This window comes from Danaus plexippus, chromosome 14, assembly GCF_018135715.1.
Source record: "Danaus plexippus chromosome 14, MEX_DaPlex, whole genome shotgun sequence".
In the NCBI taxonomy this organism is placed as follows: Eukaryota; Metazoa; Arthropoda; class Insecta; order Lepidoptera; family Nymphalidae; genus Danaus; species Danaus plexippus.
In genome coordinates, this window is record NC_083546.1 from 1506872 (window position 1) to 1567819 (window position 60948).

At 29.6% G+C, this 60948-nt stretch overlaps 2 protein-coding genes across 3 annotated transcripts; one reads left to right on the plus strand and one right to left on the minus strand.

The window, feature by feature from the left end:
* Window positions 1-6110: 6110 nt before the first annotated feature.
* On the plus strand, window positions 6111-6642 carry LOC116769600 (uncharacterized). The gene has a single exon (XM_032660742.2). The coding sequence runs from the start codon at window positions 6206-6208 to the stop codon at window positions 6563-6565; it is 360 nt and encodes a 119-aa protein (XP_032516633.2). The 5' UTR covers window positions 6111-6205; the 3' UTR covers window positions 6566-6642.
* A 1603-nt stretch (window positions 6643-8245) lies between these two features.
* LOC116769832 (serine proteinase stubble) lies at window positions 8246-60271 on the minus strand. 2 transcript variants are annotated; one of them, XM_032661027.2, is made up of 10 exons: window positions 60191-60271; window positions 53378-53444; window positions 32730-32813; window positions 11792-11950; window positions 11287-11697; window positions 10916-11173; window positions 10286-10478; window positions 9590-9887; window positions 9115-9264; window positions 8246-8455 (listed from the first exon to the last, which is right to left on the minus strand). In XM_032661027.2, exons 2-10 carry the CDS (start codon window positions 53397-53399, stop codon window positions 8318-8320), a joined length of 1713 nt encoding a protein of 570 aa, XP_032516918.2. In that variant the 5' UTR covers window positions 53400-53444; window positions 60191-60271; the 3' UTR covers window positions 8246-8317. The 2 variants fall into 2 exon arrangements, with proteins under 2 accessions (XP_032516918.2, XP_032516917.2); XM_032661026.2 differs by having other exon boundaries at window positions 32715-32813.
* Window positions 60272-60948: the final 677 nt, after the last annotated feature.

Sequence of the window (60948 nt, forward strand, 5' to 3'; positions counted from 1 at the left end):
ACATTTTGCGATGTTAATTTGTTATGTAATTAATTGATACTTGATTGATGATTGATGATACACCTACTCAGCGTTCTGTTTCACTTTGAAAACTTTTCACCTTATGAGATCTAAGATTTTCGCGAGTATTCATTTAAATGAAACTAGTGTTATTCGGATTTACTACGCGGATTTTATTATTTAAACCAGCTCGTCTGCCCGTGACCACGGTTGCTGCAAAGTAACCGAAACGTCGGGATTATGTAGTTTTTAAATAATAAAATCCGCGTAGTAAATCCGAATAACACTAGTTTCATTTAAACTTTTCCACTGTTACAGAGGACAAAGCCTCTAATCGGTAATAAATATTAATCTAAAGAAAAGCCGAAACAGCAAGACATCAACACAAAATCCTGAATGCCACACAGCCATTGTATTCAAGTATCAAAAAATTTTTGCCTCTAGTCCACAGTACTGCTGTGGCAGACTAATATAGGGAAAATCCTGTCCATCCTGTTTTTGCTACATAAGTCAAAACATTTCTCTGGACTTCTGTACGATCCACAAGTTACTTATAAAATTGACACAAAAATGCTGCTTGATGAAGTGGGGTATATATGTTTTATTAAGCACTAGATTGGAAAAAATATGCATATTTAAAATTTCCTTTCCTTCAACTTTCGAGACAAGAGCAGTTGCATCATTTGATTGGCAACCTTCTCCTTTCTAAGCTGTAATAATTTTCAGGTGCTAAATCAGTACTGCCAACCACTAGTGAGGAAAGAATGGTAAAGGATTTACTTTAAATAATAATGGAAATAGTTTTGTAATTCTGTATAATCCAGTATCTTTTAGAAGTCTCGTAATTGTCTTAATATAGTATTCGTAATTCATTATATATAGTTATATATTATTAATAAAGGCAATAGTTTATAGCACCCGTTGTGTCAAGGTGTCAAACCAAGCAATCCAGTCCAATTGAATAGGGTGAGTAACAGATATACAAATTCTATCAAGAGTTCTTCTTCCAAATACGTAGTTGGTAATTTACCTGGAAAAATATAAATTACTAGTATAGGGTTTTCCAATAGGGACGCTTGAACTTTGACAGCTGATTGCGGCCATGTTGTTTGAGTGACAGCTGTCAAATGCAGTGTGTTATATTCATTCCGTCCTCCCAAACCACCATGGCAGGTTACAGTGTCGAGCAGCACGTGCAAATCATAAAATTGTTTTATGAAAATGGGTCTTCAGTTCGAGCAACGTTCCGCGCACTTCGCCCGTTTTACGGTCGCGATGATCGTCCTGCCGAGTCGACTATCCGTCGATTGGTGGACAAATTCGAGTCAACCGGGTCAGTTAACAATCAGCCGGTTCCCGTGCGTCAACGTAACGCGAGATCTGCCGAGAATATCGCCGCTGTGCGCGACAGTGTCCTCGAAAACCCGCGGCAGTCAATTCCGCGTCGCGCACAGGAACTCGGCCTTTCGCAGACGACAACTTGGCGAATTTTGCGTTGTGACTTGAGCCTGCACCCGTACAAGATCCAGCTGACCCAAGAGCTCAAGGTTAATGACCATAGACAGCGCCGTGTGTTCGCTGACTGGGCATTAGAGCAGTTGGAAGTTGACGCCGATTTTGGCAAAAAAATCATCTTCAGCGACGAGGCGCATTTTTGGATGAATGGCTATGTCAACAAGCAAAATTGCCGTATTTGGGACGAGACCAATCCACACGAGGTTCACCAAGTGGCAATGCACCCGCAGAAAGTGACTGTTTGGTGCGGATTTTGGGCCGGAGGCGTGATTGGTCGGTATTTTTTCGAAAACGATAATGGTGTGGCCGTCACCGTCAATGGTGAGCGATACCGGTCGATGATAACCAACTTCTTTTGGCCTGAAATCGAGAATATGGATCTGGACAACATGTGGTTTCAACAGGACGGCGCTACGTGCCACACAGCACACGCTACGATGGAAGTTCTGCACGAGCAATTTCTGGACATGGTCATCTCGCGCGGAGGCGACGTGAACTGGCCACCGAGATCGTGCGATTTGACCCCGCTGGACTTTTTCTTGTGGGGTTTTCTTAAGTCGCAGGTCTATGCCAACAAGCCGCAAACCACCGATGCCCTCAAAGTCAACATACGCCACGCCATCGATCAAATACAGCCCGATTTGTGCGCCAGAGTCATCGAAAATTGGACCTTTCGTGTGCGCGCCACCAACCAAAGCCGTGGCGGTCATTTGAATGATGTCATATTTCATACATAATGGGGTCGATAGACCTTCCAAATAAAAAAAAATTTCGCAAATATCTTTCCTACATGTATTTTTTTTTGCATTTCAAAGATCAAGCGCCCTTAATGGAAAACCCTATACTAACTGACCCAAAGATTTTAATTTTAGAACTGGCGATCCTTAGACATAAGACGTTTCAAAAGATACCTAATATTTAATATATTTTTTCATTAGAAATGCTTAAATATTTGTTTACAGGCTGTTTTTTAAACCTCCAAAAGTATTGACTTTTTATTTCACACAGAGTTTAATAGACAATGGACATGGTCCAAAGTATTTTCCGAGACCTTTTTTTTTAGTCATACTATCTTGGGACAAAGAACGTTCAATACAAGGAACAATTGGACTTAAACTGCAATTTGTTCAAGTGATAGGAAACTGGCGATTTATTTTACGAGGTATTTTATGACATGACACCAGAATATTGGATGACATAACGTATAATATTCATGATTGACGATAACCCCTTAAATATATTATTTTCTTTACTCAATAAAATTATTTATTTACCTTATACTTAAAAGCATCATACCAGTAACGTTATATTTTTTTGGTATACATATGCATAACTACATATTAATTTTTAACATAATTAATTTCTCGATTCAAGTACAATATTATATGAAGAGGTAAATATGTTCTAGTAACATCTCGCTGTTCCCATTGACATTGGATGGTGACAAATCTTTGGTTGAATACTTATTATATTTCATTAACATTCATAATATAATTAACAATTACAAAACGCTACTTCTTATATTTCAAATCACTTTACATTAAAACTGCGGCGAGCGATCTCGCACGTTTCGGTCAAAGAAGACTTTAATATGAGTGCTTCGGATATTTTTCTATAAAACAAGAATTATTTCCACCTCAGACTAAAAACGTTTTAATTTGAATCGTGTAATTTGTACACCTTAAAAAGAAACTCCGCGGGATATAAAGGAATTTAATTTTATAAATCCGGCCAACGGAGTCGGTATTTTATTTATAAAATTGACGCGCGTGGCGCTTCTTATTACATTTTACTACTGTCTGATATTATGTATAAAATTTTATATATGCCAGTTACGTTACAGTGTAAGAGTGCAATAAATGGCATTGAATTGTTAAAACATAAGTTAATTTTTTATCCACGAAATGAAAGTAATAAAGTTTTTTAAAATCTGATCATTTAGATGTGAAAGTTTGTAAGCTTGTATGTTTTTTATTAATTTCATGGGCTGATTCGATCTATTTAATGTGACTGATTGATCAATATAGCAAAAAAATGTGCGGTAGCTATGTGATGGATCTGTTTGTCAACAAAATATATGTACGACAAACTTAACCAGTGTGAATATCAAGTCTATTAAAAACCGATGAAAAAATTAATCATGATAATAAAAATAATGTGCTTTAATTAGGCGTTTTTGTTGACAAATTATTCAATTTTTCAAGATCATCGTCATTGCAAAATATATTGACGTTTGAGACGGACAACGTGAAGTTTTATGTCCATTCCTCTTCTCTAAACATTTGTCACTTAAATAAGTAAAATTTACGTACGTCACTTGCTACAAAGAAATATTTGAAGTTACATAGTGCCCAAATCCATCAATACCATCTAATGATATGTATAATCCTCAATTAAGTTTATACCTATAAATCAAGTAACATTCCTTATTCATAATGAAATTCAACAAAACCTAATTTACCTCTTTTGTTTTTTCCTTCCTAACACAAGTGAAAAAAATAAAAAAAAAAAAATTAAAATCAACGCGACTATTAAAACTAAGAAGATACAGCAATAAAAAAAATTTGGTTGTATTAAAAAGATGTTGTACTGTCAGTGAAAACAAAGAACCTTTGAAGACCACGGAGTATAATTAACAGTCAGAGATGTATGTTTTGTTTCTACCGCTTAAGTAACAATGTCTTTGACCTAATATAAAATAAACTTATCCCGATTACTTTGTTCCTCTTTTTATCTTAGAACCAATTTAATGTATCACTAAATATTTCTTTTAAAACTTTAAGTGTCTTCCGAAATAAATTCTTAGAAACAAATAAAATACATTTTGGTTATAATATAACCTTCCTAAATTAATGTTCTGTATTGAGATAAAAGAATTTACTTCATATACCTTTATACGGAATTTCAAAGTTTACGGAGTGTAGTACAAATAAAACAAACGTTGTAGATACTTCCACGAAAAATGTTATCATACTAGAGAATGGGGACATATATTTACAATAGAATATCGCATTACACTGAAAATTAATAAAAGTATTCACATAACTCAATTTTAAATAAGTTTCTTTTTTAACATCAACTCTGTATCGTTAAAGAGGTATTGGGAAGGTATGAGATTAAAATATTTAATATGCAAATTGAATTATACGTATTCAATTAAGCAAAAGCCATTTAATTAAAATTTCCATAACAGATTATTGTTGATTTGTATAACGATTATTATTGAAATCTATTATAAAAAATATCCTCACTTTATACTTTTGAAATTTAGTAAAGCATATGACGACCTATATTAACATTTCTATAAATATGTACTAAACGAACGTTTACAGCACAAAAAACTTTTATATATAGAAGATAAATATATAATTCAGAAAGTTATCGCTCAAAAGACCTATCAAATTTATGTCTAGTTAGTTTTATCAACTCTGAACGCAGACTACAATGAAGTCGTTAGGAGCAATGGAGGAATGCCATTTTGCAGGAAAGGAAATTCTTTTAAAGATTTTCCACAATAGGTAGTAGTTATGCTGGTTTGCTGAAACTACTATCTTTTATATACTCTTGCAATATTATCTATGATAAAATTATATCCTAGTTTTAGTTATATATTACATCGATACAGAAAATTGCTATGTTGATAAATATGTAAATATTATGTGGCTTAGTCAACGTTTTAATAAACTTATATTAATTTTGAGGAAAAATATAAGACAAATAACATAAATTTATCACACTAACTTTAATATGTCGTGAGAGTATTCAAACGTGTTGCTTTTAACAATCAAAGTCTTTTCAAAGTACCTGCATTATGTAATATCAATTTTCCAATATGGTTAAATTATATAATTTTATCAATCGTGACGAAAGTGCAAGTTACTTGAAATATATACTTATGTAAATATAAATGCTGAAACAAATGAAGTAAGTGCAAAAAAAAGGGAAGAACATAAATTATATCCATGGAAATTGTAACATTATATTTGAATTAAGTTTTCAGGCATGTTAAGCTATGGCTCTTGAGGCTACTGCAGAACAGGCTTCTTACATTAGTACAAAACTAAACAAACATCCTAAAACTAAAGTCAACAATACAGATAGTACAACGAGATATAAACGAATTAGAGAAACAACCAAGACAAGAAACTCTGCAAAAATATATAAGATAAGGAACAATTACAAAGATAATCTTGCAAAAGAATCGAACGCAATGGAATCTTACTTCACACAATACCAAATCCCACAAGCCTACAATTTTCCTGTAATAGTTACAGAATGGAATCCATTAATGAGTACATTGAAAGTTCCAAATGTGTATACCTCTCCTTTACATAACATACCAATGACAATAATATCTCCGCAAATAATAACTCCGCTGTGCCCATACAAATGTCCTATAATTTCACCAGATCCACTGCTTGCTCATGTTGTTCCTAATATAGTAATTAGTGACGTAATACCAGTTGGATGTAATCTATATAGCCCTGAAAATGAACCTATACTTAATAATGTCCAAGAAGCTATAGTACCAGCTGTAGATATTGAGAGTTTTCAATCTAATTATAATACACATGAAGATGTTCTAGCTACACAAATAGCAGAAGCGACTATTGATGAATCTGTAAAAGAGGCAAAAGATTTAGTAGAATACTACTTAGCCCTGCCAAAGGATCTATTTCCTAATGCACGGATGTTAGCAATGGACCCGAATTTCATAATAGATGAATTCTGCAAAATACCTGATATAAGTGAAGACGTTTCATGGATATTAGATTTAGAGTTCGGTATACCAAGAGCACCAGTTACCAGGGCCATAGCCGTTTACGATGTCAAATTTAACAGTATCCATTGCAAGAACACTCCCCGAGCAATTCATCCCGGTTTTGAGAAATGTCACGAGGACTTTAAACGGGTGCTGCTCTTCTATTACGACTGTATCGTATCTACTTGGTACAACGGATATATTATTATGAATTATGACAGATCCGTGGAGAATTTCCAGTCATGGCTGCTGATACCAATGCAGATGTTTGGAATGTGTTGGCCCTAGCATGCACGCATGAAATGTAATCATAAGATTAAGCATGGTATGTTATAATTACGATGAATGTAAATAAATATTGTCATTACTATTTTTATGGCTATATTTTAATAAAGGATGAATGCAACTACGTTTATTCCTCAATGAAAACCTATTATTTTATGTTTGATTAAATTACAACGTAATTAAATTACACAGACGTTCCAGTAATGAGCTTTATGTTGACACTCGTTGGTGACGATATACACGATGATATTTCTTTGATGTGGATGTAATTTCATTTTGAATTTCTCTTGTCGGTATCACCTATGCGACCCACATTAACGAGGTAGCATTTATACTAATCGGAGGCGTGATATTTACGATTCAAAATTTAAAATGTCATAATTTTAAAACGGGTTCTAATTAAAATATTGATTTAACATGTTTTAAACTTTTCAAATACATGACCATTAAACATTATTATATTATTTAAAAAGTGTGACAGTTTTAATTCCAAGAACTTATCACGATTTGAGCAAGCATCGGGGCGATAAAATGTAAATAAGCTTCATCTGCTAATAGTTGAAATGGAATGTTTCCCGTATCGAGGAATCCAACAAATTTAATATAATGACCACAGCCACGTTTCGAATTAATGCCGTTCTGTAATTAGCGGGTTTGCCTTCAATCGATAGCATAATGCGTTTGATTACTACCTCTTATCATGGTTGAATTTTTATTTATCAGCTACATTCATACACGGTTACTGAATGTGTAGATGAATGAAAATAAATAATGTGTATTATTTTAATGTTTAATCATTAACAATAGCACTGTGCAAACCAACATTGCGTCAACAAAAATAAACTCTTAATTTAAACAATTCTTTATAGAATATACATAATATAAACATCACTGGAATATAATTTCTAAATGCACTTACATAAAAACAAAATGTGATTTGGTAATTTTCACATTCTTGTCTATTTTTCTTATATTTACCTATACAATAATATTACGATATAATAAAAGATACATTTGATCTTACGAATACAAAATCACTTAAACTATTGTATAATATGTTACGTTGAGATAGGGATTAAAGATGATTCAATGATATTTACAAAAAACGATTTGTGTATTAGATGTAATAAATAATTAATACTGCGAACACAACATAAGTTTTTACGGCAAGAAATATTTACATCTTAAAATAAAGAAAGATATTTGAATAACAAAACTATAACTAAAACTACTACGATAATACAAATTAGATGCAAAAACATAATGTGGGATATAATGAAATTTACAATGTTTACATTAAAATAAATTGATATTTTATTTACATTAGATATGATCCGTGAATGATAATTATATTGATTGTAAACAAGCAGTGATTGAGTTTAAGGGCGTTTATTAATGTCCATACCAGTAAATATTGCAAATTATTTTGTAATTATATAATAATAAATTAATACGATTAAATAAATACAAATAAATCTGCAATATTTCGTTTGTCACACATCCAGGCTGATAAAGAATCTCGCAAAACAAGCTCTCTCCAGCCTTCAAATGGACTTTGAATAAAACGCCTCAGAAAACGTTGAATTTAATCAACATTTTTGAAGGTAACCGTTGAAACTGTAGCTCTTAAAATCATTGTCATGATCCCAAGGCTAGTCGTGTTCACTTTGATTAATATGAAACTACAAAATCAGTACATTGTCTATCCATAAATTCAGTACTCACAAACACTTTCATATTAACTTTAAATTTATTTTATGAGTTAACAGTTTGCAATATCCACGGGACGAACTTGGATATTCTTGTGCAAACGCCGGGTAAGTTCGCCTCCCCACAACCGATACCCCAGCTTATGATGCCCGCTAGGAAATATTTTTGATCTTTTCCTTTGACCTGCAAATTAAATAAGTACGTGAGCATCGTGAAAGTACCGTAAAACATTTACTATTCCAATGTGTAAGGAAATATTAAAGTCCTTTTACTATTTTCATCTCATTGTGATTCACAAACTACAAAAGAAATATTAAGTTGGATCTGCGAGTTGACATTATCCAACTTTAAATGCGGTTACTGTCCTATCCATTAAAGTTATTCCTCCTCTAGGAAGTCTATTTTTAAAATCTGTGTTAAAACTTGAGTATTTTCAGCGACCCATTTAGGAATAAAGACCATTATGCTATCTTCTCCATATATAAACTGTTAGGTCAGCGTTCGAAATAATCTCGGATTTTCAAGTGGTTTTTATTATTCCCTAGTGTTTCATTCAAAAACATTTTGTGTTAAGCATTTATTTAAAAGTCGTGCTTTTGTAAAATGAATCAAGAATTATATTGAAAAAAAAATTAAATAAAACGAAAACAAAAAATATATCAAGAACATTAAGAAAAAAAATATTATAAATGATTTTTATACAAAATGGAAATTCTTAGTAATTATTTTATTATAAATATATAGTTTGGTTTATAATTCACGTATTAATTTAATAAATGATTAGAATGACTTGAAACGTGTGTTACATTATGTAATTTTAGACTTGTTTAAGGGTTCATTACCTGTAAAGGTCCCCCCGAGTCCCCCTGACAAGAGTCGTGGCCCCCTCGCTCGTGCCCCGCACAAAGGAAAATGTCCGGAATGAACTCATGTCTTCCGGCTTGTAGAAACATTGACTTACATCTGTCATTCGACACTATTGGTACTTGCACCTAAAAATATATACACACCATTACAATTTGGGTAACTATATAATATATATTATAAAAATATTTATTAAAGTGAAAAGGAAAGTAAATAATAGCATTTTCTTTTATTTGATATATAATTAAATATAATATTACTTCCTAGTAGTTGTCATATGTTTGTTAACGGTTTTTTAAACAGCGTTATGTCATTTTGTTTGAATATCATAACATAATAAAAATAAAGATAGATAGAACAATGCATAAAATATACATATGTCGTTTCAGTTAGTCAATTATTTCAGGCTTAGAAAAAATTCGGTCTTGTTTTCCATACAGTTTGTTGCTATACCTCTTGCAAAACGGAAGGCAAAACTCCACCCTCAGATAATCTCCCCCAACCCGTGACGGTGGCATTTTCACCGACCAGAAGGTCATCGCTCGCTGGAAGACATATCGGGGATATGTGAGGCGCGAACTGGACCGGCGAATCCAGCTTCACCAACGCCAAATCATATTCGTAAGTGTAAAAATTGTATTTCGGATGGACCGCCTTTCTAGCCACACCTCTCTCAGAATACGGATATTGTTCAGACACTGTTGAGAAATCGTATTCGCCGACTCTTATCCGTATTTGCGAAGTAAGAAGACTGAAAAAGGTTTCTCGTATTTAGTTGACAATATAATAAGAGTGACAATATCAGCTAGTCCGAACTTGTCTTCTAATCAATCACTTATTGCTAAAACTTGGAAAAATATACTGGTTTATTATTAAATTAAAAAAATAAATTATTTTAGATTGCTTTGTAACTAGAATAATTGTTCGTGATGAGTAATCACCTAAGTCTAAGTTCTTTGTGATTCTTTTTTTATATACAAACTCAATAAACCCTTTCTAAGATGATTTTGTGATAAAAAGATTCTTTTAATAATAACTCAAGCACTACAAGTAAAGAACATCGAACTGCTTTCAACAACCAAGTAGAAAAATAAATAAAATATAAAATTAGAACCATCAGCTCATCAAGTAGATCCAACAAAGTCTTACTCGTCTACACAATGACCAGCAGTCGCTATCCACCCCTCGTTGATGATAGCACCTCCACATCTATGAGTCGATGAGAAGCCGAAGAAGGAATTCCGTCTAACAGACACCTGCCATGGCCAGCGACCGAAACTGGAGTCTTTGCCACCCATTATCCTCGTTTCTGGACGTGGCCACATCGCTCTCGTGCCACATTCTGAAAACAATAACGAAAAGCAACTTATAATAAATTCTTGTCTTTGATTAAACTTCGAATTAAACGGATCTTTTGTTCTATAGATTTTACTCAAGCGCCTATGTCATCATTGTAATTACAATGCAAAACATTATTGCCTCGGAGTATTGCATGATGATCAATATGTATTTAATTATAAAGAGACAACTCCTTTTACTTGTTAATTTTAATTAATATAGTCAAATTTAAGTATATATAATAGTGAATTTGTTTGCTCTTCCTTTTTTATTCAGAACTTTACCTTTAAAATGGCCGTAATGCAATTTTATATCTTTAATATATCGAAGTATCTTCCTCTTGGAAACGCACATTCAAGTTAATGAACATTTGATACAAGTAGCCATAGACTTAAATTATTAGCTGAACAAACCTGGTACATATAAAATAAATGTACAAACCGACACTATTCGTTGCGGCTGTTGTTTGTATGGAAGCGGGCGTCGACTCGTCGGTTTTGTTAATCATGTTTAAAGCTGGATCCTTTGGTTTTATGTAATTCTTATGTGGCTTGCTGGTTGTCGTTGTAAACTTCTTTGTGGGTTTTGGTTTCCCTACTGGTTTCTCCCAATTCGGTCTCGGTTTTGTTACAAATATTGGCTCAGTTGTAGCCTGCCAATGTATTGTGTTCAAGTTGTTTGGGCGCGACATCATATGAGCTGTGAATGCATAAAATTACATTAACATTACTAAATATGGTATACTTTTCCGTTATTTATTAACAACACCATCTAGAGTTAAGTAGTTAAACTAAGTTATATGTATGCTTTACCTGAAGCAATGCTATTCTCTGAGTGTTGTTCGGAAACAGCCATAGGGCGCGCGCCCATTAAACTAAGACTAGACGAAATTTTGTTGTGAGGACTAGCTTCCATTTCATTGCTTGGCCTATGTACATTTTGGTACTTATTTACACTGCTATAAGTTAGTTTATGAACTATATCACTGTTTTGCTCGCTATTTGCATCTAAACTGCTAACAGAGGGCAGGTTTATTTCAGGCGGGCGGTAGCTATATGATGTGGGAGCGCCATCTATGGGTTTGGTCATAAACGACGGCCGTGCCGTTTGTGAAGAGGGCCGTATAGTTTGAGTAGTACTCGGAGTAATAGTTGTTGCGCTGGTCGTGGTGTATGATGGCGTTGTTGACGGACGATCGGTAACTGTAGTTGGAATCGGCGTCTCTGAAGCATTAAGGAGTTAAGGTTTTAATAAAATAATTTAATATTTCAGGACACTCTTCTATTTGATCATTAAATGTATGGATTCTATTCGCACCTGTTATAGGTCGGTCGGGCATTCGGCAGCATGAACCGAACATGAAGCCATCTACACAGACTCCCGCGTGTATTCCTCCAACTCTGTTGCATTCCTGCACCCACATACAAGCCCCTCTCGAGCCGCCGACCGTACACGACTTGCGGGACATCTGATAACCTAGAAAATAAAATCAAACATTATAATATGATAGGTTCCCATAACTGATAATGGACTTCATTTAGTAACAAAAAAATCCCAAAGAGGCAAAATACAAAAATATCCATTGTATTGTAATTGTAATGTTTTTTAAATATTATATTTGCAATTAGTAACAGAATATGTCACGTATCATTGTGAGAAATAACTATAAAATATTTAATGATATTTCTTTTGATAATTGTATATCTAATAAGTTAAGAATCAGACAGTTGCAGATGTTCATCCAAGAGATGGCGTCACTTATACAATTACTTATATTTAGTGCTATTCTAAAACCAATTACACAAAACGTAGAGAGCGTAACAAAGTAACAGGCTGTCTAGATTTAAAAAGTAATATTATAATAAACAGTGTGTATGTTGGAAAGTCATTTCGTTAAGTAAACCAACCATTTCTCTTGTAAGTGTGTCTGTTAGTCTTAATTACAAAATAACAATATGGCTATTATTTTTCCACTACCATTTTAAATTAACAACATTTACAATGTAACAATATCCTTAAAGATTTTTTTTTTCTGAAATATAGTTTCATAGAAAATGGCCCTCTCGTAATCCATTAAATAGGACGACAAGGTCACTCTGAAATTTTCCAATAAATAAGGGGCTATTTTAAAAATATATTTAAAACAACGTCTTAACATAATAATTCAATGTAGGAATGAAACGAATCTTAATGCTGCTTTGAATAAGGTTTATTTTGTATTGATAACTGCCGATATATTTAGTTGAAGTGGGAACTACAGCTTTAAAAATATTTTCACTTACCGAAACCAACCGAACTATAAGTGCGACAAGGCCTTTCAATGATTGTGTTCACTTATTGGCCTTTTTGTATATCAAGTATCGACAAGGAAAACCTTTTACCTCACAACAAATGTCTCACGACACTTTTGTGAAATGTTATAACTGAATTTATAAAATAAAAAGCTTCCCAATTGTAAATTAGATAGATTTCGTTGTTACTTTTCATGTCTATGTCTGAGATTTCTAGAAAAAAGACTGACTTTTTTTATTTTAGTCAGCCAATTACACTGTCGGTTATATTCTAAAAGATTACTTGTTTATTAAAACATATTTAAGTCTAGTAATATATGAATATAAATAACCAATTAAAACCTCATATATAGTTACTATTTTAAAGTAAAAACCACCTTTAAATTAGTTTGAAAATCATGTAATAATATATATATACATATATATGAATAGCATCCCACAAAGACACGTTGACACTACGAGTACATATATTTTACATGGCATTTCTGTACAAGGATCATTTCATAGCTTAAACTGGCATTCTAGACACGCTTTGTCGGCAGTTTGAGTCGTTAAGATCGCACATACGGTATTAAGGGCGATGTTGTTTTTTTATCTGTGACATATTTTTAAAATGTCTAGTTTATTAACAGGACATTTACACATGTGAGATATTTTATTTTATTATTATTAATTTAAAATTAACTCCTTTATGACGTGATTATTCGCCCCCAAGACCTTTAAGCTAAAATTAGTTTGTTACTGATGTGGATGTTTTAAAGTTATTCTTAATATTTAGTGCTTATATACTTTCGAAGGATGTTTATTTATAAAACAAAAACCTTTTTTGGTTAAATTATTTTTAGTATTTTTTTAGATGATATAATAATATATATTTATGTTTTAGCAACTGTCAGAGCTTTTTATTGGAAAAGTATTAAATAAAATTGGTTCATAATGAATTTAATAAAAAAAAAATTGAACTCGCTGCCAGCAAATGAGCTTCCGTTATTTAAAAGCCTTTCGAGGAAGTAATGTCCTGTAATTTAACTCCAGAGCGGATTTCCATTGGAATTATTAATGAATATACTATTGCTATACGTGATATGGTTTGAAAATAATAAAAAATATATATTATATAATCTTTAATTTATTATTTAGATATTATATATAGACTTTACACTTAAATATCTAACATTTATGAAATTTTTAAATACATATACATATATCAGGAATACGATAGCTTAGTAAAAGGTTTTTATAAAAAAAAAGAAAATCTGGAATAGTATTAAATAACCCAGAAGTATAATACATAATAATTACAGATAGTTCATCATTTAATCTGTAATGCAAATAAAGTGTGGAAAAGATATTGCAAAGAATACGATAGTACCGGAGTAAAACTATAGTGGAAGAAACTTCAGCAGATTAACTTTCGAAAAGTAAATAATTTTCTTTGAAAACGTTCGTAAAGTTACCTTCACAGAACTCCACATCCGCGGCAGTCAGTGGAAAATTACATATTCATAAGAGAAAACAAGTTCCCCAACAAGTATATTCCTTTATTTTTCCCTCACAGCCTCACACGATATTACATGACGACGTTACGTAACACGTTACATGTAGACTTTTACGCTCTCACAGTAATAAAACACAATGAAATGCGTTCAACACTAGACTCTTCAATCACAGATCTATTTAATAACGAGCCCAAAGAGACCTACTGAGTACAAAGTTAGACATAGAAGATCTTACTTACCAGTGATGTCTTCAGCTACACCGAAATGCATTGAAATAAACACAATTATTTAGCTTATATATAGCGCTTATTGTGTTTTACTGCATAATAGGAACTTTTAATTATAGCATCCCTTGCTCTTAATATTGTTAAATATAACGGCTAGTACAACTTTTATAGGAAAAGCCTTTATTTTGATCGAAGGCTCATACTGTTGAAATACGTATATAAATGTTCAATATTCATTAAATAATTAAACTACAGTGAGAATCAAAGAAATGAATATAAATATAAGTATGTATGTTACGTGAGCGTGTTGAAATTTTCGCTTCTATCTGAAAAATTATATTAATTGACAAACGAATCTATAAATTATTTTTCCCCAACTTGTTACTATATAGTTTTTACAAAGCGGATCATTTATTACTCATGTAATATTGGGCTGAACGTAATGGTCAACATACCTAAAGGACTTAAAAGTAGTGATTACAAGGGATAAGGATAAATAGGGACTAATTGCATAAAAAAACCCTAGGAGACAGTTTCAATCTCATACAAAATAAACTCTAAATAAAAAAAAGATAATAAATTACAAAAATTTCATTATTTCCTTATGTTTGAAGTAAACAAACGTTATGCCACTTTTCTTAAACATATAACGTAATTCAAACAAAGGCCATTGTTAAGTAAGCCCCAAAAAATTTCGAAAAGTAATCATATATGTAACAAAGCAACGAAATGATTAGCTCTCTTTATGAAACAGGGTATATTTTTTCGAAATCTATTGTGTAGGTAAATCACATAGTAATAAATTTCAAAACATTGTTACAATCCTAATTTGTCTTTGACTTAATAATACATTATAAACAGAAAAGCATATCCCTTTGTGTGTGTAAACTCCTTAAGTTACATATGATTATGAAACTTTGTATTTAAAGATACTTTTATTTTTGATATTACTTTTATTTTTATTACACGTGTCGCTTATATACACGGACACAATTATACTAAGCTGAAATTAATTTTAAAAAACTCATTACAAACTAAAAATATAATGGTTTTTAAAATGAAATTATAACTTTGCGCTATTAAAGTAGCAGTTATTAAACTATTCAAAAACTATATCAAACAACAAAACAAATCTGAAACTACAACAATACCACATAAACGAAACTTTAAAGCGACGAAATTCTCAAATAATGTTACATTTTCACTAACCGTAACAAAAGGATCGGTAACTGCCCATAGAATTTCCCCGCATTGTCATACAAGGAAATAACCATTCTTGTTCACGATAAAGCAAATTGTGCCTTATATAACTTTATTTCCGTATGAGATGTTAGAGACTAACAAAACGTAGTCTCCTACAAACTGCGCTAACAATATAAAACGCAATCTTTTAGATTTTTATAGGAATTTATGACGAAAAACGTTTCAAACCGACTTCGTATGTAAATAAGTTTATGTTTAAGTATTTTTATTTATGATCATTATGAGTCTGATTGTATTTTTATCGAATTTGTCCTAAACATTATTAGTTGTAACATACACAGCATATGAATGAAACGTTCTGATTGTGGAGCAAAATCGAAATAACTTGAGCGGAGCATATACGAATTTTATATAAGAATTTAAATAACGCTTCATATATCTTAACAGTTTTGGATTATTTGGCATTTTTTATTCATATTTAAAACAAAGATAGTACGTTGTACGTAGCAACCGTGATCACGGGTAGACGAGGTGTCACACCGTGATCACGGTTGCTGCAAAGTAACCGAAACGTCGGGTTTATGTAGTTTTTTTAAATAATAAAATCCGCGTAGTAAATCCGAATAATACTAGTTTCATTTACTTAAAATACTTATCAAAATTCCACTAGCAGTAAATATTGAAGACAAAACATTATATCAAATCTCTAAAAATAGTCTTTATTAACATAGAAAATATTGAAGAAATATATATATATTAATTTAAAAAAACATTGTTTCTAAGCTATTATCTCAAATAAACCTAATTATAATCATATCAAAGTTGTTTGATTAAATTTTAACAAGATACATAAAGACGAAAAGTTGTTCCCAAGTATAATTATATATAGAAACAAACATAACAAGAAAAGAAAAATTTGGCAACGTTACACAAGAAATAACAAGTAACATACAACATAACATGTCCAATCTTAATAAACAGCACGGATGTTCAGTTTATCAAATTTAAACCATGTTCCTTTACTAATTAGCCCAAATACCAGGCGGGAGGTATTCCAGGAAATATTTCGCAGCTCAAAACGGCTGGTAATCTTCACTCCGTAATAATTCCGATGCGTCAAAACCAGTAGCTATTAAGATTCTGGTTACCGTTAAATACCAAGGACGGTGCTCACTCCGAACTACTAAGGTACCTAGAACTCGCAAATTTGTCGCTTGTGACGATTATGGCTATCTATGAATAGTATTTTATTAAATAGGAAGCCCTGTATTTGTTAATTTTATAGAACTACGCCAAATTAAAATGTACACATGGTTACTTAAGCTTGTCATTTTTGACTGGTTTACCATTTCCTGACCGTCTGGAGTTAATAGAGACAACAACTAATTACTTCGAAACAATAATCCCTAGTTTCATATAACCTTTTATTATAAAATTACTATATTTTTTTTCATTTAAGAAATCCATATGTCTAATGCCTCATTATCATAGTAGCATTAATAACTCATCGTTATAATGTTTAATAATTCATCGTTGTAGAAGACCAATGGTAACCCTATTCTAGGAATCTAAACCGCAAGGAATCGCGACAGAATGCTGTGTCCATAGCAAACATTACTCTCCGGCTTTCAAGACCTCAACTGGCTGCTGTCTGTGATTTAATTTGCTGTTTTAAATCAAATAAATAAATTATACGGTGTAGTTTTCTTGTAAAGGAGATTGTTATTCGAAATATTTGCTAGATACTCATAAAAGAGAATTCCTTTTCTGGAAACTAAACTAAAACATAAAAATACACATATATTTTTTAAGATGATTAATTTTTAACTAACAAAACATTCTAAAACCACATGCCAAAGAAAGTACATATTACTAGTTGATACTAAAAACTAAAATTTATTATGAAGAGTCGATGTAAAAAAAAACATTTAAGAGAATATTCCGTTATGCAAATGTCAAGAAAATAGCGACATAAAATATAACGATGTGGTCTACCGTATACAACCGCAGCCACAATTGATACAGACGTCCTTATATATAAATATAAAACACAGTAATTGGGACACTATTATACTTGTTTAAATGAACATACTAAGAATACTTAATTTCACCTGAAGTAAGGCTGTTTAATGTATATACTTTATAGCATTTGAAGCATACGGATTTATTAAGATAAATAATAAACTAATTCCATATTCCATCAGTTTTTAATATACTATTATTATTTATATGAATATTATTTCATGATATACTGGCGTCGGCTTCAAAGATAATTCAGTTTCTGTTTGTTGAATGTTCGATATAATTATAACTGTAAATTATTAGGGCGGTTAATATGAAATATGTTGTTTAATAATCGAGATTTTATTTATATTAATTACAACTCGCCAGCGGCATGCCTTCATTCGTACACGTGATAATTTTAATATCACCGGGTATTACGATGACGTTTTTAGGATTCACGTTTATGTCATTTTGCTGTGCCCTAAACAATACACAATTATTTCCTAACGAACTCAAAATAAATATAATAAACAAAAAATAGTCAGACAGACAGTTTTATTTATATAATTAACGGTTATTATTTAATGGTTTTATAGTAATGAATAGAAAGGCATAGAATTTGTTTTATACGAGTGTATTTGTAATTTTTTGCTAACGGACAATATGTGGATGTTTGTTTATTTTTATAATGTTGTATTATAAATTTATATGGAATCAGAATATATCTGTTTTCACGTGATATCAGAAAGTTTATAGTTTTTTCATTATTTACTTTATATAAAGACGTAAAATTTTCAGCTAAATTTCAATAAGATGAAAAACACAATTAAAAAGAATTGTGTTCGTGTCTTTTATTATCATTATTTTATAATCAAAACTCATCTTTGTATTCGGACTCTTTGTTCGAATGAAATTTCCAATTAATATGTTTTTGTATTATTATTTTTTTTATTACCAAATAATTAATTTAAATTGTAATCAACAATCGATCGTCGTTTCGGATTAACGGCACCACGCGATTGATTATAAATCAATGAAGCGATTTTTTTTATATATTTTTTGCGTATTTTTTTTTTTCGGACACAGGTATTAACAATCTATTGTGTTCGCGATGAAAGACAAAACGTATTTTCAAACAAATTTAAACCTTAACAATGGGTGTTATGATAAGTTTTTATGCTAACCTCTGCTAGTTTTCTTTTAAATTTGTCTGAATGACTTGCGGAGTTGACAGTAGACTAGAAAATGAAGTGGTTCCGTATCATGACGTAGATTTCACGTCACCTTACATATTATATATCCAAAATCTAATAAAATAATTATGACCATCTATCTATATAAATCTATCTACATATTAATAAAAATACATTTTATTACAGAAAGTCTTAAAACAAATATGTACTGTTTTCAAAATTTAGGACTTAAACAAAATTCATAAAAATATCATGCAAATATAATTATGTACGTTATTTATTACAACTATTTGTGTTTTTTTTTCTAAAAACTAAACCCTTATGATCATTTACAAAAGCAATATTATATTAAACGTAACTAATAACAGAGCACTGTTGACTTTTCATTGACGTAATAATGTAAATATAGTAAATTTGCCATACTTTTTTTTATTAAATATTTCATATTAGTTATAAAAAGCATTTTTATTTAACCCGTTACATGTATGACGGTCCACATAATACAAAACATCGCCAACTTTAATAGACGATCCGTTAGTTTAACAATTTTCAAATAACCAAAGCTTGAAATCGGTCTTTTGTATTTGATATAGAGGTCGATGGCATCACAGCTGTAATTATTTAATACATTTGAACTACATAAATATCTCACTTAAAAAGCATTCATTATGTTACGAATGTTGCTATATGAGACGTTGAAACCATCAAAATATTTACCATTGATTACGGACCTATAATTATATGACTCTAGAGGATAACCCGGGCTTTTTACCGATAAAAATAATACAGGAACGAGCGATTGATGTTTTGGTAAGTTATCGAATTATCAATACGAGAATAAACAACTAGTCGATTGAGTACAATTACGTCGAGTATTAACATATTGTCATTACCGACATAAGCTTTTAATTTTTAATAAGAGAAAAATTTTAAGGAGATAAATGAGGTTATATATCAGTGTCTTAAATTCTTTTCAACCACTTACTGAAATACGATATTCTATCCTTCGACAAATTGTTAATAAAAAAAAATCCATGCGCTAATTTACTTTTAGCTTATACTCTTTTATTTTCATTAATAAATTAATTAATTAATTAATAAGGAATGTTTAGATTATTATAAAATGTTCTTGGAAATATTTAAATACCATACAACTTCCTTTATAAATAAAATTAAACAAAAACGTTTATTAATTAAAATAAACAACGTTTTATTGGCAATTCCTTTTTGAAACATCAATAAATAGCTCAGAGTAACCGTGTTTTATGGATTGGTAAGTTCTATTGGACAGAGTTTAATTGCTATTTCAAGAGATGCTATAAGAATTTATTTCGCTTCTATTTATTTTTAAGAAACAAAAGCTTGAATTAAAAGTAATTTAACGTTAATAAAGGGTAAGGAATTTAGAATTTTCCGAACGACATAAAAACACTTTGTAATAGTATCACAAAAAATCAATTATAAATATAGTAATTTATTAGAAGGATGTTTAATACTTATGCAGGAAGAATAGATAAACGTACCGGACAAAAGAAGAGATGGGAAAAGAAAATGTAGATATTAACGCCTACAATATGCAGCAAATAAATGGATAGTCGAAACAAATCTTCTTGAAGTTACATTTAATGAATTAGACCAATGATCTCGTATAGAGGGACTGCTCCAATACTCTCTGTTATGTCTCTGTTATGATTTAAGTGTAAAAATAAATATTCACTCCTCAGTTTTAAATAAAAACTAGATTCTACTGAGATCTTCTAAAAAAATTAAACACGCCTGTAATACGTTTAAAGTGCAGCTGCTTTTTTGCGGTATTGGAATTATTTTTCTTAGTATACAACAAACAGAATACAAAGGTCTAAATAGTAAAATAATAGTTTTCTTGGCTATTTTTTAACGACGTAATTCGTACAATTCATAATATTTCTATTCTAAAGTTAATAGTCTTTTCAATATACGACATTACTTGAATATGTAGAAAATTACTTTCCTTTAATGATGTAACATTTTCAAACCCCAAATTGGCATTTAGTCTAAAGCAGACCATACAAGAAGATTTCGTGGCTACTCTGATAAGAATTACCAAGTAGCTAATTAGTCTTTTGTTTGGTCGGTACTATATTTGGTACCTTGAATTTAGGTTAGAAAACACAACAGACGCCGACTTCGTAATCTAGATAGTGTACATTAATTAATTTAGATAACATTAGTAAGGCTAAATACTAGGTTGGATGGACCATATAAAAAATTGTATGACTTGAATAATCTTAGAATGTTGAGATACAATAAAATTGATTCTTGCTTGTCCATTTATGATGAAGAAATCTCTCTATTCAAATTAGGGATAATACAAATTCTTAATTAACAACTTCTATTTTTTTTATGCGTTAATATTGTCCAGAAATGTCTTTCTAAAACCAAAAAACGTACACAAAGCTCACCGATATTATAAACACTTAAGTTTTGAGCTCTAAAAAACGACTAACAATAGACGTGTATATAACTCAATCAAACACAGAAAAAGTAATTACTTAATAAATTTAATTGTTTTTCACACATAATACTAGTTTGTATCAACTAAAAATCAAGAATCGTATATGTAATGTACTCTCCTGTATAACCATTCCATCTGAAATCTATTAATCCTCATTTGTTCGTGTACATTAGAAACGGGTAAACTGTGTACCGGATTAAATTCAATGCACTTATCCTATGAATAACCGTGAAGTATTTAATTTCATGCATCTCAACCGAGCTGTGTAGGAACCAAACTAATATACTTTAATTATACATCTGTGAAATGTATTATACGATGTTGAATTAGTGACAGAAATCAAATGATATATCATGCTTCGGATATTCGCGTTCCGATAACCAACAAATATCGCTGAACGGTTTAGTTCTATGACTAGATAACTCTTGTGTTTAGGATCGTATAAAAGATATTAAATGAAATTATTACCTTACCAGCATTCCGTTACCATCAAGCGCTTATGTTAAAATAACAGCAATTTCGTAATTTTGATTTGGAGGAAAAAAAAATTAAAAATAAAAAACACGTATTTTTTGGATGAGAATTCGGAAAATTGTATAATTATAAATAAAAAATATTTTTTAAATGGAAATAGAAGGATAGAAAGAATTTTCATTTACTCAAAATAATCTGCTAAAAACATGAATTACTTTCCTTATATTCTAAATCCCGTTAATATTATTAAGCAAAGTTATATATATTTCCTATTACTTCATAATAAATTAATACCCATAATACAATATTTACTCGCTATAAAACGATCTCTTGGATGAGTAAATAATAACTGTGAGCGGCTAATTCGCTTCGCTATCGGCTATAGTTATCGTTTAAATTATTTAGCCATGTAAAACTCATGACTACAAGTATAGTAGTAAATCGAACATGACTACATTATAGGGTTGTCACTATTATATTATAAACTACGAAGATAATTTACTAATTATATATCATTCGCACTAATAAAGAAGTTAACAAGCTTGTTTCACACATTTGCAGGATAAATATAGCCAATAAGATTTATAAAATATCCTAGCATGACAACAGTGTACAGATTTGTGTAAAATATAATGTTATAAGTAATTCCCGAGCAGAATAAATTTAAACCATTGTCTTGTTCCGAAACTATGTTTCTATAATATATTTTTGTTAACAACATCTTAACAAACGAGATTCTCTCATACCTTTCGTCCGTCCGTCCTTTTTTGATTACGGTGGCAAATTATTCGCAAGGATTCAAATTCAAGGATACTACCTTCTTCATATCTATTAGTAATTTAAATAGACTTTGGTGATATAGGCGATTTTAAAAAGTAAACGACGACTTACAAAACTCATTAAAATACGTGCAATATTAATGTACATTTATAAAAATTAATACATTAAAATTAATAGACAAAACTCAGAAACATCATACAATTGACGCGACTGAGGCCGCAGGCGAAACCTAGGGAAATAATAAATAGTATTTTAAATCATTCCGACCACAAAAGTTTTAGGTTATTTAAATAACTCTGGCTCTCCTTCATCAGTTATTTCCCTAGACAGAACAATCGTGCTTAGAATTATACAAGACAGAATCATCCACAAATAAACTTATACCCATTCATCTGGTTGAAAATAAGTAATTAAACAATCTTTTTGAATTGAAGAACTTGTATACTGTAATATTTATTGCGAACTGTCTGTTTTAACTAACTTTAATAGTCGACGATAATTTCCTTCACATAAATCTATAATCAATATATTTTCTAACCATTAATAAACATTTCTAAATTTAAACGTGTCTTTTAGGTACTATTATTATGTTGATATCCGCAAGAAACATAAGAAGCTAAACGGTAACGTTTTCCAAAATTAGAATTAAAGTTATGAAAATAGTTAACAAGTTTTATATAAAATAAAATATAATTTTTATATAGTTATAATAACATATTATTTACAACGGTTAATGTCTATGTGACACGTTTAAATTACCGAAGCAGTTGCAATTAATTTTATGTACGCGTCTATGGATGTTTATAAAACCGGCTAAGTACGTTGTGTCAAGCGCAGTAGGGTTCCGTAGGAAGCGGATAATACAAGCACAGTAAAGGTACCATTTTTCATAGCCATGTATAAAAGTTATGAATTGCGAATTTATAATTTCTATCTTTATAACTTTAATTCATTGGGTTGTTTATTTGATTTATATCAGGTATTTGACTAAAGAAAAAGACTATAGATTCAAATAAGAAACTTTTTTTAAATTACATTTCAGAACAGCGAATGTAAGTAAAAAATAGATTTCATCTTTCTTTTCTCTGTACGAATACTACCAGAAATACACCAATCAGTAGCAAACAAAACCTCTTTTCAAAGAAGAATTTACAGAACAAAAATAAATTAACAAGATTAGGATAAATTCGTGGTCATATAGTTGTTGCGGAAATGAAGCGATGCTGTTTGTTTGAAAACTTGAATTTGATTCGTTTTTACCTGTCGTTGTAATGACAAAATTAATAGCGAGCATTTCAGTGTTTTATTTCAAATCGTGTATAAAACCTACATGCTGCCCGTGTTCAAGGTGGCTCATACTAAAGGTAGTGTATCAGAATAATGTTATCGTCGAAAGGCTATCTAAAAATTTGTTTACTTTTCACGCGATGTTTTTTTTAAGAACAAAGTTTGTTTATCATTGTTTACGTGAAATAAGGCCATATTATGTGAGGTCATCTTTATTTATTAACTTTTACAAATAAACATTTTTTTTATCTCATCAGCATTCCTTGAACTCATTTCGGTAAACCGACAACTAAAGTTTCAGCAACCAAAAAATATTATTATGAAACATTATCTTAAAATTTCAAGTTACATTTTTTTAGCGACTGTACTGTCCAACGAGACGAGAAATTGTATATTAAATAGACATACATTTTTTTATCAAATAGACGTCACATGTAATAACAGAGGAATATTGATTTTAGGGTATAATGAAGAAAACTTTTGTATAAATTTCCATTTAGACAGATGAACTACTCTTAAATTGTATACTTGGATAAAACAAACTCTTTTATAAATATTTTTAAAGTTAATTATAAAGTAAGGAAAAAAGTTAAAAGTATTTTATCTAAGAAATCGTGTTAATTAAATAATATAAAATATTATGCTACGAATCATAACAATCATATTAATTAACTGTTATCATTTTAACTATATTAGTTTAGTGGAAAGCGTAGAAATAAGCGGAAAACACTATCCGAAGATCTCGCTTTCTAGAGATGATAAATCGCAAAATCTTGCAACTCTGTGACAAGAGCACGCAATGTTTGAAAACAGGCCTAAAAGCGGAACTGTTTATAAAAGTTAGAGATCAAACTGTTTGTACAATGGCGCCTTTCCTTTCATTGCACTTAACAATACGAGTATAGCCAGAGAAAGTTAATTATGGTATAATTTAATGCGGGCTATTAATATTTTAGTAAGAATAGAATTGTTGCCAACCTCCCTTTTATTAATATGGAAATTATATAACTATAGAACATTACAATATGCATACTTATTAAGGATTACAGCTAAAAAAAATTATATGACTAATTTCAAACATCACATACTTTATGTTAAAATGATATATTGCATTTTAAGAACTTTTCTTTTGTAATATTTATCTAATCATTTTTAAAGTGAAATCAAATATGACAACCTAGCTATATATATATGTGATACAATATTTTTATTTATTATAGTACCTACAAAACGTAGACCAATACTATACATTTTATACAAAGAAAATATAAATGTATATCTATAATAAATATGTCGTATATCGCTATTTCCATTCTATATAATTAATAGAACTTTTCGGCGATCAAATTAAACGCTTCAAATATATAATTGGCTTGAAACATTAACCTGGTTTATGGATTATTAAAACAATGCTCGTTGGGCAAAATGAAAGCGAAACGCCATGAACTGATGCTATCATTTATTTATAGTGTTAACATCGTGTTTTGGCACGTGGTATCTCGATAGAAACTTATTTGTGAGTTTCCGTTTAGAAACAGATAAAATTCGATGATTTCTGCTCCGTGTACTTACTGTGAGGTCTATGTGAAACTAACAAAGTTCCAATTTCCATATAGAAACAATTATAAAACGTAGCATTGAATGATTTTTAATAAAAAACACCAAGAACTTTTATTGTTGCAGGTAGAGCGCAAATAAATAGATATAAGATAATTTATATTATATGTAATAAATCATCAGACCTCCTATGTTACTTAGCTATCGAACCTCCGAAAGCGTTTACTCAATCAAGTCGTTAGCAATGAACCAGATTTCCCACATACTTCAAATTGATCGCGCAACTATTTATTTCAATTCAATACTCTATTTCTTGGTTGAGTGAATCGTTGTTAGCTAAAGATAAAACACAATATTTTCACTTTTATCTATCGCAGTGTTAATTATTCGGTTAGCACACTGGCCGTATGTACGGCTACAAACCGTGACCAATGGACAATTTTCTCCGTTTCACCTTAACGAAACGAGACCAGAGATATCAGTAAAAGATAAATGAACTTATCCTGAGACGAAACTAACGAATCCTTTCGAAATGAAGGTGTTTTCAGAAAGATCTATATATAAATACTATCTCTAGTTGATAACCGTTACAAAATAGCTTCTAAAACCATATACATGTCTTACTTTGTCTATAATTGAATTAAATTTATATTAATTATTTGCCCATTCCATACAAATTGTCACGAATCATAAACAAATCTTATGCTATGCAGCTTATTTAAGAGGTTTAACGCTTTCAACTCAGAATAATATTATCACGAAATTAATGAATAACTATTTAAGTTAACAAAAATAATATTTTAAATTTCATAGTATTAGAATTTGATTTACAAGACCTTATTTTTTCACTCTTTTTTTAATTTTATCACCTTTAAATATTTGATAAGTTTCTTATTTAATAATATGGAATGATTAGTGCTTTTAGTTGTTCGTATTATTAGGGATTCTATTCGATGATGTTTTCCAGTTTGCTCTTATAATGAGAAAAGTTTGATTGGTAATCGTTTTGGAAATGTCAAAGTTTTTCGTTTTCCTTAAGATAAGCAGTACTTATACTATTATACGCTACGAACTTTGACCATTTTTTCTGGTTACTTCGTCGATAATATTTTTAGAGATTATTTTATTTTTTAAATGATATAAATTATTCTTTTCACTTTTTATTGTAAAAGAAAATATAATAATTAACAATATCTCAAATTAATTATTTATTATAAAACCTGTATATGTTTTTGTTTTGTATTTCAACAGTTCTTTGGTCTTGTTGTTATGAAAACCAGAAATTCTTCTCATAGTACCACCTTATACAATTTTTGTGATATATTAAAAATAATATCCTTATATGATAGAAAAATATCAAATACGTCGACGAAATAAAAACAATGATTATTTCTGACACTTGTATCACTTTTTGTATGACAAAATAGATCCTGAACAAATCTCTTGGTGAGACTTTCGTGAGTATTCATTTAAATAAAAGTAATATTTTAGGAGATGCTATCGCGATTTTTATCATTTTAAATTACATACTCTCGACGTGTCGGTTACTTTGCAGCAACCGTGATCACGGGCAGACGAGATGAATATATCTGTCAGTTGGTCCTTGTTATTTGTTATCTAGAGCTAACGATGTCTTAATTTCCTAGCGTACAGCACTCGAGGCTTGCAGAACGCGTTTACTGTGTCACGAAATCCTGCGACGTGGTTTTATATATTTTATGAAGGCTTCATAGGTGTTAGATAGATTCCAGCAATCTATGTTGAAATTGGAGTGTTCGAAAGAAACGCGTAGTACATCAGAAAATATTAGTTTTATTTAAATGTCTCAGTTTCAACTTTCGGCTTACTTTATATTAACCTTAAAGAACTGATTACCAAATTTCCTTAATTTTTTCAAAGAATCTATTCAACTTATTTCATACAACCGTAGAAAATTATTTATAGAACTTTACTTTCAATTTGTTTACAGTGTTGGAAATTTATTTTGTAACATTTGTTACATTTTAAAGTGAAACGTTATGACGGGCAATATTTGCTGGCTAATAATTCAATAATTTGTAATCTCGGTAAGTTGTTTAATCAAAGAAACTTTAACATAACGGAAAGTAGGCAAGAAAGTTAGAGACACATCTGGGAGTTGCGACCTACTTTTTTCTTGTGTCCAGTAGCACTTTGCAATATATTTTTTAAAGGATCCAGTGAGCATGGGAAATATATAAAAAATATGTAAATTTTATCCGAAATAATGTTTACTGATGACGTATGCCATCAGATCCCTGTTTTAATTTGCTCTTAGTGAGGGTAAAAAAAAAAATATTTTTTTAAACCAGATATTCTTTCACTGCTGTGCTTATCAAATAAATCTATAAGATAACAAAATTTTTAAACCTTACACAGGAATATTCCAAGTTTTGCTTACATTAAAATAACCACAGATGACATGAATTAATTTTTAATATTTCTTCAATTATTTTGTATCAAATACAAACTTATAAATCCAGACGAACTTTCCCACTTACATTATTAGTGGGATAGTAGGATAGTGTCAAGTGTTATATTAAATAGCATACCATTAAGACACAAAACAAGAAGAAGTCAAGAAACCCGAGAGTGTAAAGTTCTAAGCAATACTAGTTTGTGAATGGCGAGAGTTGCGTGTCTATAACTTTGAAATTTGAGAAACTCTTTTCCTCAAAAGCCTACACAGTTATCTATTAATCATAAGTTTAATCTACAGGCGTGTAACTGAAAACCTTTTATAGCTTCTTTATTAGTTTCCAAAACAGTTTTCGGATGAGATGAATAAACAAAACAATATCTCAAGTCATTTTCATAACATCAAAATGACATGACAGAAAACGACTTTCGCTTCACGGAACACCAAAACAACTGACGATCATGCAACCGGCTTCGTCTAAATCATCACATGATGGATGCGAGTTCAACTTTCCTGCCGGTGAAACTGTTCGCAGATGGGAATTGATGCGCTCCACAATTGACCGGCCCTACATTAGGTGATGGATGTAGCGTTGAGATAACAATGCACTATGACATGTGCACTTCATAAAGCAAATGAGTACGATGAATTCAATATATCAATGTAAACTCATCTTTGTCTCTGAGTGAGAATAAATTTGAATAATAAAGTAAATACCTCACGTCAGTCATATTAAACGTACCTGTATATCACTACAAATTTTTAACAATAGTCTAACAAATCTTAGGTTGTACCGAACACGTGTTACTTGAAAAATACAATTTACATAGAACTCCCAATGTAGCTGGAATCACAAATTATTTCTCGAAGAAACATTATATGACATTTATACATAACTAAGGTAAGACTTTACTTGTTTAGAAAGTTTTTCTTGATGTAATATGCAAATAGCTACAAACAAATTTAAGAAATAAATTGAAATATATCGTGCACCAACCATATCTGTATTATTTTTAATAATACAAGGTCAAAGGTACAAATCCCACTATTGACATTGATATAAGCAGGTTTGTCAGTTTGAATAACCAACTATTTACACGAACGTAAGTAAGTGACCTCGTTCTCAAAGCACTTCCAATTTCTCTATATCCAAACTTGGCCCTTTCCAGGTTTTTCAATCTAGAACACATAAACATCAAGTTGCAGATGTCCACTTAGCATACATTCAGACCACTTAAAAAGATTTATATATGTATATACTTTTGATTAGGACTATTTAAGAGCAGATTTCCTTAACAGGCAATGTATAAATCTCATTCGCTGATATTTAACAAATACATTAAAACAGTTATTTAAATGTAAACTGAAATTCCGGATCGTTTTCGAGAAATGAATCGATAAGAATAATATGCGATATAAATAACTCATTAGTAAATAATTTTGAACTTATTATTCAGCACAAGAAACACATACGACAGAAACAAAAAGTCTGCATAACAATCTTTATATTACTATTAAACTTCGAACCAAATTTTTTATGAATCTTTCAGCAATTCACTGCTATTTACATTATTTTTAATTCTTATTCAAAATACAATAGCCATAAGCATTGTAAAATTTACTCAGCTTATTATTTTTTTTATTCTTTGTATGGAAATTTCATTATTTTTAGATACAAAAGTTTATTTAAGCTCAAAACTATAAAATGCGTATATATATATATACATATATAAGGAAGAATGAACACGTTTTCCAAAGGAATACCGTTTTATTGCCGAAAAAAAGACGACTATTTCGTTTTATAAACACTAAAACAAACGCTCCACTTAAGGTACAGAATTTACACATCGTAAAAAAGGTGTTACTTTGACTTTTATTATACATTAAAAATATGCTCGCATTCGTTCCAGGTATAATCGTAAATTGGTGCCTTTGTCATTTTGAATTTCGAAAGTTTTCGCCTTTTGAAAGATTTTACCTAACAATTTTTTGTTATATGCAAATGAATATTAAAAACGCTTTAAAAGAAACATCCAAAATAACATTGTGAGCTCTTGAAACACCCGCTATATAATTGTATGAAAGTGAAATGTTTCTCTCATTGACGCTTACGGGTTAATAAATTCACTTTCGTGACCTTGTAGGGCTTGAATGGCGTTAAAAAGTAAAAGTTATGCCCAGAGCAAAGGCTATGAGCTTTTATTAATGCTCAGCGAAGGCGGTTAGCTACACACTTCACTGGTTTTAAATCCAAATTAATAAAAAGAAAATATCTTACAAGAACACAAATACTTCAAATGCATTATATACACCTACATACTTTTAGTTTTCTTATATGAAAAACTGTACAGACCTTTTCTACCGAAATATTTAATACATAATGAACAAGATGCCCTTTGACATTACCCGTATAAAGCAAGCACATCCCGACCACACATCATCTCCAGAAGGTTTCCTTAATACGTCATAACCCTGCAATGTATCACAACTTATAATCCCCCAAAGGCCATTACACCGGCACGCGGTATATAACGGGTCTTGTAGGCCTGGGTCTTGTAGGCCTGGGTATATGTAACGCTAATTCGCTTGAAGGGTTATTAGAAAAGAGCAAAATTTGTTTGTTCAGGTGTGCAGAAAATCTAAATACATTTTCTGTGATTCAATTATGTCTTAGTATAATTATTCGCATAATTTACTTTCTAAGGTACTTTGTTATTTAATTTGATATGTCCTTTCTTTGTCCCTTCGGGAGTAACATTGACAATTTTAATCAGTATAAATTAAGGGGTATAAAAAAAATAAGATTCTATATTAAATAACTCGCTTTTATACTAGAAATTGTATTTTGTAAATAGTTTTGCTCATTTTAAAGGAGACCGATGTATTTTCAACTCACCGCAATCGCTGCCAGAATTCAATTCAATCCGAAGTGTTGAAAGGCTATCAAATTCTTTAAAGCTGTAGCGGGATCGCTTTGAGTTATAAACAACCCCATATAAACAGAGTTTATGGGTAATGTATCGGTACGAAATGTAAGGGGTAATATTGAACAACATTGTTACTATCCATAAATCACTTTTATGCTTTTATTTGCAAATAGTTTTTTTTATGAACACAGATAAAGAATAATGCAATATTTGTGTCATTGCAATTACAAGTAAAAGTGATCAGAGGGAAGGTGAAAATTCATTAATTTACATTAAACCTGTATGATTTAATTTCTAAATATTAAATATTACCTGTAAACTTGATATACCATTTATGACTTGAGTGAAACTTACTACGAAGCCGCTAAATGTATTGATAGTACAAAACAGGGATACCTGTTTTGTAAATTCATGATAAATTCATGATAATGAATGCCATAAACCTGAAATTTATATTGATTGGAATAAAACAAAAATATGAAAAGATGCTTATTTATGTAAATTTCAAGCAAAAATGTTTGTATGCTTGATATACACACGCATGCGTTTAATGTGATAAATTATTCAAAGAAAGCAGCAGGACGTAGCGTTTTTATATAAAAAACGGGGACGCAATGAGTTACGTGACATTTTTATCTTTTCAGCCACAGCAATATTTTTTGATATGTTATACATAACATTCCTTTTTTTTTTTGAAATATAAAATTGACAGAGCGTTTTTAAACCACGCTGGATATAAATGTCTATTTTGAGACACACAAAACTCGGATAACTCAACTTTCGCTTCGAATAATCGATCTATCAACGCCTCTCATGTCAATTACTTTCACAAAATATATCAAAGCACTTCAGTGCCATACAAAATATAAACCAATAAACAAATTGAACTGCTACAATATAAACGATATATAAATCTAAAGGAACTATCAATACTTACGTTTAATTAAAGCCTATAACATATAACATTTGAATCTAATAGTATAAAAAAATACGTTGCCTTAAACTTGCACTTTAGTTAGAAGTTTTGAGGTATTTGTTCAATTTACGGTCGCGGTCCTGAAAAGAGAATTATAACGGAAAACTTCAAAATTGATCGATATTATATTTGATTAAAGTTTACTTGAAAAAAAAAACTTTTTATTTTCGAATAAAATTATTTATTAATGTACGCTCTTTAAGCTGTAAATATTCCTTTAAGCTAATTTATATTTGTTATAATAAATGTCCGTGGCACAGTAAAAAACTAATTTAGTAATACGTCTTAACATAAAACACTTTGTAGGTAAGATTTACGGGACACTGAGTACCTTTAACATGCGGTGATAAAGAAATGAAAGTGATGTCGTGAGACTGCTTACTATAAAATTACTTAACGAGACTGTCTAACTTTATAACACCCCGAGATAGTGTCAGTAGCACATACGCCGTAGAATAAGAGAAAAATGACGTTTATCAAGCAATTTATTTATAAGATACAGTAATTAAACGAGATTTCTTTTTATGAAAAAAAATCAAAAATTTCTTCAATAATCTGTCACATCAGTAGGTTTTTCTCTAAATAGAAAAAAAAATAAATAGTATTGCTTACTTTTAATATCGGACAGTATGCTATAAACAGACTTGAGGAATCAGTGTCAAGAACATTGAACATTGTGCATCGAAATAAAAGCGATGTAGAATGAGGTTTATGTCACAAAATAATAAAAAGTACCAAGTAATACTTACAGACATTAATATCAAGTGTACGGTGTATCGAAATATATGTTTTTAACTGGAAAATATTACCAAATAGTAAACGATAGGCACTCCAGAAAGACTTCAGCGTATTTTGTGTTTGGAAATGGAAACAGTGATGAAGAATGCTTACTGTAAAAGAGCTCACCAGAGCCGGCCCGGGGCGTGGCGCGGGCGGGCGCGGACAGCGCTAGCAGCGCTAGTGACCACCACCATGACATCACAACCACACCTGAAAGAAACATACATGATGTAAAATACCTAACAAAATCACGATAACAATAATAAATGTCGACTATCGAAAAGCAAAAGTAGTTTTAATCTATTCTATATATCATTAAACGCTCCGCTGCACCCGAGACTATTAAACAGTGGGCGTTGTTTTCTTAACAATTTAATTAAAGAAACGGTACAAGTTTGCATATTAGAAACACCGTATATAATACACTTTCTCTCTCATTTAATAGTCACTTAACATCTCTTACAGAAAATACAGAAGCAGTTTGAAATATATATGATAGCTTATTTTAATTATCATTGCATTTGAATTCACGTCTATTCAATGTATATGTAAAGCTTTTATGAAAATATTAAACGATATTAATAAAGATATATTCTACTAATTTTATTATCACTTAACTGTCAATACCTGTATGTGAGTACGCTTGGTAATAAATCACGCAAAAAGTTCTTATCATATTTATGTATTTGATATCAAAATAAAGTATTATATTCCTGTTCATATTTTATTTTAATATCTTATCTTCGATGTGTTTTCTTCATTTTGGAAACACTTGTCTCATAATAAAATCCTCATAAAAATGTTATATATTCAAAACTAGTACAAGGTAAATTTGTGTTGTTTACAGTATTACTTAATTAAAAATGTAATGCCTATTTAATATCTTTCTAGGTCCTATAATTTTATAAGGTTATTTGAATAGGATTCATAGCCTACAAACATTTATACATACATAGGAAAATAAAAGATAATCTCGCATTTAACACACCGTTCTGTCTTCGGTCTGTAAATCTTTTAGATTTATTCGTTATTCAAGCAAGATTTGCCGTCCCACTTACAATACAAGCGGGCTATTAGTTCGTTGATAAGCTGAACTAGAAATCGCTTGTTTACGTGCTACCTACTGATAAGGGATTTATTTCATAAAACTAGGTCGCAATGGGTGAAAATGTAAAATATTGAGTAACTGACACTACAGTTGCAGTGGATTACGGCTGTCGAGATTTGATTTGAAGAATCAAATACATATGTACCAAAAAAAAACTAGCGTTTGTAAAACGTCAAAGGAAAAATAGGAAATCAACAGAACTTTTCTGTTAAACTTTTCGAACTCTATTTTCCCGTTGACATGATTGAAAATGACGTTTCAGTGGAACCGGCAGGAAATTGTTTTTCGTCAAACAAAACGGCTTCGGGAATTGTGTTTCATACAAACCGGTATTATTTTATATATTTTTATAAATATATCAAGCAAGCAAGAATGTATCTTCTGTATCAATTAAAAGTCTTTAATTTGTAAGGTAATTGTTTTATTTTGGTTTTGATGCAAAATTTAGAGGAAGTATTGCTTAGTTAACTTCGATTTTTCTATGTAAACCCAACTCCATATGCGTGAAAGGTTGTTAAATACTATTTAACCATATCCGTATAATATTTTTAAATTTACACTCATATACATGTGTTGAGAAAAGTGTGTTTGAGAAAATTTCATCACGAAAGTTCAAAATCTCTAAAGCCTTGTTATCCGGAACACGAAGTGAAATGAAGCAAAACTTTTGCCACTTCTAAATTCGAACAATCTCACAACTTGCTTCTACAATTTAATTTCTGCTCAAAAAGTCAACTGTATTTTGTGTATTTAAAAGTTTTTGATGTTATTTTAATGGATGATGTTAAAACGGAAGTAACAGTTTTAATCTGTATGTTAAAGAGCTAACGCGGTTTTAACTCTAGAATAAATGATGCAATAGTGCCTCGCATAACCATTTCAATCTAGCTGAGAAAAGAGTTAAAATAAAAAATATATTCCTACACTTAAACATAGATCTTAATAATGAGGAATGAGGCCTTGATATTAAAAACCTTCGGCGTTAAAGAATTTATCATATCTACGATACTCTCATAACTACGATGTGATTTATTAAGAAACCTGATAGCTATATATCAAACTTGAAAATATACTCGTATTTGTTTCAACGAAGACAAATAGCACAGAACATGCGACTTTCTTGAGATTCGTCATAATATTTTGACAAGACCTCACTTTCTAAGACGAGTGAGTGACGAGTTATCTGCGCTTTCCCAATGTCTGTGTGTGCCCTACTAACAAACTGCACTTTTAGAAAAACATGACTTGCAAGGTTTTTTACCTGCACGTGTCTTTATAGATTATAAACTGTTATATATATTCCATATAAAAACATTATTTTTTTTTTATTTTTTCCAGATTCCATCTAAAGTTGTTTACAAATTAAATTGTATTTAACGAATGAATATTATCTATTAGTTTATATAATTTAATTACATGAATATATTAAGTCTACCAAATAAATGCGTATTCAAAGTCAAATTTTTCATTCACGTTAAAAGTTGCACATTTTCTCAATCTGTTCCTAATTGGAAATGGGACTGCGTTCTATTCAACCCATTTATATCATTCAGGTTTTTCCACTTCTCTTTGTAATTACCAACTTTAAAAAAGTTGCCTCTGTAAACCTTTCACCGGAGGCATTTGTAATTTTAGCTTCATATAGTACGGTTGCAACCAGATATAGATTTAATAGACCGTGTACAGGCTTTGTACAGATTTTTTCATCTCCTCGTCTCTCTTAATAACCAATACGACTTTGCAGCTATTTGAAAGATGTCAAGTGCTTGTTAATTCTATTTAATACAATGTTATAGGTAGCACACATTAAATAATTAATAATATGCAACAACTGAAGTGTTTGTTGGCACGTAGTTGTTAACGAATAAACTGTTTTGAAGATTTGAAATTCCTATGATGTTAATTTATAGCACAGTGATAGTATTGTGAATAACATTAAGTACATAAATTTTAAAGTCTTCTTTTGTGTTTAATAATCACAGATAAATTTAAATTTCCCGACGAAGATTATGATCCATTTTACGTAAAACGTTTTCTACAGAATTTTATTATTAGAAAGTTAATCTTACTAAGTACTATGTTTAGTAAAAGCATATTTTTAGAATTAATTGTTTAGTATTTTCTCTTCTTATATTTGTCGTCTCTGTTTAATATTAAACAAATTTATGTTGATTGAAGATTTTTAAATATATGTATATAGACTTGAAGCAATAGACTGACTATCAATTATTTTTATTAGTGATTGTTAAATAACATTACAATTTAATTGCTACACTAAAATTAAAATTCTATTTGAGCATAGAAGATATTGCCAACGATTTCATGAAAATGCATATAAACACATTTAAACTCGCAATAATAAACCATTTCTATACAAACAAGTTGTATATAAACCAAATAATGTCAGTAGGTTTGTATACATTTGAGATAAACTTTATGTGTGACGGAAACTTTGGATTTAACGTACATTTATGAAGAAAAATGATGGCATATAGATCGAACGAAAGTTTATTAGAAAAATGTTAATAATATTCATATATATAAGTTTTAAAACGTTTCAAATGATGTATTTATTTCTAAACTTACTCAGAATTTCAATATCATTAAAAAATATTACACATAAAACAGCAAAACAAAATAGTTCGGCTACATATTCTATTATTTCTTTAATAAAATACGTAATTTTATTAGTGCTTGGAACCTTTTTTGGAGATTTAAGAAATAGTTATCCATGTTTAATATGGAACATAATTAATAAATATTTTCTAAAATCGACTTTTAACCTACTTTTTAAAACGAAGTTTCCCAGTATAAGCGCTCATTTTTTCTCAATATGACCTCTTAAGAAAATCATGATATGTATAATTAATTAATGTTAGCGCCATCTAGTTCCAACATGACCTAAAGTTTTAATATTTACCATTTATTAAAATGTTAACTTTATAATTAACTAACAAACTTGATATAAAGCTGCTGCATTGAACAGAAATAAAATGAATATTTTTTTTGTTTAGTTATATTTTACAAACAGAAATAAAATGAATATATATATATATATTTTGTTTAGATGTATTTCATTAAAAAATATTGTGAGGGTAGATATAATTTCTCTTTGAGTGGCATTATTATGAAGGTATGTATAAGGTTTGGCAAATTAGTTCGGCCTTGGTTTGTTTTGTTCGTGATTACAAAAATTAAATGGATATATCATACAACTTTAATTCGGATAGCTAGTAATGTATGAAAAATAAGTGACTATTTTTATTAGTGGTATTAAGAAATATTGCTGACATGTTTGTTATATAAACTATTAATTTGTTCTCAATCTATGTATATATATATATGTATATTGATTGCTGATTATAAATAAAAGGAATTATACATTGTGTAATAAATATTAAAACGCGATGAAAGTTTTGTCGTTGTATAATGTATCTCACATAAAATGTAAATTACTCCGAGTAACGCTAACGTTGAAATTAAGCAACGTGCCTTTGTTCTTTGTTTCCACATTACTTAAGATTTGTTTTATTGTACTTTGAGTCATCTTAAACATGTTTAGGAAGTTTTGGGTTATGATTTATATTACAAATATCAAGTAAATGGAAGATTTTGAACGTATTACGTATTTGAATTTAATTTTGTATAAAATTATTCAACTCATTTTGATGAAAATTTGAGTTTGTTTTAGATATGCATAATGTCAAGAAACTTGACAGCAAAAATTTTAAAATTCTAAAATTTTAAACTAAAATTATTCACTCTTCGATCTATGAAATGATGGCAAACTGTGAACACATTTATTTTGTTACATAACATAGCAAAAACAAAATTATTAGTATTGTTTTTATTTATTATTCTTAAAGTCAAATTATATCCCGCTTATTACATGGTAGGACATCAAACTACTACTTGTTGTAAATTTATGGATCGTATAATACTTAAAACTACATAAATAAATATATTAATTCGTTAAACGGAAAGTTAGAGTCACAATGACGTTGATTAAAGTTTTAAAATCTAATGCTATTTAGAAGAAATTTACGAAATATCTCAATTCAATACAAAAATTGCTGAATACAGTCTAGTATAGTCTAGTCTGGTCTGGTCTAAGCGGATGTTGGCGTTTTGATACAGAAGAAATAAATCTGAAATGGAATATATCAGCTCAATATTTATGTATTCGTTCGCGTGTTTATGATCACAGTTTATTTGTATTTATTACGTATGTATTTCCTATAAACAGTTTTATTGTAAGCAAATTCTGTTTACGTTAGGATAATATTAACAGATCCTTGCTTCGTCTCTCTTATTTTAGACATAATTCTACAAATATAACTGATACATGACTCAAGTGTTTATACTTTCCATTATTTAGTGTGTAATGAATAGTCAATATACCAACAAGATCTTTTTATCACAAAAACAACAATCCTTATTAAAAAAAAAATTGTTACAAATAAACCGAACTAAATTAAATTTTAATTTTTCACCTCCTGAACAATTTATTGTTTGTTTACTCTAAACTTTATAATGAAACTCTTTTGTAGAAACCAATTGTATGTTTGTTTATTACTTTTTCACTCAAAAACTATTAAAACATATTGAAATATCATTCTGTATCTAAAAAATCAGAACTATTGTGTATAAGCATACTTTTTGTCAAAATAAATGCGAAAAAAACACCGAGGTGTGAAATCTTGTACGAAGTAATTTTGATATATTTTCGAACGACATATAAAGGAATGTGCAATAATATATTGTCATGGAAATAATGCTTCTACTTAGAATATATCGATGTATATTAGTTTATATAAATTTATATAAAGCAATAAGCAGTAAAGCAGGGCGTAAATATATTCATCATTGTACGGAATATATCGTTTATCGATGGGATCGAACTATTCTCCCCTTCCATATCTTATCGATACGCAAAATCCCAGTTTAGGGAAAATCCACTATCGTCATAAATCCTTATGATTTCTTTGATACAATATTAAACTTATTCTAGCATGTTCCGTGTTAGCATTTACATGTCATTCATAATCACATTATATATAACGCCGTGCATACAACAAAACTTCATTAGATATAATGTTTTTTTGCCACCAGTACGTACAGTTAGCGCATTAAAATGATGTACAAAGGAATTATTTATTTTTATTTTGTTGTTGTTAAAAATTTAATTTTAACAGCTTACTTCGTTCAAATATTTAACAATGCCAACAACACGAACTATCGCAATTACAATGACATTTAGTTTATTATATAATAAATATTATTAAATTTAAATTTCACATTTTAGGAACTTTAAATTTCTTGTGTTTGTTACCGAAAACAAAAGGTTATTTTTTTAACAGATGAGACTTTTCTTAAATATATATTTTTTTTGCAATTAATGAAAAGTATATCCTATTAAAAATATATATACAAGATCGAAACCACTATATATGTTAATTGATAAATTCAATTAATTAAAAATATTATGCGAAGCTAATATGCAAATTAGCAAAAATTATATTATTCAGTTGCCGAATCTCACGAGTTAATTATGAAAGCAAATTTTCGTAACGAAGAGCTTTAGCTTTTATTACTATTTTATATTTTTATCTCAATGATTTTGAATTGTTTTTATAAATAATTTTATTGTTCAAGTAAACTTTCCTCTAAGTTCCATTAAGTTTAATTAAATAAATTGGAAAATTATATATCTGCTATCAATGTGTTTATTTTCTTATATTTATATGAACTATAAGTAAGTATTAAGTTAACTATTAACTTCAAACTCTTGCTCTGACCTTGTTTTCTAAAATCCTATTTTATAAGCCTTGTGTGAGATCCCAATAATAATCATGATTTTTTTTAAATCTTAAATCAGTATAAAATTTTAACGAACAAAATAAAACATTTTGTATTGTGCTATTTTTAAAATAGTTTTTTTTATAATCTTGATCTCATTATACTTATTTATTCAGACAAATAAAATGTTATATAAATAAATAGTTTTTGCATATGTAAATTTTTTTATAACAATTGTTTTGGGATTGCTATTAATTGATATAAATATTCAGGAAACACTACACTAACTTATCGTTAATGTTCTTTATTACAAAAAAAAATTAAAATGTAATAAGAGTCGTCATTTCACAATTTCTAAGAAGAAAACAAATCTCAAAATCATCTCAAATAAATAATTCTGTCATGGGTAATGTTTACGGGATAAAAATGCAGACATGCGTGAATATGCGAGTTTTAATTCGTTCATTCTTATAGATAACAGTTATAATATAATTATATGTTAACATGAACTTATCTCGCTAATGTCAGTGTGTCAGTTTGTATACAACGCTTAGACAATGACTTAGACAGAGACAGAGAAAGATTTTACACCCAACGATCAGTGAGTGATACGACACGATCTTAAGAGCAGGATCGCTAACAAAATATTAATATAAAGTTTCAAAATTATATATTTTAAACATATATTATCAGACAATGATTGTAATGCACGTAATATCCGCTTAGATATCAATTTGTTGAACACTAAGAATCGTTAAATATAAAACCACGTGCCATTCTATTATGACAAACGTTGGATCAGATGTATTGTGTGTCATATTTAGTAACATTCACTTATAAAGTTGAATCAAAATGACATCGTTAAACGCCTCCGCTCGCGAAATTACGGTCACCTAAAATCACTTCACGTCCAATATAGTTAATTAAAGCCTCAACAAAAATTATCCTGATATCTGTTAAGCAAATAATAATTTTATTATGACCTTGCAATATTGTTCTAATAAAATACGTAGCTTGGAAGGCTTAAATGGGACAAAGCGTAAACAATTTTATGTTAGAAATATGCACGTGACACTATTCACCTTTTGAAGAACCTCAGAGACCATCGCCCATTTAATAGAAGGCATTTGTTTATGGTCATTTTACCTTAAATTCACGATACTTTTCCTTGTCTTTATTCGAAATACACTTTCGATTTAATGGAAAAAATACTTTAAACTAATGGCAATAAAACTTGTATTATCTTGATTAGAAATGTGATGTAATGAAAATCTATATTATTTCTTTTACAATATTTAATACCAATAAAGTTAAACAGCTTTTTTCTTACGCCGAAGATAAAATGATTTACCGTTAAATTTATTATAATGTTCGTTAAACGTTTTATTGCATCTTGAAATCGATTTAAGCAGACCAATCGTATATAACGAGGTACGGTGGCTCCAGTTTTATTTGTTTTAAAGTAATTTAGGATTTGAATTGAAGATTTTAGGAGTCAAAATTGGATGCATTGATTTAAGAATATGGTTTAGCCGATGAAACAACGTCCCCTAATGAAAATTAAATCGATTTAACACGACAGATGCTAAACTAAGGTTCCGTGTCATTTTCTTAAATAATTTTTTATATTAACATACGTGATAATTCATGTGTATATTTTTGTATAACATTAAAAACATTCACTTTTTCGTATTAAATCATATATTTTTATAATAATTTATATAAAACTAATTATTTGACACTATGGTAAATTCTTCAATCATTTGGAACCCTAAAAATTAAATCGGATTGAACGTTGATCGGATTTAGAGCGCTCTAGATTCTCAAAGGCCCACTTCGTTTGCCAACAAATTGTTGTAATGCATACATATTGTGAATAGGAAATACATTTTGAATAGTTCCGACAGTTATAGGAAATAACTAACACAAACAATATTGCTTAAAATTTTGCTTGTTAATTTACCGCTTAAACATTTTTTATTTAATTGACAACCGCGTGATATTTCTTCTTGCTGTCCATTATTTAATTAATATTCAATTATCAAATAGTGTAAAGAATTCCCTTAATTTTTTTTAAATAAAAACACCCAAAAACCTCACTAATAGAAACATTTACAAATATATAACAATATATAATTACACGGAACAGTTTTCTTTATGGTTCCCTTTCCTTCACAACGATAACACCGAGATAATGGAAGGTTTCGTTGACTTAAAAGTCGACTGTACATTTTCATACAGTTAGTGATCCGTTGTTTATAATAGTTATGAACTATATTCTATCGTTGAAGTTAAATCCATGAAAATGGTCGTCGGTCGTGAAAGCTCGTGAAGAATCGTGAAAATTCTAAAACTATTTCAATTACACCATAAAAAAATTCGTGACAAACTGAAGCTTTCACAGAAATAGAATGTGACATCGTGAAAGTAATACAATAGAAAAATATTAAGGCAAAAATTTGAATGGCTTCGATTTGTATTTTACGAGAACCTCTATTTCAATGCTAACAAAATACGGTCCGGCGCGTCAGAGATAACAGTTTGCTTTTCTAATGATAAAATATGCAGTCGTAAATAAGCCTCCACTAACATTATATATTATGCATTGAAGGTTTACTCGCTTTCAAGAATTGAATCGCATCGGCGTGTATCGCTCGTAAAAAGTTATATCGTTCGTGTTGATTCAAATTCGCTATAAGGTATTGAAATATGAATCGAATAAGAGTTTTACTATAACATTATACTATATTATACTTTATATTGATGTATTTTAATGTAAACCATGACTTATTGATATAGATTTCTGTATGGATTTTTTAAGTTCAAGTAAAACCCGAGGGCGATACATGAGCAATAAATCGTAAGAGCTCAAAACGAGATGGCAAATAAAACAAACCATTTGGCACTTTACCATGAAATGGAGATTGTAATCTCTGAGCACAGTAACGTGGTACCTCGGCTCGTACCTTATCAGATACGCTACTCGTCAGATGCCAGTGATATACACACGACCGAGCTATCAAAACGACCGCTGCGTTAAATTATATATACAAATTTAATGTCAACTAATACATGAATAATAACGAAGGCTTTTATTGTAAATAAAGGATAGTACTGCTACTATTATTTAATTTAAACACGTATCATGTTTTTTATACAATATATAGTTTAATATTAAATACACTTTTATAGTGTCATTACAAGATAATGGTATTGTTAATTTTGTTACGTGAAACTAATATTTTTGGTATATACTACGCTTGATTTATTTTTTGTTACAACTACATACTTCCGACGTTTCGGTTGCTGAAGAGTATCAGACAAATATAGTTTCATTTAAATTAATAAAACTCGCGAGAGCCTTCGATTAGTCTCATTATAAGTTGGTTAGGTATATGAATACGTGTATAGATACGATTTTTAAGAAACTATTATTTAAATGACTAATAGTTAGCATATAATTTCGCTTATACTGTAAGCAAGGAAGCCGCTATGCCAGTCGTACGGCACATTTACTTACTTTCCCAACAGCTTTGTCTACACGATGATTATGCTTGTTATGTCACAAGAAAATATGAGAAATAACTATTTACGTTTTTATACCAAATAAGTCATTTACAAAATTACTATATTAATTGAGATAATTAAATAATCTCGTTTAGCTATTAAAATCATTTTATTTAGGTAAACTATTCTCACTCGTCATTACCTAATTTATAGAAACAATAGCAGTAAATAATACAATATATTAATCATTAAATCTAAAACTGGCTTATGGCGTACAATCAAATACATCGTAATGATAAAGCTGGAATGATAAGCATATTTGTTACTTTGACGGATGTTTTGCAATTTTACCTTCACGTTCAAAATCACTAAATATAACTTACTATAATAACTCAATAACTGTTTGCAGGTTTAAACGATAAAGGGAAAAAGGTTTTTTTTTGCGAATTTTTTTTTACGTATATTGTATTTCTATAAGTTTTTACGTATATATTTCTATAATTGTTGGCTCTGATTATCATAACTCATGAATACGACTGAATTATCTCTTGGAGTTACCGATTAACTGTTTTTAACAGCTCTTGCTATTAACACATACCTTATTAAGACATAGACAATCTATTTTTTATATGTGTCTGCCATATTTTTTATCGAACATAAATTTTAGAACGGCTGTACATTTTTTAGTATTACTATCAATTAATTTGATGATTTATGCATAGCCTTTATAACACTTTGTGACAACAATTGAAAGCTAGTTTCAACTATTAACGGAGGCTTGAGACACTCGACCCTCAATACAAGCTGGCTCAAGAGGTAAACAAACAATAAGAAACGTATAGCTTTCTAATTGTTCCGTTAAGTGCTAATACTATATAAATATAGGAAAGAATATACTTAAAAGGATACAACAGAATCTTCGTTATGTATCAAATGACTTAGGAACAAACCAACAACAACCAGATGTTACCAAAACGATTTATTGTTAAGAAAAACTAAAGCGTTCTTTAATAAAATATCACCCAGTATAAGAAAATGAAAAGATAAAGGAAACGAAAACAAATATTAATGAATTATATCTGTTAAGTGATATTTTAATATAAATGTTATAAAGAAGTTTGTAAGGATGAACTACATTATGCTTTGAAATAACAAGAAACGTTTGTGTGAAAATTTATAGTAAAATTACTTATAAAAACGACAGAGACTACTACTTTTATTGAAGACATAAAATCCGCAAACGCTAGAGGACTATCAGACAGCATGTATTTCAATTTATGCAGCGTGTACACTATTTCCAAACAGAATCCTAATTCTTAATAAATCACCAATATGTGAATATTCAAAATTTATTCTTACATATATGTATTACGATACAAGGAAGGTCATGTTGTCGCAAATTCCTAGTAACCATTATACGCCATTAAGTAAAAGACAACCTCAAGAAACAAGAATCAATTTAAACTCAACATATCATTAAGTTAGTAAGTAATCCGTCTAGTTCCATCAACTTGTCAATCTAGAAGCAGCCTGACATTAAGACGTCCCACAGTTATTAATTTCTTAAGCCGTTTCACACTATACAACAAACTGCACGTAAATATATATTGTATGTTAAAATAATGATTAAATATTTAATTTCCTCTTATAATCGATATAATTTTTAATGATTTATACATTCATAACATATATTTACAACGAACATTAACACAATAAGTCAAACAATTAAAAGATGCTAAGGTTTATTTGAAAATAAATGTTGTATGAACAGACGCCAGTGAATCAGATTAAATTAAATATTTACATATTAATTAACAATATGTATAACAAACCTGCTCCCACGTCAAAGATCTCATCAATAATTAACCGAGTTTCTATCTAGTAGGATTAAGTGATGAAGCAAATATTAAACAATTTGCATTTAAATTGATATAACTACAAAGGAACAAATAAGAACTGGATTTCTTCACTAAAATCAATTAAGTCGGGCGCGAAACGTTACAATATATCTGCCATTGAAATGTCACCATTGTGTCCACTGACTTGCGTTATTAAGTTATCAGAAAGAGATCGCATTAGGCCGGTTCTGTTGATTGTATTGGAAAGCGTTGAGCTCCTTACAACTATTACATGATTAACTATCAATTATAAATATTTTTTTAACTAAAACAACAACATTATTTAGCATTCGGACAAAATAATATAATGGTTTTCATAGCTTTTTATGTTATGATATCATAGAATGTTAATTACAATTTGTGTTCCACACAAACAACGGACATGAAATAGAGAAATATGAAATATGTACAGTCATTATCGATTCCAAGAAGAGAGAAATTCCTCCCTCTTTATATTCCTCGTTAGTGACATTTCTTAAGTAATAATTCAGTGCACTAATGTTTGATACCACAATGATATTTATTAAGGTCGAGCGACCGTTAACTTGACAGAGAGTAAAGGTTACGATTACATGATTATATAAAGTTACATATTGGTGTGGGAAGTACTTGAACTACATCTGGGCAGCCTACCGTATGTGAATACCATAAGATAGATTTGTATTGTGACAACAAAATGGGTAATGATCTTATATCAGCCTCTCTTGTGGAAAAAAGGCTACGTAACTTCGGATTAACGAAAGAAATAAAGTTATAGACCACAGTAAAAAGCAAAGACAGTTAGTGAATGATAAAATTATGATTCAAATAAAATTAATTGGAAATTAAAGTGGCTCTATAGTAGCACTTGAATGGAATCATAGTCTTAGATAAAAAAACAATAGTGACAGCTGAAATTTAGCGTCTTTAAAATTATTACATACTTCAACTACACCTTGTACTTTTAAATGTAAAAAAAAAAAAATTCTATACTTAAAGGAAATTAAGTATAATAACACTCCTTCCAATCATATTTGTGAATGAGTTCAACCAGTAAGCTTTACACTTTATACGAGGTGTTACCCGTGTGAGAAGACTTATGAATGAAAAACTGGAAATGTTCTATGTATATGTAAATTGATGACACGAACTTGTCGTAAGCACACAGTTTTTAAATCCCTTCCTAACAGCAACTATATTATAAAAATAAAATCGAATATTTCGCACGTTTCAAAATAAGCTAGCACTTAAATCATCCGGAGATTCCAATAAGTTGTGAATCATTGAAGGACTCACGGATCCGGTGATCATATTTACATAGTTACAAAACACATCGCAATCCCTCGTGAATCAGAAACTCATCGGTATCCTTTGTGTCGTAAGGGTTTATATTGGAAACGGAATTGAGTCCCATTTGGTTGCACAGTTCAATTCCATTACAGTATTATGAAAAGGTAAACTTATATTATATTCTCCTTTTATTTTAATTTATTTGAAATTTGAATGGTATAATTACTTTTTTTAAATAATATATGTATGTGTATTAAGTAACAATTATGTATAATAAATTCCTTAACCATCAAATAGTTATGGATCATAAAATTCAAATAAAATTTACCGACTTAAATATCTTAAATTCTTATCAGGCAAGTTTCCAATTTATACAAAATCTTACTAGCTGTTCTTCAACGAAAAATGAACACATCAATTAATTGTCCAAATTTGTTATAAAAACAGAAATCGCTATAAAAATATTAAAACGCATACCTATATATCATGTTATCAAACTCGTTCACATAATAAAATATTCAGCGGCACATTACGTAACGTCTCCAATATTTTCAATTCACTTCAACTTGGAAATATCACTTTGATATAGAATTTTCCGATACAAACACTTTTATAAGATAAACTCGATCTTATAACGCAATGTAATTTTACAATACAAAGTAGAACTAGGTATATTTATACATTAAATAAAAGTGATAGATAAGATCATGTCATAGAATTAATTATTAATGGATTTAAATATTTAATTCGTATGTTTTTTTATAATATTCTCGACGCTATGTGTATAAATAAATATTTACGATACGCGCTAATTATAATTTTGCCAGAAGCCAGAACATTGACAGAGCCTGCGTTGGACGCAATCAAATTAATTTAAACCTGATAATTCAACACTCGTTTTCTAATATGAAATGACACTCCCAAAATCTATTTAATATAAATCGGCTAGCGTCAAATTTTATAGCGTCAATATATCAAATTCAACTTCGAAGACAAGCTAATTACTATGCGGTCTATATTTAAGCAAAATCTGCATTAACTTAAATACTTTTTCAAATAAATCAATCGATCTATGTGATTGGTCAGTTTTTATCCATAGATCATGTGTGTTTGCGTATAAACTACTTATTATGAATAAAAGTAAAAGTACTAAACGAGGGAATTTGACAAGCCATAGTGTTAAATGTAAACACGAGACGAAAATTTCAAAGCATTCCATAGATTCCTGGTGCCGGTGGTGGCCGCGGGTGCCGGGTCCATCCCAGTGACAGTTGATAACTAAAGTCGAGAAATTGTATTCACATGTTCTATAACTATTTGAAACTTGTAACTATTTGAAACTATAAGTCCAAATAATATTTTTTTTAGACAAATACATATATCTACGAAGTCCTAAAATAAATTAATGAAATTTAAGAAACAAATGTATCTATCAAACTCTTCTTATTCAAAAGTAAAAAACAAAAATAAAACTCTTAAAGCAAAAGAATTAGAAAGAATTGTGTCATTAAAATAAGCCGGTTTATTAAAGATTTCGGAAACTTTGAAAGAATTAGTCACAGAAAGAACTTTATTTAAATATTTGAATTCTTTAAATCTTAATTAAACAAAGAACATTTTTACTTATATATATATATATATATATATATATATATATATATATAAGTATTACTTTCTTTACATTTCAAATATAATAATCTTAAATTTTTTTCCTTAAATAATACGCGAGTTACTCTTAATTTAAATTAATTCTTATGTTTAAATCAATACCACTGTATCAACTAAATAAAACTTTACCTCAATTAGTTAATATGGCAGTTGTAATTTTTATAAAAATTCCCAGTCTATCAGCTATTAAGGATAACAAAAGTGTGATTAACTTGGGTAATTAATAATTTTGTACTTACTAATCTAGTATAGATTAAATACATAACAACATTTAAAAGTATGTTTCTACGTTCAACCAATTCGTAGAAACTACTAAATTGATCAGAAAGCGATAATTTAAAATTCTATTTATTTTCCGAGAAAACCGAAGGCAGACATTCATTACAATGTTGTTATACAAACCGAGTATCTGACACTCATTTTAAAGGTTACCGTCTGAAGCTACCGATAAAATTTACCGATAATATTATATCATAACCAGAACGTAGACCTTATTAAAGGTAACCGCTTTGTGACGCCGTCTAATGAGCAACGTTCTTAATGTTAACTGATTTCTTAGAAACCTTACATTTATATAGAATACGAACATCTTATTCAAAACACTAACACGAACGGCTGTTACCATTAAATAAATAAAAATGATGAAAGCAGTTGCAAAGTGTTTCGCTCTCGTAAAATTGTTCAAATCAATTCCATTTAATTTTTTCTCCGTTGTCATTATAAGCAAATGAGATACAATAAAAACATAACAGTCGCTCACCTCGACTTTCATTGGGAATAACGATATTCTAAACAATGCATATCTTCTTCTTATTCTGATGTGTCGCACAAATTGAACTTCGGTAAGGTAATAAAATTTGACAAAAAGTTACATTGACCTGACCTAGTTCTGATATAATATACTTTAAATCCGTAGATTATGATTTTTATTTCAAGACAAATTATAATTTAAGTTTTTTACAATAATTTATACAAGTTAATCGTCAGTTCAAGGATGAAATGAATATTTCATGTGACGCTATGCTCTTTATATTTGAGAAGCTAACCGCTATCCTGTACAGTGTACGTGACCGTTCGCGACAGTGATATGAACGAAAGTGAAAATGACCTTAAAACATGTATAAATAGCGTCTGTTACGGTTGACAAAAACAAATATTGGACAGTCCAAATAAAACAAGCCGTGTAGAAAGTAGGAAAATTATTTCTTTTTTATAAATTGAAAGATAATGACCAAATAAGCGGTAATAACAGCATACGCGTTTAATTTTTCTAACAATCCGTTCTGATTATAAGTGTACATTTACAAACTTATAAAATATTTAGTCTTAATCACGACTTACCAATCAATGAAATCAACTGACGAGGCGTTGACCTTCAGACACATACATTTCAAGTATACTTAATTATGAATAATAGGTTATATAACTGATTTAAAATAGTGTATGTATTATTTGATTAAAATATTTAATATTATTTAAAATATAATTATGCTGAGAGCATATTCGCTTACGAAACACACTCGCTATATAAATATTGAAAACGTTCTACGTTTACACTGCAACTATGTGATCCAAATATTTACTACGCCTAATACTACCATATTATATACTATTGATTTCATAATTGTAGCATATTTTACAACAACAATAAAGACAAGTCACTTTTACTTTTCTATTTGTCTTATAAAAAGATTTGGTTACTTTAATAAACAGTTATTTTTCATTTAATGTTTTTAATAATTTGTTCGTGTTTCCTCATCCGGATATATGTATGTATATAATAATTTATGTTTGTTATAGTCTGCAATAAGTACCTACTTTTAAACGAGTAACTTTTTATCCCAGCCAGTTCACCGAAACGGGAGCAGAGCGACGAGTAAAAAGTAATTCATAGTGGTTTAAAAATGTTATTTATTCCTTAAAAACTATTTCAAAAACGTATTTTCTGACGAACAAATAGGAATTTAAAAAATGTACGCGAATAGAATTGTTTTAAAAGATACGGTTGTGTCAAAGCTATGCTACTGATGAATGTATTCAAAATTGTGTTGCACGATGAAATTAATATGTAATTTCATTATTATGATGTGGGTACCTAAACATTTTAAATATTAATATATATCTATAACATATTAGAATAATCTCATAAATGTCTGTGCGTTTGTAGATTTGGGTGTACGAGTGGTTACTGCATTATAATTTTACAAATAGTTCCTAGATGTTAATTTTTAAAACCCATTTCTTCGATTGCTTTAATGTGATCTATACTTGTAGTGAATACAAAAGCGATGTTGCAAAGTAAGAAAAATATGAAAATGTCTGCTATTTGATATCCAATGTAATATTAACTATATTGTTATTGTATCTACATTCCTCGATAATATTTGCTATTCTTGCAAGGTCTCTCGGTGGAAAGATATGACGTGAAATTTATTATACATAAAAACAAAACTGAATAAACACTGACTTTACTACAACATGCTAAATTTACAACTAGTATAGTCGAAATAATTTACTTCAATTTAAGAAAAACGAAGGTGAAATTGTTAAAAATTTAATCTTACTTCAATTCAAGTAGTTACGCAACAAGTTGTTCTGTGCATATCCAATGACGCGATTAAATCTATGGAACGTTTTCTGATCGTGATCTGACTAATACTTTAATACGTGACGTCTAATGTAATTAACGTTATCGTTACCTTACATCGTACTTAGGATATCAATTGAAAGCCCTCAAATATTAGTGTGAATGTAATTTTTCAGCCGTCACTTACCAATTTAAGACTTAACTAATATTGCTGTCAATATATTATGTAACTTTGGTTGGAGTATTCACGCAAGTTTAGAAAGAACTGCGAGAAATCATCAGTCTCATTTACAATATAAATAAGATATTGTAATTTTTGTTAATCAATAATTACTCAAAATCTATGAAACCGACTCCAATAAAAAGTTTAAGTGTATAGAATTCACTTTTATAGTCAAAACAATACAGATCTTCCTTTCTTAGGGCCATGTCAGCCGCCGAAGGCATTGCCATCATAAGTGATAGCAAAAAAAATATCATATATATCATATAAGTACCGATGAGATTTACGTCTTCAATAATACATATAGCCGTGCGAAGTGTCGGTGGGTTTTAAGCTAATCTATAAACAGCTCACAGCTGGTCTTTCTAGTGTCAATCAATCCACATCAACATTATAATTGTAAAATAAACAGTGCGTAACCGAGTCGGCTACAATTTAATATATGTTCATTCATTTGAAAGCAAAAAATATATATACAGAGGCTTTTAAAACCGATGTTCTTTTTTCAAACAACGATAATTGTTTTTAATCCATTTGATAAAATTTTTATTATATTTATAGCGTTTTTAAATTCACTCTTGACATTGCGATCTCTAGCTTTTGAACATTTGAGGCCATTAATATGCCATTACTTAACGTTATCAGTGACGGGGAACATAAAATGTTAATTTTTATAACCTCTTCATACATTAAACTCATCTCTTTATCCCATTGCAAGCTATCTTGGATTTCATTATCCAACTTTTATAATTACATCTTAGAGCATATTTCAATAGAATCTTATTTATCTCCAGCGCCTATCTCAGCTCATTGCGATCTCATCTTAGTTTTATTTTGTGTCTAATCACTACGATAGCAACGTCCGGCTTAAACTCTCATTTTGTAATTTGGACCCCACGTCTAAGTATTTAGGACAAAATCTAAAAGAATATGAAAAATATGCGCTTGGGTTTTTAAAATTAAATAGTATTAATATTTAAATGTTTTATATGCAAATCTGTTGCCAAGAAGAAATCTTAGGTAAATGTAGCCGCAAATAAAAAATGATTACATTGGAGTTCAACTTAAGATAATTTCAGTATGACATCAATATAAATAATTAAAACAGATAATAAAAATAAAAGTGAGTAAAACGAGATAAACAACAAAAAAGTTCCGAATACTTAAAACTTGCGTTTGTAAGATCGGGTTTTAAGTAATTATTTAAACTTTTGACGGACAACTGTCACTTGCAAATTAACTTTCTTTTCGATTCATGCCCCTCCTTTTAGATGCTGAAGGAAACGGTTTTTGGGGGAAAAAGTTTTTGTTTTATAAACATGAACATAACAGAACGAATACCTGACTCTTAAGTAAATTACCTCATAAATAATGTGTAAATACTAATTTAATTCGCACTCTGTTGAATAAATATGAAAATTTTAATGCGATTATTCAAATATGAATCTTCAGATAACATCAAACAAAATATTTATCACTACACAAATTAAATGCTCGTGATCCGTTTTAGTGTTTTCAGGTCAAAAACTTAAAAACATTTACATTATGTGTGTATTTAGTGAAAGTATTGTCTCTTTGTCTTGTTTTCTTCACATCCTTTGTGAATTACAAGAAATTTTTATGTTTGGAAATTGGAGATTTGTAAATTGGATTTCTTTCCTTCGATTCCCTTTGTTCGTTGTTTGTTCGGGGACACTTTAATTCTAAAATCACGCAGTTGATTTCATAATGCTTACGTATCAGTTATCTTAAGGAAATTTGAACTCTCTCGCTGTTACGTGTTTTTTTTACTTCAACAGCGACATTAACACTCAATGACTCAAGCCAGATTAAAAAATTCATTTGACATCTGTCAACGTCATTTCTCCTACCACAGATGGATAGAAACGGGTATAATATATAAATTATTAACTCCATTTTTAGATAAAAGCAATTCATCTAATGTTTACGGTTCGACTGTGACAGATATCCCTCTTATGGTTAAAATGAGTAATAATGTGAGCTATAAATTACAGACGTGAACATTCCAATAACTTATCTGTATTGTATTAATCAATTTGTGGTTTTATTCTCTTTTCCACTTTAGTATTGATAGTATTAACGTGGAAATATTTTATATACTCACTATACTTTATATATTAAAAAAATACCAACTAAATTATTTATACAGAAACATAAAATAAAATATTGTGGTGTTAAAATGTGAGCTACTCTAAATATACAGTTCCGTGAAGTGACACTTTTTAAAACCACAATTTTATTTTTCCGCCAACTGAAAGCATGTTTTAGTTTTTTCATTCTGCTTTTATTGACCTATATTTTTATGTTTTAAATTGTTTTTCTATTAAATTTCTTTACTATCTTGTGTTTATGTTCAAAATGTTTAAGTAATAATAGTAAAAATAAAGAGTAAACGCTTAATGTAAATATACAACATCAACTATAAAATTAATTGCAATAAAATGTAATCATATTAATTATACTTAGTAGCATCTGAATAATCGTTACAAACCATTGTGTAGTCCAAAATGAAAATAAATGATCATTGCAATAACATATGTATGCTCACTTTAAGTTCGCATCTTTATCCTTCACACAGAATTTTAATAATTTGTCATTCCTAAATCTCAGTAAATTAGATTATTGAATGAAAAACGGGGAAAGCTTCGTATGTATTGTGCCGATGGTAACATAGAATAAGCACAATGTACTCACCGTGTGCGCGGGCGGCATGCATGTGTCGACCGGCGATTGCCGCGCATCACTTGCAGTGCAAGGCGCCCTGTCGACAGACAGACAGACCACATACATAATAATATAATATAAACATTTACATTGGTGTTGTAATTATGAAATTTCCAAAAAAATTATTCAAAGATAGTCATAATGTCAATACCATGACTATCTTTGTCATAAGGTCTTATATAGATAATTAAATAGGTAAATTTTCATGTCTAAATAAGAAAATAAACTGACCTGCGTTTTATTTCTTAACAAAAATCTATTGATTTTATATAATAATAATATCAATTTTAATCATTTCTATTCTTGAAGTGGAAAGTATTTTTTTATTTTATATGTTGTAAAAATTGCAAGACAATTGACTTTATTCGAAGAGGTGAAGAAACTGGGATACAACATCTGTTTTAAATGAATGAAATAGAAACGACATCAGTTTTGTTGAGCAACATGAACCTGTGCTTAAAAAATAACAACACAACGATACGTTTCGCAAAAGAAAGGAAGTAAAGGAATTAAATATACCTATGATAACTAAACATTCAAAAAGTAATGCTGTGTAATAAAATGTTCAAGAAGTTTTAAAAAACTGAGTTATTTCAATCAAATAAAATATAAGGAAATTTTTGAAGAGGTACATTAAATCGCAACCCAAACTATTCTCTGAACGATAAAAAAACTCCTACTGAGAGAACGACTTTCATTGAAAAAAATAATGACTATTTTATCTTAAGCCCTTCTCCTTTCACAATCAACGTACATTTTAACTTCAAGCTTCCTTTAATAATTAAAAAATTGATATAAACTTAATCATCATCATCATCGCAAGTTATTGCAGACTCGTCGTGGTCATCACGTATCAGTGATCCGTATACATGATGACTTTCTTGGGAAGATAGTTGCAGAGGTTTCCCCTTGCTTTCTGCAGCAATACGTTTTGGGGGCTAGTTAGAACACAAGGCTTGCTGTAGCCTCTTCCTAAATAATATACCTTATAAAACCATAAAGTATGCTAACTTCAGTTATTTTAAAATAGCGCGTTATTAAAGTTTGACTCCATTTCAATTTTTTCGAAGAACTTCTACACGACCCTAATACAAATATTACTCTCCAGGAATACGTGCTGTTTATGAGCAGTGTAGGTATCATTAGCAATTATGTGTTCTGAAAATATGATCTGATGTTTAGAAGTTATATATTAAATCTAATACTATCAGATACGACATATATGTGTGCGCGTGCTTGTGTGTGTGTGTGTGTGTTTCAGTATTAAATTTCTATTGAAATATGGTTATAGAACCTTTATTTATATACCATTACATGTTGATTAGTACTTTTGATTTAAAAGTTTTTTGGACATGAAGATAACCACCAAAAACTTCCAACTATTATAAACAATAGAATAATTAGATAATTTATGAAACAAAATTATCTAAACGCATGAAAATCTCGGCTTCAATTATACTCACTACATACCATTATTTTGGTACAATTTTCTCCGCTTTTTATTTCATATAACGAAATTAAATGACTAGGAAGAGCCAATTGTTTCCGCCAGAGGTGACGTCATCAAGACTAATATGCGAGACAATTTGGAATAGTAAATAAAAACCCCGCAGACGATAAATACATTTTTCCACTTAAGGTAATAAGAGTGATTTGTGTAATTTGTTGGCAGCTACTTATTTTCGCGTAACTGTTCTTAGTAAGGCCAGAACATAGATATAATAATTTTATACTATACATACGTTTGTGATGACTTAATATTAACTTAACATTAGATTAGTTTTAGAATTACTTTTAGTTTGTAACATAATGAAAAGAAAAGATATCTTTGTTTTCGAAGATTTAAGTTTTGAACGTCTTTCTGGATTTTGATTTACATTATTTAGTCTTTGGATGAAAGGGTAATGTATTTATATAATTACTTACTTTCACGTATAATATTAGTAGGCTGTAACAAAATAAAAGTTATGACACATTTAAAGAACGCAAAGATGTGTGTGATCATATATTATATGAATAATTACAATCCTTGTATGAACTATCAATGATGAAAGAGCAACTCTTCTGAATTTATTTAATGTGACGATATTTGAATCTGAATCCGATTTGACAAGCATATAAGAAATAATAAGTGAAAACATGTACTAATAATGTCTCTTCATAAAATCACTTCCCTACTCACAGACAAACCGGAAGACAATCACGCAGACCGTTATATATAAAATCTGTTAACTGATCATTAAAGTCAATCATATAAATATAATTGATGATAATCGCTAACACTTAAAGTTGATTTATCGATAAAGTGTCAGGAGGTTAGCCGGTAATCTGCTGTCATGTATCCCGGGTTAATCAGAAAACCTAGGTTCCCAGAGAAATAGGACAAACACCGTAATGGGTTATGAGTTTCTGTTAAGAAGGTTAGATTAAAATGACCCTGCGGTATGCACTTTCAAAGGAAATAAAACTAACGCTTCATAGGAACATTAAAGAGCGTTGACAATAACAAGCAATTCGCTAATTATCAAAACTGTGTTATTAATTCTGAAAGAATATTTAGGAGCAAAATAAAAGAGAATTTATAAGGATATTATAAAAAAAATAATTTCCATCTTTTTCTATGTGAGCCACAGCAATTATGTATATTATAAACTACTGCTAAATTATAAGCCTTTATCTCGCATTTATAAAAGGTTTTGTATGAAGTCACAGGAACATCGGAATTAGCGGAACATCGTATTATGACAAATCTTCTAACAGGAAGTCTATTTTATTTAATTGCTTGGGTCCATGACCTCTGGCGAGGGTTCAAAAAACTAGCGACTAATGTGCTAACACAGTACGAATAAAAGACGAAACTTTTCGCTCTTATGCTGACTACTGAAGTTCATGCATTAATAGGACTTGTTAAACAAAATATATCCCAAAGTATCGAATCTTTGATAATTATTCATCACTAAATAATAATAGCGGGAACATCGTTAAGTTTTTTAATCCACATCAACGTCACCAAACCAGATAAATTGGAAACTAATTTGAATAAATCGTTAACATTATCGGGATTCATTAAAAACAACTGGAAGAGGTGTATTGGATGTTAAGACGAAAATAGACTGGATTGGAATTTATGCAGAATTAATAGTGATATGTATAACCAATATAATACCTTTATGATCCGATAATATTATCATCTTCTTTGCAGGTAAATACGTATTGTTTGTGTGAATTACGCGATGATCAATCGTCTTAGCTTGTAACAAAATTCGCGCTTAAAAAGGTATTCCTAAAATGGTTTGACCATCTATCACAATATGTCGAAATTACTGAACCGTATAAAAACAAAAAAGGTCCTAGAAAATGAATATTTTTGGTACAAAATGGATTTTAAAATAAATTAGCTTTTTCCTGCTTCCGTAAGATCATAATAGTCACTAAGCAATGATCATTTCTTAAACGTACGTATATCAGCGAACCTTTAATTTATAATAAACTATGACCGTAAAATAACTGTTTATATAAAATGTGAGAAACACTAGAAAAGAATGCAAGTTATTTAAGATATACAAGTCTATAAATAAGATGCCCATTATCTAAAACTACCGACAGTGACATATTCCGTAATAAATTCCATTAATTAATGTTTGTTTTAAGAAAAATCGTTTCATTATTCAAATTTTCATCAGTTCATTCATCAAATACAAAGAGTTTCAAATGAATTACGCGTATCAGAAAACGACGATGGCTTTGTATTTAAAACATTTAATTAAAGCCTTACAAAAACTGAGTATTTCTTTTTCGATATTACGAAAAAATTAATTGAAAAATATTGTGTAACTTAAAAAAATATAAATTCTTTTTATTATAATACTTATATGCATATATATCTCTTAATTGTATACCACACTGTCAATCCATACCCTCTGCTCCAATATTACATGCTTATAGAACCGGTGGTGCGGGTTTTTGCTCCCGGATAAAGCAATCTTTTATCTAAGCCATATCGACGCTGGGTATGAGGTAACAAGTTACATATAAAAAATTCTTCTGTTCAGAAACGACGACGTTCGATCCAGGAATTCATATAGAATCCTAATAAAAAAAATAATAATTAGTTATGGAAAATGTCTAACACTGAAGCCAAATACTTAATCATTAACGCAGAATCATCATTAGGTCAGGATAAATTATTCTTTATAACCTCAGAAACATTACTGGCTTCACCATATCAAAGTCATTAATACGATTTTCTTTTGTGGTTAAAGAGATTGCTGTAAAAAAATTATATCTATTCTATATACAAAAATCGCGGTACACTTCTCAAAGTTTCTGTTCTTGAAAACAAAATATACATTCAAACATCTTATTTCTATGAAAGAAGAAATGTCTATAGACGCATAGAACACAATTTTCTTTTATCTAGTTTTGTCTTTGGGTCTTAAATAGACCGTTTCTGGGTTATTAAATTACAAAATCAGCGATAGAATTATAATATATTTTATTACACCTATTTTAACAGGTTTGAGTACAATGTGAAAAAAAACACTTCGAGATTAAAAATCTTAATTTAATTTCGAAATTCTATGATATTACTTGAAGGACAATATAAGAAATTAAAATTTTTCACCTTTAAATTTATCCAGTTTCATTAAACTCGAGCAATAATCGTTTAAAACTATTCAAGACATAAAACTTCTTGAAAGATCTTTTAAAGTTTAAGTGTAAATAAGAAATGCACCCAAAACAAACCACATAAGGTTAAAATTAGAGTAATGACGTGAGCCAGATATCTTTTAAAGCTAGAGGATTCATTATAAACGAATTATCTAATTGAGAGAATTACGAGAGGGCATTAGTGATTTAAGTTCTGCTTTATATTTGCTACAAAATATTATAAAAATAACACCGAATAAGAACGAAATCAATACTGAAAAAAGGTTTCTAACTCGGCTAATAGTTTAAAAGCTGTTGTAAAAAATTATCTAATAATATGAATTAACATTAATATATTTTTATTATAAAAGCTTTATATATTTTACCACTAACAGGAAGGATAATAAAAAACAAGTCTCACCGGACTCATTACAGAAATAGACCGGCTGATTTATTGTTTAGATGTAGAAAAACTCATTTACCGGCAATTTCTCACGGCGGTTATGATCCCATTATGTTAAAGTGTTAAGCAGGCTCAATGCACGCAATTCATATCGATACATCGAAATAACCTAACTTTAATTATAATATATTATGTTATCTATTCAGGTTGTTAGACAGATATATTGTGATAACAAATTAATGTATTTCAAATTACTAGATGTAATGTAAGAACAAAATCATTCAGTGCAATTTTATCAAAGAAATGAACCGCAATTTAATTTTGCAATTCATTGTGATTCATTACGGCTTAATCATACGTAGTCGTAAAAAATGGGATGCAATTTATCGTAGTTATATTTTCATGAGAGAATATAAAGGGGTCAAATCTTATTTGAAATTTGGTGAAAGATGTAAGATTATGTGTTATTAATTAACTTTATGGGCACTAATTCGAGTGCTCGGGTCGTTGCTACACATTTTGCTGTTAACTCTCACTGGTGAGCCACTAACACACTAGCTATAGGGTTGCCATTGCTAATATAATCTGTATTTGAATTTACTAAGCATTGTCCACACTTTAAGCAATTGTCTTTCTCAAACACAAATGGAATAAATATATATTTTTTAGAATAAAAATAAACACATTATTTAAATGTAATAAGAAACAATAAAATATAATTAAGTCTTCAAGACTTTAAAAAAAAAAAAAACATCTTTTTTATATATTTAATTTACTTAGTAAGTTTTTCTTCCATTATTAAAAAAAGTATAAATCAGTCCTAATGTTAATATTATTAAAAACAAGTCAATTTAAAGCGCATGACAATCCGACCGTCAAATACAGCAACTGTTTTTAATATTCGGCTGAATAAATAAAATTTTAATATCTGTACCACATTTCACAGCTAAAAAATTGCATAACAATGTTTGCATTTACATTTTAAATATTTAGATATCTGTATCATTATAAATTTGTGTACGGACTAAATATTTCAAAATAATGACATTTAGAATATGAAAAAAACTTTGAAACAGAGCTTTGAAATAAAAAATATAATTGCATATGAACGAAGTTTTTACAAACAACGAGCGCTGCTTATTTTGACATTATCTAAAATATAGAATATTCTATTGTTTCTTAAATTTATTATCAATTAAAAAGTATATTTTTACATATATTTCATTATAAATGGTAACCCTATTGCATCTTCAGTAATACGTTCGGGTCTGCTGCATTTTGCATGAATTAGATATTGACTGTTCTATTATTGTGCACTCAATCGTTTTCTTGAATCGTATTCAGCGATCATGCGTTATACGTTTTGAATTACTTGAAACTTATTGCGGACTCGATTCACTTTAATGCCCTAACACCAGCGTCTTCCTATAATAAAAAACGTAATTAAAACTGAGAAATCCAGAACATTTTATGGGTGCCGAGTTATAATTATTAAATTAACGGAATGCGAATTTTATTTATTATAAATAAATTTATCAAAATATAAATAAAGAGATGTTTCTGTCGCGCTCCGTCGATCATGCAGTTTTTCCATGTGACTAAGATTTCTAAATAATTTAAATACTCGCACGGCATCGGCATTCTATATTAAAATGGATTTCGCTCTACTTATGTAATAAATATCATCTTTTATAGAATAACGGTGGTCAAAAATTTTATTTTTCACTTACGTTTTCAATGGCACGGTAACGGAATCCGACACAGAAACATCACTGTCACTCACACACGTGCGTCGCGGACGGGTGCGCGGGCGCAACTGAGTACTGACTACCAACGAAACAACGAGCAGTGATTGCGATTTTTCTTAACATATTAATGTCTTCCGGAATAGTAATTTTTAAACGTTATGCTCCGTATTAAATTGGGGAAAGCCAAAATGTATATCATCTTAATATTTGTATTAATTTTAACCTATCTTTATTATTATCTAAATATGATTTCTATCAAAATCATATCATAAGAGAAGTTGATATTAGAATAAAAATTACATCGACAGAAAGGTTTTTGCAAGTCTTATTAATTAATTATAAAGAAAAAATGTATATTCTTCATTATTTCTGCTGTTATGGCCGTCATAAAAATGAAAGAAAAATACATATAAATAATATTTGGAAACATACTCGTAAACATCAATTCATAAATTTTTATCTTATTTTTATAACCGATCGTTAACATTCGTGTTACATAAGACTTTCTTTAGTTAAACCACTAAATATAATCAACGTCTCCGACCAGTTAGTTATCTTTATTCTTTCCGGTAATTTCAGAATCCATCCCAAACTAAGATTCACTTTTACTAACATGGTTTCACTTCGATTATTTGATTTCTTTATGACGTTATTAAATTAAACAAGTTTGTAATAAAATGATATTTTTCCGGTGTATTAGTAGATTTCTATCGATTTTCTGTAGTCTTTTTCTATTATAG

Bases quoted from the DNA above. Each gene is read 5' to 3' on its own strand.
- LOC116769600 (XM_032660742.2), top strand. From the start codon at position 6,206: ATGTTAGCAATGGACCCGAATTTCATAATAGATGAATTCTGCAAAATA.
- LOC116769832 (XM_032661026.2), bottom strand. From the start codon at position 53,399: ATGCATGCCGCCCGCGCACACG. The intron at 11,951-32,714 runs GTAAGCATTCTT...TTTATTTTCTAG, and splicing joins CTCTGGTGAGCTCTTTTACA to GTTATCAGATGTCCCGCAAG. The intron at 9,888-10,285 runs GTAAGACTTTGT...AACCTTTTTCAG, and splicing joins GCTGGTCATTGTGTAGACGA to TCTTCTTACTTCGCAAATAC.